This window comes from Procambarus clarkii, chromosome 58, assembly GCF_040958095.1.
Source record: "Procambarus clarkii isolate CNS0578487 chromosome 58, FALCON_Pclarkii_2.0, whole genome shotgun sequence".
Lineage (NCBI taxonomy): Eukaryota > Metazoa > Arthropoda > Malacostraca > Decapoda > Cambaridae > Procambarus > Procambarus clarkii.
This window is the reverse complement of record NC_091207.1, coordinates 26,751,511-26,823,599: the sequence shown is the minus strand read 5'-3', so window position 1 is coordinate 26,823,599 and position 72,089 is coordinate 26,751,511.

Sequence of the window (72,089 nt, the reverse complement as noted above, 5' to 3'; positions counted from 1 at the left end):
TTATTTAACACACTGGGATCAAATTTTTAACAACACTGATGCTAAATAACGTGAGATTTGTTTAACAGTTTTCACTATATTTCTTATTTGGACAAATTTTTTAGCTCCTGGCTAAACATGCCACAATGTAAGACAGAAAAGCTTATTCACCCTCCCCCACTTTTTTTGTAATCTATACAAGGTACATTGATTATGTAAATATAGTGTATAGCATTGATGCTTTTACATTCTTGCAAAGCCACTAACACGCATAGCATTTTGGGCAGGTCTTTAATATAAAAGGTAATTTTAAGTAGGTAATTTGTACCAAAAATTGAAGAATATTATCAGGTACATTCAAGCAAAATTTGCATTCAACATAACTATGATACAAGTTGATAGCAGTAATTACAATGGTGAAGTTGCATGTCTTAGATATCTATATTGGGTGAGCAGGTAATACAAGATACAGTGCAAGATTGAAGCACTAGGTTGGAAACTATGAGGACGATATTAGGTACTTTTTGGGTTTACTTTTGAATAAGGTATGGGTAGGGCTGCCTTTTAATTCTTTAGGGAGCGAGTTCCATAGAATAGGTCCCTTTATTTGCAGTGTTTTTGCATAAATTTAGTTTGACTGGGGATATCAGATATTTATTTCTGGTGTGGTGATTATGAGTTCTATTACATTTGTCAAGAAAGAGTTCCAGATCAGGATTTGCATTTAGTAACAAGGTTTTGTACATGTAAATAGCATAAGAAAATGTGTGGAGTGAGTATGTTTAGGGATTTAAACAGAGTGGCTGTGTGTTGTCTGAAAATAGAGTTAATTATTGTTCTGATAGCAGATTTATGCTGGGTGATGATGGGCTTTAGGTAATTTGCAGTAATTGAACCCATGCACAGATACCGTATGTAAGATGGGGGATAGATTATCGAGCAGTATAATGTGAGGAGAGCTGAGTGGAGAACATATCAGATTTTAAAGAGTATACAGACAGTTTGAGACTTTTTGGCTGTGTTGAATGTGAGTGCTTAGGTTGAGTCTTATCTGTGTATAGACCAAGGAACTTTCAATTATTTTTATTGCTGCTGTTGTATTGTTGTATTGCACCCCACATTTTCTGTCTGAAGTTGAATTTCATTTTATGATTTGCTTCCAAATAAAATGTAGTAAGTCTGTTCTATGTTTAGTGTGAGTTTGTTGGTTGACATCCATGAGTGAACTTTTTTTAATTTGTTATTTACAACATTATTACAGTACAATCTCCAGTCAAGAATAAACCAGTCAGTCAGGTGCAGTCACAGCGAGAGGTTGTGTTAGCTGGAGCTCCGATTGTAGTATCATTATTATAGCAATAATGGAAGGATTAGTGAAGGAATTTATGAATCTAGTTGGAACTCTGAGAGCAGAGATGGATTCCCTACGAGAGGAGGTACGACAGCTGAAATTTCGGGAAGAAACGAAGGAGGAGACCAATATTAACAAGACCTCGTCGTGGAAATTCGTTAAGGACAGGGGTCTTAAGAAGACCTTGACAAGGCTGCCTACAGACTCCCTAAGGACAGCAAACTCATTTGCCGTCTTGGAGGACGAGTGCTGTGGTGAGCCTGCAGTTCACTCGGAACGGAAATCAGCGAGGAGCGGCGGAGCGCGGGCCCCTCAGGGTGCTCAGAAAGTTAAGGAGGTACTGAAGCGAATTTTGGTTGTAGGAGATTCCCAGGTGAGGTATTTAGACAGAACGTTTTGTGCCAGAGATAGGGGGAACAGGTTAAGGGTCTGCTATCCGGGAGCGGGAATTGGAGATATTGTTGACAACATGAAAGATATTATGATGGGAAATGGGAACAAACCCATTATTTGTATTAGTGCAGGGGGTAATGATGTTGGACGAGTTAGGAGTGAGGAACTGATAAAGAAATTTAACAAAGCCATAAAATTAGTTAGGAGCAAGGGAGGAATCCTGATCATATGTGGCATTCTTCCAAGAAAGAGTGTTGGGAATGAATGGTTGTCGAGGGCACTTGGTGTCAATTGCCGGCTGGAAAGATATTGCAAATCAAATGCAATATATTTCATAGACAACTGGGAACACTTCTGTTGAAGAAATGAAATGTATGCTCGTGATGGGGTACATCTATCGAGGGCTGGGGTTGTTGCTGTTGCGAACTCGTTGGAACCAGTGGTTAGAGGCATTTGTTTGGGTTTAAACTGTTAGTAGATAGTGGTATGGGAATTGATAGGGGAGGAAGGACGTAATAAAAATATGTGTTTGTTGGAGAAACAAATTCGCAAAATGATCAGGAAAGAGAAGGGCCTCAAAATAACAATTCCCTTAGGATATATTACACTAACAGTAGAAGTCTAAGAAACAAAATAAACGAGTTAAATGCTCTTATCTGTACAGAAGAAATAGATATTATTGCACTTACCGAAACGTGGATGAATGTTGAAAATAGAGAACTATTAGCTGAATATCAAATAAATGGATTTAAACTATTTCACACAGATAGATATATTAGACGAGGAGGGGGAGTAGCCATATATGTTAGGGACAATTTGAAATGTAGTCTCAAAGAGGGAATCCAAACTGAGCCACACACAGAAACTGTTTGGTTAGAATTAAACGAAAAAGCAAATATTATTATAATAGGAGTTGTAAATAGGCCACCAAATTTAGACAGAATGGAAGCAAAGCATCTATGGGATGAAATATCTAGAGCATCTAGATCTAACAGTATTTATGTCATGGGTGACTTTAATTTTAGTGGAATAAACTGGTTGAACAAAACAAGGAATAATGAAGCAGAAGACTTTCTAGAATTAATTGACGATTACTTTCTTACGCAACATATTAAGGAACCAACGCGGGGTAATAATATTTTAGATTTAGTGTTAACTAACAGGGAAACACAAATTAAGGACATGGAAATAGGGAGTGAGCTAGGGAACAGTGATCATAAAGAAACCAGATTTAGCATAGAATGGAATAGATCTGTAGGAGAAAATTCTGTTAGTGCCTGATTTTCGAAAAGCTGATTTTAATACCCTAAGAATTTTTTGGGGTCAAATAGATTGGAATGTCTTGGGTATGGGGTGTGGGCTAAACTTGAACCCAGCGACAGGTGACGTAAAAGGGGATTTCGATGTTGATTCAAAATATAACCTATTTAAAAATATTCTAAGCAAAGCCAAGGAATGTAGTATACCATATAAATTGAATAGATCGAATACTAATGATCCAAAGTGGATAACAAATGATCTGAAGAACCTTATAGGTAAAAAGAGAGCGTGGTACAAAAGGATTAAGAATAGGGAAGTCAGTTTAGAACAGGAATTCGTACAACTGGTTAGAAATGTTAAAAAAGAGATAAGGAAAGCAAAAAGAAACTACGAAGTTCGCATAGCGAAACTTTAGGATTTGTCTTCGCAAGCGAAGACAAATCCTAAAGTTTTTTTTCAGTTATATCGAACTAAAACTAGGGAAAGGATAGGTCCATTAAAAATTGAGACAATAACATATAATGACGAGGAGATGAGTAGTATTTTTAATAAATATTTTATATCTGTATTTACTAAAGAGGAACTTAACAATATGCCTTCAGCCGAACAAGTCTATGTGGGTGGGGATGAGGACAGGTTGACTAGTTTAGTAGTTACCAGGGAGGACGTAATTAAACAAATAGTAAAACTACAACCAAACAAATCCCCAAGGCCAGATGAAGTGTTTGCCAGGGTGCTTAAAGAATGCAAAAAGGAGCTTTCCGAGCCACTGTCTACCATATTTAATAAATCAATAGAGTTAGGTAGAGTGCCAAAGTCGTGGAAGGTAGCTAATGTGGTACCAATTTTTAAGAAAGGAGATAGATCACTTGCGTCAAACTATCGGCCAATTAGCCTAACGTCTATTGTGGGAAAGTTACTTGAATCGATAATTGCAAATACAATTCGTCTTCATCTTGAAAAACATAAATTAATAAATGAGTAGCAACATGGTTTTACAAATGGCCGTTCATGTTTAACAAATTTGCTATCTTTTTATTCCAGCATAGTTGAGGCAGTTGACAGTGGTAAGGATTGTGATGTTGTGTACTGTTACGAATCTCACTAGGATTCTGCCATTACTCTTGATTCTCATATTACTTTATTGTCTTGTTCTTTAATATAGAATCTAGTTGTATGATATAAGATTTTGTATGTTATATATATATATTATAGCATGCAGTAGTGTGCATGAGTTACATTATATTGTGTGAGGCTTTTGGTGTTAATTTCTCATGTAGTTTCTCCGTGTGGGCGGTTGACCATATTTGGATATGGCCAGTGTGGGAACACTGTTGTCAATAGAGTGTTTATAGTAGTACATTGAGTTATTCCCATATTTTGGTTTCTGTATTATTGTATGGAATGTTGTACCAGTGTTTACTATTCTTTAGTTTAACAATGTTTTGAATATTAGTGCTGCGTTTTATTATTAGACTTTCCACAATGTTTTGTGTGGACGGTTAGTTGATTTTTTGGTAGACGCTTGGCCTGCGGTCCAAGGCGTGGGGCAGAAGCGTGGCGGCTGCTGTCGTGTGGAGGCATGTTTTAAGTTAAGTCATTGGTCACTGTTATTTTAGCCCATATAAATGTTAATTATCTGGTTAGATGATATTGTATATTTCTCTCTAATTAATCCATGTCTTAGTGATAGTGTTCATGTCTCAATAAGGAGGTTATTCTATGATTTGCATGCTGAAGAATATTTCTGGTTATTATTTATACATTAAGTGTTGTTATGTTTGTCCCCCTTAGCATAAATATATTGTTCTCCATTTTATGCAGTGATGTATGTTTACCCCTAGACAGTTGTTGGCAAGGCCGATTTATTATCTTTTTATTGCACTGCGGGGAGAAGAACCTTATTTAGTCTCAAGGGTGGTAACAAATGAGGGCCTGTGTCCGGGAGAATAAGCCTTAATTCCCTGTAATGTTGTACAATTAACAGTGCTAATTATTAATAGCAATTGCCTTCCTAGGTACTCTGTGATTATCTAGTGACACCTAATCAAGCCTGTGAAATTATCTGTTCAATCTGAGCTGCTGTGAAAACTTCTCAACGCTTCACGATTTGAGGTAAGTGTTTAGCTTGTGCCAGGGGCCAAGCATAATTTTCAGTGTTGTTTCAAGTGTAAGTTGTGATTATTGAGCCAACCATGGAGGATCAGGTTGCTGCGCTGGTGGATCAGCCAAATTTTGGTAAAATTAAAGACTTAAAGAAGTCTGGTTTGTTATTGCTGGCTGAGAAATTGAACATAGCAGTTTCCAGTAAAATGTTGAAAGCTCAAGTGTTAAGAGTGATTGTCACACACTTGGTGGAGGAGGAGAGACTTGAAGAGGAGTGTTTGGGAGAGTTAGAAGAAGAGTCAAGTGACAAGGTGGCAATCTTAAAGTTGGAGTTGGAGACTAAATTAGAAATGGCTAGGTTGGAAGCAGACAAGCAGAGGTTGGAGTTGCAGAACCAGACCAAACACCTTGAGTTGGAGGCTCAGTTAAGACTAGCAGAGCAGCAGACTAGACAATTAGAAATTCAGCAGAGTATGGCTGAAAATAATAACAGGTTAGAACAGCAGAGAATTGAAGCAGGGCAAGGTAACACTAGTAATAATCCAGAGAGTACAAATAGTTCTTCCAAGTACAGTAAACATGTAGAATTACCTAAGTTTAATGAAGAAGATCCAGAAATATTTTTCTTGCACTTTAAGAAACTAGCAGTCAGCATGAACTGGCCTGTCGATCAATGGGTTAGCATATTACAAGGACAATTTAAGGGTAAAGCTCAAGAGGTATTTGCATCTTTGCCGGCTGAGAATTCTTTCGATTTTAAATTTGTTCAGCAGAGTATTTTGAATGCTTACCAGCAGATCCCAGAGGCACATAGAATCAAATTCAGAAGTTTAAAAAGAGCACATGACCAGACTATTTCTGACTTTGTAAGAGTAAAATTAAATCACTTTGACAGATGGATTAAAGCACTTAATATTACAGAGTTTGAGACTTTAAGAGACCTCATAGTAACTGAGGAAGTAGTTGGATGTCTACCAGAGAAATTAGCTTTATTTATGGCTGAAAATAAACAAACCACTGATCTTATCAAATTAGCCAAGCTAGCTGATGAACATGAACTACTTACTAAAGTACCTTTCAGAGCACCATTTAACCATTTTAATGCTAAAACTAATCATTATGCTCATAAAAATCATGTTTTCCAGACTCGACCAGCTACTTCACCTTCTCCCCTTAACCCTTCTCCTGTAAAGCCTAAATCTGAGGAACAGACAGGGTTGTCAACCTCAAGTAATGTAGTGATTAAGCCTGCAGTGGGTTCGGCTGTTCCGACCACTAGCAGGTATTGCACGCATTGCAGGAGAAGAGGTCATGTGGTAAATTCATGTTATGCTTTGCACCCAGAGTTAAGACCAACTGGTCTCATTTATTGTAGAGGTGTGCAAAATAAATTAACTAAGGAACATGTAACTGTAAACCCCAATTGGGTGAAACAGTATTCTCCATATATGTCTTCAGGTGAAGTTTTGTGTGTAAATGGGAAATGGAAGCCAGTGGTTCTTCTTCGTGATACTGGTGCTTCCCAAACCTTAATTTCTGCCAGTATACTCTCTAATGTTGAAAAGAGAGATACTAGGAAGTCTGTAGTTCTTCAGAGTGTTGCAGGATGTAAAACTGTACCTCTGATAGATGTTACTTTAAGATCCACCATTACTCCAAGTGTATGCACTGTGGGTGTTAGTACCCAGTTGCCCATCCCAGGTGTGGATGTTATATTGGGTAATGATGTGGCCATAAATCATGTTGTGGGTAAGATTGATCCCCGTTTGTGTAAACAGCCAGTTGCAGACCATGTTTATTCTGCCTGTGCTGAAGTTAGTTCTATGAATGAACCTGTTGTAATAGATGGTTTTGACCATTCTACCTGTGCTGATGTCAGTACTAATATAAATCCAGTTGTCAGTTCTGATGTTGTTACTCAAGCATTTGTTCCAGAAACCAGTACCCCTTCGGTGGAGAAGTGGGATGTGGTTGTTCCAGATTCCTGTGTGGCCGATTTAGTTGTTGAGAGTAAGCCTGATACTATGACTCTGCTTTATTCCAATAAATTGGGAAAGGATGTCCATGTACCATTGTCTTGCCCGCTCACTACGAACGTTGTGCCAGGAGTTGAGAGAAACTTAAAAGCTGCGACTCTGTATTCCAGCCAAGTGAATGGTTTAGGACAAGATGTCGGGTTGGCAGAAGTATTCCCGCTCACTCCAAGTTTAGAATCAGTTGTCGAGAGTAAGTCTGTTGTAGAGGCCCCGCCTCACCCTAGTCAAGGTGATATAATAGGGGAGGAGGTCAAACTACCTGTTACTTGCCCGCTCGTTTCAGATTCCCTTAATTTATGTGCATTGAGTAGAACTGACCCTAAGATTTCAGAGAGAAGCAAGGAGACAGTCTGTACTGTAGATCCAGTTTTGGAGAGTGTGGGAAAGCAGCCAGAGGATCAGCTTCTGTTGAGTAGATGGAGACCCAGTGAGCCTCCCTCTTCAGTTGTCTGTGAGGATGTGACCCAGCTTGGTAGTGATATTATTGATTGTGAGCAGACAGTACTCCAAGCAGCTCCAGAAGTCATGGGAGGAAATTTTGGTAAAATCATTAAGAGTGGTAAAGTAGCATTTGGATCTAAGTTGCGGAGATTTGTGGGTTGTGATTCTTATTCCATGTGGAGTAAGTATTTCTCATTGTGTACATTGAGTCAGAGTGTGTGTAGGATGTTGAAATCTACTTTTATTCTGCAGGAGCCATTTTCTTGTGAAGTAATGGACTGTGGGACATCTTTGTCCAGCCTTGTGGTTGAGCAGAGAGAGTTTACTCAAGTAGGTTGTGCAACCAGTAGTTCTGAGGAAGTGGTGAGTTATACTAGAGCAGTATCTCTATATTCAGATCCAGGTAATTTTGATGCACGAGTGATAAAAGTGTATGTTCCACTCAAGTGTGGTGTTGACTTTCAGAGTCATATTGTGGGTGAAGGATTAAATCATACTGGGGAGCAGATGTTTGAGGCTCCAGGTGTGTATTTCAAGTTGGGGGATAAGGTTATCCTACCTAGTGTTAATCATTGTGAAGGGTTTCAGATTGTCCTTGGGTGTTTCCCAGGTAATCTGCTGTGCATCTTCAAGATGTTAAGACCCTTAAACCTCTTGGTTGATTGTTTGTCATCAGACGTAAATCACTTGGGAAGTGATGGTGAGGGTTGTCAAGTTTTCGGCATGTTTTACTTAGTCTTTTGGAAGACTAGAAGGTTGATGATAGTGTGTGTTGTGTTCAAGTTCACCATCAGGAGGTGTGAACTTGTCTTGAGAGTTATGATTGAGATATGGTGCCTAGGCATATGCCTGTTTTCTTTCACTGATCGTTATGACAGAGTTATGAGGCAATTGATTTCTGTGTTCCTTATGGATCATCTGAGTCAGTTCGATCAGGTAGTCTTTGCACTTATCTTGGGTTGTATTTCTTGGTTTGAAGGTTAAATGTTTGCTAAGTCGGTGTCTTGTGTTTCGGAAGGTTCTATGAATGGGAAAGTTTTATACATAATTTTGAGGTTTAATGCTAATTTCTCTAATTTTAGTATCCATTGGGCGAGAGTATGTGTTCCACAGAGGATCAAGAGGGATGAAGAGCAGATGTCTTTGTCAGAGCATACCCAGGAGAAGTCCCAAATCTACTCAACATCCAGTCAGCTTCAATTAAGCAGTTCAGCTCCAGAAAAAGGGAGTAATGGGAAAGGGAGTCTGTCTTGGAAAATGTCACCATATAGAAAATGGATCAATTGGAAATATGGGACTGATCTCAGAGAAATAGTAGCAACAGATAGAAAGATAAATTGCCGTGATAACTGTGTGAAAGCAGCTACCTTTCTTGACAATTCTAATAATGATAATGTTGTAGATAAGAGTGTGAAATATGATCTGAAACTAAGTGATATAAATGAGATAGTACCCTGGAGAGATAAATTTGCATACTCCAGTGAAACCTATGTAGTGTTTCTATTCATAAGATGTATGAAATTTTTGTATTTTTTTTACTGTGTGAGAGTTCATTGCTTTGCACTTGAATTTTAGTCGAAGCATTTTCATGTTTTATTTTCATGTTATATTACATGTTATATTTCATGCAGTCAAAAAAAAAAAATGAAATCAACCTTCAGTTAATTTCATTTTTTTCTTAGGGGACGGGAGGGATGTTACGAATCTCACTAGGATTCTGCCATTACTCTTGATTCTCATATTACTTTATTGTCTTGTTCTTTAATATAGAATCTAGTTGTATGATATAAGATTTTGTATGTTATATATATATATTATAGCATGCAGTAGTGTGCATGAGTTACATTATATTGTGTGAGGCTTTTGGTGTTAATTTCTCATGTAGTTTCTCCGTGTGGGCGGTTGACCATATTTGGATATGGCCAGTGTGGGAACATTGTTGTCAATAGAGTGTTTATAGTAGTACGTTGAGTTATTCCCATATTTTGGTTTCTGTATTATTGTATGGAATGTTGTACCAGTGTTTACTATTCTTTAGTTTAACAATGTTTTGAATATTAGTGCTGCGTTTTATTATTAGACTTTCCACAATGTTTTGTGTGGACGGTTAGTTGATTTTTTGGTAGACGCTTGGCCTGCGGTCCAAGGCGTGGGGCAGAAGCGTGGCGGCTGCTGTCGTGTGGAGGCATGTTTTAAGTTAAGTCATTGGTCACTGTTATTTTAGCCCATATAAATGTTAATTATCTGGTTAGATGATATTGTATATTTCTCTCTAATTAATCCATGTCTTAGTGATAGTGTTCATGTCTCAATAAGGAGGTTATTCTATGATTTGCATGCTGAAGAATATTTCTGGTTATTATTTATACATTAAGTGTTGTTATGTTTGTCCCCCTTAGCATAAATATATTGTTCTCCATTTTATGCAGTGATGTATGTTTACCCCTAGACAGTTGTTGGCAAGGCCGATTTATTATCTTTTTATTGCACTGCGGGGAGAAGAACCTTATTTAGTCTCAAGGGTGGTAACATGTACCTTGACTTTAGCAAAGCTTTTGATACAGTGCCACATGAAAGACTGATTAAAAAAATAGAGGCTCATGGTATTGGTGGTGCTATATTAAGTTGGATCAGGGCATGGCTATTCCAAAGGAAACATAAGAACAAAGGCAACTGCAGAAGGCCTATTGGCGCATACGAGGCAGCTCCTATCTATAACCACCCAAGTTACAGTTATGTCTTAAAGAGTTGAGAGCATTTAAGGATGATAAGGAGTCACTTACAATTAATGTATCAAGTTTTGAGACTTGTACACATTTCAGTGCAAGGATCAAGGCAAATAGTTCAGTCTGAAGGGTAGAGGCCCAGTTGTTTATACGGACTCCCCACTCAAAGTACAAGCCATCGCCCATTGTCAGGACAACAGCACCCGTGGTGCGGTGTAGGGAATCATCAGTGTATATAATTTGAGAGAGAGATTGCTCTGTGGACAGAGCATCAATATGGCTTAAGGCGTTGAGCTTTGCCTCAAGACGAAGCTTGGGCTGATCTCTAATTTGCTTCTTGGGTCGAAAGGGAGGGATTAAAACTGGAAAGGGTGTAACCTCCCACGGCGCAGGAAAGTGCCGTTGTTGTTTCTCTTGGTACAAGTCATGAACCCCATACATTCTGAGTTGAGTTCCAGTTTTTGTTATCCATTTGGAACAATGCTGATCTTCAATAAAGAAATTCTGGAGGGCTTCTGTGCAAGGATTAGGATGAGTTAGCCTAAGCATTTTTATACCAATTTCACAGTTAATTTCAGTAACACGATCACCAACGCTCAGAATATTAAGTTCCTTTCTCATATTAAGTATCTTTGTGGTACGAGGGCACCCAAGGATTATCCTCAAGGCTTCGTTCTGCAATTTTTCAAGCCCTCCAAGCTTTCTTTCAGGCATCAAGACAAGCAGAGGTGCAGCATAATCCACTAAAGATCTGATGTATGCAAAGTACATCATTTTGACAATTCTGACATTGGCACCACAGCCTGAGTGATAACCTGCAACAGCCTTGAGAGCTCGGAGCCTCTCTTTAAACTGACGACAGAGTCTGAATACAACAGGACCATACAGTGGCACTTCAAGGCTAAGGTATTTGAATCTGTTTACATAGTCAAGCTGGGAGCCATCAGACAGTTGCATCTTGCGAACAGCTCCTCCCTGCCTGGGTGGGCGCCGATTTAGTATCTTTGTTTTCTCTGCTGAGATAATTAAACCTAGGTCCTGACATGAGTCTAATACAGAGTTAAGAGTGTTCTGCGTGTTAGCATACCCAGTGGTGTGTATCATTATATCATCAGCATAGCTAATGATGTGGACGTTGGGTTTGCTCGGTATAGAGTTTAACAGCGTGTTTATTAAGATATTAAGTTTTAGCCTGAGTGGTTTTTTCTCCACCTCACCTTGCCCGAAACGCTATGCGTACTAGCTAGTGGCTTTAGGTATTGCATGTACATACATAGATGCAAGGTTACAAACATTCTGATTGATTTGTAGATAGATCTACAAATCAATCAGAATGTTTGTAACCTTGCATCTATGTATGTACTTTTCCTAAATAAAATATTATAATATATTATTATATTATTATTGCTATTCTGGCATTTACGGCTGATTCTTGTTGCATACTTTGTAGTACTAAAGTATTTTGAATGTATTTGGTCATTATTAAGGCTATTTTGATGACTTTTACTTGCAAATATATTTCAAATGAACACCATTTGAGATGGTATCACTGGCCGGCCGTCTTGTCAAGTCAATGTGTCTGATCAAATTATTTGTACTGTAGCGAGTAATCCTTATACTCGCTCCATTATCTCATCATCTTAATGGCATAACTAATTAGCACTAACTACACAAGCTATAATCCTATCCCTAATTACAGGTAACAGTTCTCACATCCTCCTATCCTAGTAGAGAAAGGTGAGGGGTAGTCACCAAATATAAGGAAGCGATATGAGAATAGACAACACCCCAATTGCAACTTCCATGGCGTGTTCATCAGACTCCATGGATACTACGGAATTATCAGCACATTCCAAGAACCTAGAATTCTAAAGATCCTGCAATGGAATGCGCAAGGACTGCGCACTAAATTGCAACACTTGCAATGCATAGCAGCAACCAAAGGCATAGACATCCTGATACTACAGGAGAGCTTGCTTCGAGCCGGATTAGAACCTAAAATCTCAGGCTATCGAGGCTTCTTCCTTCCATGGATCAATGGGCAATCCAGGGGATGTGCAATCTATGTAAAATGTGACCTGATCTCCAAATCCATAACCAGCCCACCCAATTGTGGAGCAGGGACAGAGGTAATGGGAGTCACCATTGAGCTAAGACACGACAAACTTGAAGTGTTCAATGTGTACAGGTCCCCACAAGCCGAAATGGATCTCTCTGTGTTATTTGGACACGCGACAACAACAAACACAATCATTTGTGGAGATTTTAATGCCCATCATCGATTGGCACTGGGCTCGAACAAAACAAATGAAGCCGGCATACACATTACACATCTACTGGACCAGCTTCCAGAAATACAAATCCTAAACAAGAATGAACCTACCCACATCCAAGGAGGCAGATTAGACCTAACCTTCGTTTCAGCCTCCCTAAGAGATGCAGCAACATGGTCAGTTGAGCCCACACTCACAAGCGACCACTATGGGGTCCAAATTGATCTTCAATTAGACCTACCCACCCCACCTCCGCCTCCATCTGAAGCCTGGAACTTTGCTTTAGCAAACTGGGACCGATTTCAAAACCTCATTTCAGAGTGGCAAAGAAACTATGATCTTCCCGAAGACATTAATCAGGCAGAACAAGAATTTGTCAAAGCGATTCAAAGTGCAGCCAACCACTCAATCCCACTGAAAAAACAGTCCACCGGACACCATAAAGATCATTGGTACTATTGCGAACGTGTCAAAGAACTCAACCATAGACTCAATAGAACAAGAAAGCTATACAAAAAGCAGCCAAGTGACCGCAACCGGATCTTACTTTGTGAGGTCAAGGAACATGTACATCGAGAGACCAGACAAATAAAAGAACAAAAGTGGCTAGAATAGTGTTCACACCTGAATGAACACACCTCTCTCGGAGAGATGTGGCAGCAAATTCACCGGGCCAAAGGGAATAAAACACCTAAAGCTCCACACCCCAAAGATCCTCAACAGGAAGCCGAAGTACTGGCAACCAGGTTTGCAGAGAGAGCAGCCAGCAATCAACTTCCACCAGATGTATTAGCAGTACAGACCGGACTAGAGGAAGAAAGGTGGCACAGAGTCCTTGCAGCGTGTGAAGAAGTCTCTGACACTAATGCCCCCTTCACACTGGATGAGCTCTATCGGGCTAAGAAAAACTCCAAGGATACATCCCCTGGAGCCGACAAAATAACCTATAAAATGATTAGAAACCTCGGCCCAGAGGGAGACGCTGCATACCTAAGGTTAATTAATTTAGCCTGGACTTCTCAAACTAGACCTTCTGCTTGGAATAGAGCAGACATAGTGCCGATCCCAAAACCCAAAGATCCAGCTAATCCCAGGCCCATCTCTCTCCAAAGCTGTGCAGCCAAGACGGCTGACAGAATGGCACTCAACAGACTGGAGTGGAAAATGCCTAAACTGCACCATGATATGTATGCCTATAGAAGAGGGGTTGGCACAGTGGAATGTATTACAACTCTGTTAGCCCACTTGAATGATAGACCAGGAATGCTGATATTCCTGGACCTCGAAAAAGCCTTTGAACTGGCTAGCGCCCCAGCTATTCTCTGCTGCCTCATTGACAAAGAGGTCAGAGGCAACCTGCTCTCCTGGACCAAAAACTGTCTCATAAACAGAGAAGGAAGAGTAAAACTTCATGGCACAGTCTCTGAGTACAAAAGACATGAAAATGGTACACCGCAAGGAGGTATTCTTAGCCCTCTTCTCTTCAACTGTTTAATGGAAAGAATAATGAGGTTGAAACTCCCACATCACTGCAGGCTGCTAAACTACGCGGACGACTTTGTCATCATCATAAAAGGAAGGGATGCGGCGCGCCTTGCACCGAAATGCTTAGACTGTATCAGTAAAGAGGCAAAACAGATTGGGATCAAACTCAACCCCTCAAAGTCAAAGGCCATACCCATAAAAATAGCGAAGCCCAACATCCAACTCACAGTACAGGGTCAACCAATAGAATGGGTCGACACCTATCAGTATCTAGGAATCATGCTGGACACACACATGAATTTTAATGCTGAGGTCACATACTTGAGAGAGCGACCTGCGGCCCGGACGGCAATCCTCAGGTCGCTAACCTCCCTTTCTGGAGGAGCCAATCTGCAAGTCCTTCGCACATACTATGTACAGGCAGTCAGATCAGTGATCGACTATGCCGCACCTGCACTCACAAATCTATCACACCAACAGTGGAAAAAGCTTGAAGTTGCCCAAAACAATGCTATGAGAGCTGCACTGGGAGCCCCCATGTGGACCAGGCTTGAAACTCTTAGACTGGAGACGGGTTTGCCCTCTCTACAAGAAAGAATATCACAAAGGAAAGCTACAATTATCAGTAAGATAATTATTTCTTCTGATCCAATCCCAGTACGGCAGGCTTTGGTGGTTGGACTAGGCCAAAACAATGGAAACTCTTGGGTTGCAAGAGGAGGAAAAGTCCTAAACAGACTACATTTAAAAAACATGATTATTGATAGAGAGGGTGATCATCCACACCCAAATTACACTCCTTCCGCGCCGTGGGAAGAGCCTACTTTCAAAATAGTAATAGAAAGTCTCCCAATGAAAAAGGCTGCCTATGATCCGACAATCCTAAGGCGCATAATAGAAGAGCAAATGTATAGCATAGCAGGAGCCACCCACATCTTCACAGACGGATCGGTGGACACAGAAAATGAGAGTGCTGGCGCTGCTCTTTGCACGACCAGCGTTCAGGCATATTGGAGACTGGGAGGACTAGTATCATCAACCCAAACTGAGCTGTTCGCCATACAACAGGCATTCGCATATGTGATTGCACAAAACACTCAAAATGCAATCATACACACAGACTCAAAAGCTGCACTTCAAATACTAGGACAAAAACAGTGGAAAGATAATGTGGAAATAATTACCACCATTTTGTATCAAGGAGCAGTCGCTAAAGGCAAAGGCCTCAACATAACTTTAAACTGGATCCCATCCCATATTGGAATCCCATTAAATGAAAAAGCTGATGAAATTGCTAAATTGGCAACTCGTCATCCAGTGATACATAAAACAATTCAACCCAGCCTAGAGAACATAAAAAACATCATCACCAAAAAACTCTCACATCTCAACAAAGCCTACCTACACCAGAGAATAGCTGAAGGTTCGCCATCTGCAACATGGTATCTTCAGGCAACCAAATTAGAAAGGTTAAATATCCCAAAAGGAATCCACAGGAAAATAGCAGTTAGGCTATATAGACTACGTCTAGGTTACAGATGCAACTGGGAGATTGGTGAACCCCGACAGAGAGAGTGCATCTTCTGCCAAACTGTCACAGAAAAGCCATTACTTTACTATCTTCTGGAATGTGAAGCAACCAATGACCTTAGAAGAGCTTTAAGAGTTCCTGAATCATGCAGTGGCCACCCTGAAGCCATCAACACAGCCACTCTCCTGGTCAACAAAGGTGTCCAGCAGCTGGACACCCTCATAAAGACTGTGAAGCAGTATCCTCCCCCACGATAACAGCCTGATGGTTAAATGCAACCTCAGAACACTGGAAAAAAAATTGTACCACTTACGGGCTATTCATGCCCGTGCCACCTCTTGGGTGGCTTAATCTTTATCAATCAATCAATCATCTTCAATAGACAACCCCCGGGGAGACTTCTCCCGTCACGCTGGGTGCAGTCGCACCTCCACAAATCTCCAGTATCATCTAATGATACTGGTGATGGCTCAAAAGGGCCACCACTTACGAGTTATTCATGCCCGTGCCACCTTTTGGGTGGCTTCATCTTCATCTTAACACATTCACAAGGGAGACATCTCCCGTCATGCAGGGTGCATTCGCACCTCCACAGATCTCCAGTATCAGCTCTTGATACTGGTAATGGCTTAAAATGGCCACCACTTACGGGCTATTTATGCCCGTGCCACCTTTTGGGTGGCTTCATCTTCATCTTCGAATAGACAACCACGGGAGACATCTCCCGTCACGCAGGGTGCAGTCACACCTCCACAGATCTCCAGTATCAGCTCTTGATACTGGTAATGGCTCAAAAGGGCCACCACTTACGGGCTATTCATGCCCGTGCCACCTCTTGGGTGGCTTAATCTTCATCAATCAATCAATCGAATAGACGACATTACAATTTCCAGTCAAGAATGTAGCACTCAGCGTATGCAGTTCTAATCTACCCCAGGACGCTACAGCTTCGACACAGAACAGACAGCAGACTAGGACCGCATCCAGCTACAGCGCTCTCCCACATAGAACACCGCGACTCCGGCCTCATTCAGCTCTCTGCTCTGCTCCAAGCTCTGTCTCAACGTCTACGACACTGCAGTATCCAGGACTACTAAATAAATATGAAACTCACTAAACACACTAATCTACCCAACAACGTAACATAATCGTACGTTACAGTACCTAATCATAAAAGTATTTGTTTGTACGTCTGGTAACGTACTGCATGTGTAAAGGGAGAAATGTTTATGTTTATCACTCAGAATGTTCGGTACTTAGCTTGGGCACATTTTTTGTCACCTAATGGACCTGTTCACCTAGCAGTAAGTAGGTACTCAGAAAGAAGTTTAGTTCATATATTATGCACCCCATATCCATCATGTGGGTGGTAGTGAAAAGGGTTACAGAGGCACATAATGGGCTCAGGGACTGAACCCCACAATTCATTTAGCTAAGCAAGTTACAATCTTGATGAGCTAGTTACAAAATTCAATATACGTCGTCACATCATCAATTGGTTCGAGATCGACCACAAGTACAGTTTCTAAATTAAGCAACTGACATGTGGAGAGCTAGTGTCAAAATTTATATGTTTGTCCTGCACACCGCCCCCCATCCAATGGACAGCGGTGGATAGGTTACAATCACTTAGTTACTACCTACAGTTAGCAAACTGAGGATATTTGGCTAAAATTTCTGGTAGCAGATAATTTTTAATGAAATATTTACACAACTTTGGAACATTTGTTATAGAATTGTCTCTGAATTCACGTATATTTTCGTACTCCATCACATAGTGACGGAGGATGTGCGAATAATTTTGTTGACACAGTTTACATTTGGTCAGGTCTACTTCAGCAGATAATGAGAATTCCCAGAGATACTTGTAACCGAGTCTAAGCCGAGCAGTAGTAACATCTAGAAGTCTGCTGATTTTGTTGGATGATCCATAGATGTGTGGCTCCTCTTGCATGATAGTATGATGACAGATGGAATTACTGGTGTCGATTTCACTTTGCCTCAGATCTACAAGATTTTATTGAAGTTCTTGGTGTATTATTGCTCTCAGACTGCTCATTGATAATTCAAAGTTATACTCAATTTCTCCTTTAAAGACAGATCCTTTGGCTAGCTCAATAGCTCTATCATGCATTCGGAGGCCAACATGAGATGGAGACCACATGAAATGGACTCTGTTACCATCATTAATAATTTTGTTGTATTTGTGTCTAGCTTCGGACACGAGTATGTTACAGTTATGTCTTAAAGAGTTGAGAGCAATTAAGGATGATAAAGAGTCACTTACAATTAATGTATCAAACTTGGAGACTTGTACATATTTCAGTGCAAGGAGCAAGGCAAATAGTTCAGTCTGAAGGGTAGAGGCCCAGTTGTTTATATGGACTCCCCACTCAGAATATAAGCCATCACCCATTATCAGGACAATTGCACTTCCAGCTGCACCCGTGGGGCGGTGTAATGAACCATCAGTGTATATGATTTGAGAGAGAGAATGCTCTGTGGACAGAGCATCAATATGGCTTAAGGGGGCATTAGGAACGTTTTTCAAAATGGTTCGATTTCAATCAAATTTTTTTGACGAGTTGTATATGAAAAGGGTTTCATTTGGTCCAAGTCTCAGCATCGTAGCATAAATAGGAAGATAAAAAAATATTGAATTTTGTGTCAACAATTTTCCAAAATGGTCAAAAACGATTATCAAACACAACTGTCAACTGAAATCATGTCTATGACTCTCAGCTATCACAATAGGATATACTTAAAAATATATATTTAGTTTTATTAAAAAAATGATGAATTTGCATGAAACTTATACACCTGACTGCACTTAAGCCTATCTGCAAGGGTGCCTATTTTGAATGAAATTGGTCGACGTCAACCTCAGCCACAGGTGGCTGAACTTTGACCTTTGTTTGTACGGGTAAATAATTAACAACTATATGGGAGTTCAAACTTTTCATTTATTATTCAATTTACATGAAACTTCACATTATATGTAGAGTTTATGCCTCTAAAAACTAGGGGATTTTTGTTTTCCTAAGTCCATTTATTGATTTTATAAATATTTATAAACATCATTTTGTTGCATAATTTTTGGGGGAACTTTGAAAATTTGTATTATTGCACTAAATACATTTGGGATATAAATCTTTCTGCAAAACCTTTATTACATGGTAATGTGATAGCTGAGTATCATAGTATCATAGAAATGATTTCGGTTGACACTTGCGTTTGTTCAAGTTCTTTGAAATTTTTTGAAAAATCGTCTAAAATACGTTTTTTTTCTCCTCCCTCTATTTAGGCTGCGATGCTGAAACTTGGACCAGTTCCAGCCCTTTTTACATATAAAACGTCAATAAATTTTGATTGCACTAGAACAACTTTTAATTATCCCTTCTGTTGGGGCTTGAATGGCGTTGTGCTTTGCCTCAAGACGAAGCATGGGCTGATCTCTAATTTGCTTCTTGGGTAGAAACGGAGGGATTAAAATTGATAACGGTGCTCCCACTGAGCAGGAAAATGCCGTTGTTGTCTCTCTTGGTACAAATTATAAATCTGATACATTCTGAGTTCAGTTCCAGCTTTAGTTATCCATTTGGAACAATGTTGACCTTTGTAACGTACGATTATGTTACGTTGTTGGGGAGATTAGATACACAGTATTTAGTGAGTTTCATATTTATTTAGTAGTCATGATTACAGTAGTCGGTTGTTGGAATTGTTGTAGACGTTCAGACAGAGCTTGGAGCAGAGCAGAGAGCTGAGTGAGGCCGGAGTCGCGGAGATGTCTAAACTCGATGGGGAGCGAGAGCATTGTAGCTCAATGCGGTCATACTCTGCTTTCTGCTCTGTGTCAAAGCTTTAGCATCTTGGGGTCGATTAGAAGTGCTGTACACATTGAGTGCTACATTCTTGAGGTTGAAGAGGTGTGGTAACTCCAAAGCGTCTGTACTGAAGTTATCTGAATCACTGTAGAAATTGTACTGATGGCTATCTATTCGATTGATTGATAAAGATTAAGCCACCCAGGAGATGGCACAGGCATGAATAGCCCGTAAGATGGCTATTCGTTGTTGTTGTTGTTGTTTTAGATTTAGCTACTCAGAACGAAATGTCCATGTAGCACGGGCTATGGTGAGCCCTTAATGTTTGTTCGTTGTTGTTGTTTTAGATTCAGCTACTCAGAACAAAAGTTCCAAGTAGCACGGGCTATGGTGAGCCCATAGTGGACTTACCTGGCACAGGAGCGGGGAAAGTAGCACGGGCAATGGTAAGCCCGTAGTGGGCTTATCTGGCACAGGAGCGGGGCTTGAATTGCTATTTGTTGTTGCTGTTATAGATTCAGCTACTGGGAACATAGGGGGGGGGGGGGGGGGAGGTAGAAATAGCCTAAGCTACTCTATCCCTTTGAGATGTATTTTTTCTTGTCTCAATGAACATACTTGAACTTGAACTGGGAACAAAAAGTTCCAAGTAGCGTGGGCTATGGTGAGCCCGTAGTGGACTTACCTGGCACAGGAGCGGAGCTGTAACGTGTTTGGCTATTCGATTGATTGATTGATAAAGATTAAGCCACCCAAAATGTGGCACGGGCATGAATAGCCCGTAAGTGGAGGCCCTTTAGAGCTATTACCAGTATCAATAGCTGATACTGGAGATCTGTGGATGGATGGGATCTTCATGGTCGCTCGCAGTTTATGGCCCGCAGGGGGCTTAGTCGCCAGGTTGCAGTTTAATGTGCAAAGCGACGCTTTATATCTGAACAGAGCAACGTAGGTAGTTAAGTACCATCAGGATCGTCGTCCAATTCGAGGAATTGCATTTGTCCGTCTGGGAATTAGCGGTGGAATTCTGGGTCGCAGTATTCTTTTTTCGGTATTGTGAGATCAGTGTAATAGTTCATGGTGTGGGCGTGGACATACATGGGGTGAGGGTATTTGTTCTGGATGATTATTTTGTTACATCTCAGGGCCACTTTTCGTCTGGTGTGTGCGTTGTTATTGAACTCGCTGGGCGGAATGAACATCACATGGCAAGTATTTTTGTTTTCGTCGTCGTCTTCGTCGTCGGTCGCAAGGCCGTTCTCATCGACGTCGGCGGAGGCTCTGGAGAGCCTCTTGGTGTTGATTGTGAGTTTCGGGTGGTCCGTTGTCGTCATTGGACGACAACGTGTTGTCGGTTTCCCTACCGATTTTTATATCACCGGCAAATTTGCAAATGTTGCTACTCAAACCTGAATCTAAATCATTTATATATGTTATAAACAGCAGAGATCCCAGGACAGAGCCTTGAGGCACTCCACTTACATTTTCCCTCCCTGACTTAACACAATTTATAACCTCCCTTTCTGGAGGAGCCAATCTGCAAGTCCTTCGCACATACTATGTACAGGCAGTCAGATCAGTGATCGATTATGCCACACCTGCACTCACAAATCTATCACACCAACAGTGGAAAAAGCTTGAAGTTGCCCAAAACAATATTATGAGAGCTGCACTGGGAGACCCCATGTGGACCAGGCTTGAAACTCTTAGACTGGAGACGGGTTTGCCCTCTCTACAAGAAAGAATATCACAAAGGACAGCTACAATTATCAGTAAGATAATTATTTCTTCTGATCCAGTCCCAGTACGGCAGGCCTTGGTGGTTGGACTAGGCCAAAACAATGGAAACTCTTGGGTTGCAAGAGCAGAAAAAGTCCTAAACAGACTACATTTAAAAAACATGATTCTTGAAAGAGAGGGTGATCATCCACACCCAAATTACACTCCTTCCGCTCCGTGGGAAGAGCCTACTTTCAAAATAGTAATAGAAAGTCTCCCAATGAAAAAGGCTGCCTATGATCCGACAATCCTAAGGCGCATAATAGAAGAGCAAATGTATAGCATAGCAGTAGCAGGAGCCACCCACATCTTCACAGACGGATCGGTGGACACAGAAAATGAGAGTGCTGGCGCTGCTCTTTGCACGACCAGCGTACAGGCATATTGGAGACTGGGAGGACTAGTATCATCAACCCAAACTGAGCTGTTTGCCATACAACAGGCATTCGCATATGTGATTGCACAAAACACTCAAAATGCAATCATACACACAGACTCAAAAGCTGCACTTCAAATACTAGGACAAAAACAGTGGAAAGATAATGTGGAAATAATTACCACCATTTTGTATCTTGGAGCAGTCGCTAAAGGCAAAGAACTCAACATAACTTTAAACTGGATCCCATCCCATATTGGAATCCCATTAAATAAAAAAGCTGATGAAATTGCTAAATTGGCAACTCGTCATCCAGTGATACATAAAACAATTCAACCCAGCCTAGAGAACATAAACAACATCATCACCAAAAAACTCTCACACCTCAACAAAGCCTACCTACACCAGAGAATAGCTGAAGGTTCGCCATCTGCAACATGGTATCTTCAGGCAACCAAATTAGAAAGGTTAAATATCCCAAAAGGAATCCACAGGGAAATAGCAGTTAGGTTATATAGACTACGTCTAGGTTACAGATGCAACTGGGAGATTGGTGAACCCCGACAGAGAGAGTGCATCTTCTGCCAAACTGTCACAGAAAAGTCATTACTTCACTATCTTCTGGAATGTGAAGCAACCAATGACCTTAGAAGAGCTTTAAGAGTTCCTGAATCATGCAGTGGCCACCCTGAAGCCATCAACACAGCCACTCTCCTGGTCAACAAAGGTGTCCAGCAGCTGGACACCCTCATAAAGACTGTGAAGCAGTATCCTCCCCCGCGATAACAGCTTGATGGTTAAATGCAACCTCAGAATACTGAGAAAAAAAAAATTGTACCACTTACGGGCTATTCATGCCCGTGCCACCTCTTGGGTGGCTTAATCTTTATCATCATCTTTATCATCATCAACACAATTTATACTAACTCTGTTTCCTTTGGTATAGCCATGCGCTAATCCAACTTAATACAGCATCCCCAATACCACGAGCATCTGTCTTTAATATTCTATTCATAGGATTCTTGCTATGTGTTGTTTCCTCACAGGTGGGGTGGCGTCGGCTTCGGAATCGCCCTGCTACTAATTGAAATTCATCCACAGCTTAGAGAGAGACGGCACCACTCCCGTGCCAGGTAAGTCCACTACGGGGCTCACCATAGCCCGTGCTACTTGCCCCGCTCCTGTGCCAGGTAAGTTACGGGCTCACCATAGCCCGTGCTACTTGCCCCGCTCCTGTGCCAGGTAAGTTACGGGCTCACCATAGCCCGTGCTACTTGCCCCGCTCCTGTGCCAGGTAAGTTACGGACTCACCATAGCCCGTGCTACTTGGAACCTGTTCTGAGTAACTGAATCTATAACAACAACAACAGCTTAGAGTTGGTTCCAGCCTGCCTCACCTGCGGTGACGTCGGCTGATTGAATGTTCATCGTCCCATCGTTTCTTTTAACCCTAATGAACCCCTTCTTTTTCCCTAGGTTTACCCTGCCCATCCCGGCTTGATTGCCCGTGCGATACAGTTTGATTGCCAGGGCGTCAAACCACCATCTGGTATTCGGCGCTGTCATTTTAAGGACGCTCTCTCACGTATTACCTACATCTCTCTGCCTTAGCCCGCCCTTAGTTAGTACTACACAGCTGGCGCCCTTGGTGGCGGTTTTGCTCCTCCTTTATCTGTCTATTATTAGGCCGTTTACCTTTTATCGACGTGACTTTTAGCTTGCCTGACTATACCCCAGAGGGGTCTCCTCTGGCCCCTTCTCGGATGCTGCTTCCTAGCAGCATCAGCCTCGTATGCCCGACTCTGTACCTTTTTCAGTTCAGGACTCACTAACTGCTTTTTAACGGCAGACGTTACGGATGTACAGGCATGGACGGGGGCGGAGACCGGGCAGGTACTAACGACGAAGGGAGCACGCACTGTCACACGGCATGGCGGCTCACCTTGCAGTAGTGGGGTTACCCCTTGCCCTCCCTCGGCGAGGGCAATTACCGCGGCCAGCAGGCACCTGCTGCCCTGACGGGGTGGGGGTTTCCGGTTTCGCTGGCCTGCAGTGTGGGGGTGCTCCGCCGAAACCCCAGAGCGTTCGGTACCGCACCTAGATTGTCAAAGAGCCGTTTCTGTTAAAGTTTAATAGTTTAAGTCCTCTGTCATCAATCCATTCTTAAAGGCTCTAGTAACCTCTAACTTTAAAACCAAGAAAAGTAAATGTATTCTCCTTTTATACCTTGGGCGACTAAGCTTAATGAACTTTGTATTGTTTCCCTTCTTATGCCGCAATAACTATATTCCTACAGTTATTATGGACTGAGAATAGGTACAATTTACATTGTACCTATTCACCTATACTTATCACTGTCATAAAATTTTTACTTCAAATCAAATCAAATCAAATGTTTATTCAGGTAAAAGTCCATACATAGAGGATTAGTTACACACATAATGTTGGATTTATAAATAGAGTTAGTACATACAATACATAAAGCCACTAGTACGCATAGCGTTTCGGGCAAGGTGGTGGGGAAAAAACACTTAGACTAAAACTTAATAGTAATTGAGCTTAAAGTATAAATTGCGTTGAAAGAAAAAATAACAATACAAAAAATAAATAGGGGAACATGGTAGCAAATAGCCAAATATACAAGTTGGTCAACAAACAGCATTGTTTAAAAATAGTAAGACATGGGTTGACATTTAGGGGTAAGGTATGTTACATGGAGTTAATTAGGTAGTACTAAGTTTTCATCTTAAACTGGTTGAGAGAGGTACAGTCTTTGACATGATTGGGAAGGTCATTCCACATTCTGGGTCCCTTGATTTGAAGAGCATTTCTAGTTTGATAAAGTCGTATTCTTGGAATATCAAATAGGTATTTGTTTCTGGTGTGGTGCCCATGAGTTCTGTTACAACCTTCTAAGAAGCTTTTAAGGTCCGGATAGACATTACAATTCAGAGTTTTAAACATATAGAGTACACATGGGAGGATGTGCAGTGACTTAATATATAACATATTCAGAGACTTGAGTAAGAGTACCGAGTGCTGTCTGGGGCCAGAGTTAGATACTGTTCTAACAGAAGCTTTGTGTTGGGTAATTAGAGGACGTAAATGTTTTTGGGTTATCTTGAGATGATTTCGGGGCTTTAGTGTCCCCGCGGCCCGGTCCTCGACCAGGCCTCCACCCCCAGGAAGCAGCCCGTGACAGCTGACTAACACCCAGGTACCTATTTTACTGCTAGGTAACAGGGGCATAGGGTGAAAGAAACTCTACCCTTTGTTTCTCGCTGGCAGTTGGGATCGAACCCAGGACCACAGGATCACAAGTCCAGCGTGCTGTCCGCTCGGCCGACCGGCTCCCCAGCCGGTAGTAGAACCCCAAGCACAAATACTATAGTTGAGATAAGGATACATGAGAGAGTAATAGAGCATCACCAGGGCAGGGCCAGGTACATAATATCTGATCTTAGAAAGAATGCCAACAGTTTTAGAAATATTTTTTGCTATATTTAGAATGTGTCCCTGGAAATTCAGCTTGTTATCAATGAGGACACCAAGAGATTTACCATCAACTTTACTACTGATTTGTATGTTGTTTATTCTTAGATTAAGTTCATTTGAGGATTTATTACCAAACAAAATATAGAAAGTATTTTTGTCAATGTTAAGGGTGAGTTTGTTAGCAGTTAGCCAAAGAGGGACTTTATTTAGTTCAGTATTTACAGTGACATTTAGAGCAAGTGGGTCTGGACTGGAGAAAATGAAAGTTGTGTCATCAGCAAATAAGATTGGTTTGAGGTGTTGAGAGGCATTTGGAAGATCATTAATGTAGATGAGAAAGAGGAGTGGGCCAAGTATGCTGCCCTGTGGAACACCAATGTTTATGGGTAGTGTAGGAGAAATGGAATTATTCACAGAAACATACTGGAGCCTGTCAGTAAGGTAAGACTGAAGGTATTAAAGGGAGTGTCCTCTGACTCCATAATGATGTAATTTAAGAAGGTTTTGGTGGGTGACAGTGTCAAAAGCCTTATGTAGTTCCACAAATAACCCGAAAAGGATCTCATTTTTATCAAGAGCAATCTTGAGGTAATCTTGAGATGTTTTTGGGGCTTTTTAGTGTCCCCGCGGCCCTGTCATCGAACAGGCCTCCACCTCCAGGAAGCAGCCCGTGACAGCTGACTAACATCCAGGTACCTATTTTACTGCTAGGTAACAGGGGGCATAGGGTGAAAGAAACTTTGCCCATTGTTTCTCGCCGGCGCCTGGGATCGAACCCAGGACCACAGGATCACAAGTTCAGCGTGCTGTCCGCTCGGCCGACCGGCTCTCTGTATGTATCAAGTTATTCATACTAATAAGTGCATCGTTAGTGCTTTTATTGTGTCTGAAACCATATTGGCAAGAGCTAAGTATATTGAGTTTGGCTAGATATGAGTAAAGCTGCTTGTAGATTAGCTTTTCAAATATTTTTGACAAGGTTGGCAGAATTGATATAGGTCTGTAATTGTTGACATCAGTGAGATCACCATATTTGTGGACTAGGGTTACTCTCGCTTTTTTTTAGAATATCCGGAAAGGTTTGGAGTTAAAGTGATTTGTTGAAGAGCAATGCAATGGCAGGAGCTAGAAATCTGGAGGCTTTTTTGTAAATTAGAGATGGTATCTCATCAAGGACGCTTGACTTAGTTTTAAGGGAGAGGATTACCTCAGTAACATCAGAGAAATTAGCGGGAGCTAGTACAGAGACTCTGGATAGTTACCTGTAAGGTAGTCTTTAATATTAGTGAGTGAGGATGGAATATCATGAGCAAGGGATGTCCCAATAGATGAAAAGAACCTATTAAATTCAATAGCAGTGTCTGTGTCAGCAGTGTCAATAGCAATAACTTAGAGCTAATCCTAAGCTTACTTTACAACAAACTGTTACTCCACAAGATTATTACTAATAACTTATAAATTAAATTAACTTTTTTAACTAAATTATTAAAAGTACCCCCAAACTATGCGTGTTTGTTTTTTCTCTACCGAACAGAAATTTTTATTTTCGTTGTCGTCTTCGTCGTCGGTCGCAAGGCCGTTCTCATCGAAGTAGGTGGCGGCTCTGGAGAGCCTCTTGGTGTTGGTTGTGAGAGTTTCGGGTGGTCCGTTGTCGTCATTTGATGTGGTGTCTTCGTTGGCAGGGGTAGCCAGGGTGGGTGGCGTCCCTGTTACCGGACTGGTTGTGGGGCTTGTTGCGGGGTTGGACGCCAGGCCGGCCGCAGGTGGAGAAGCTAGGAGAAGGTCGCCTGGTGCCGTCACCGTCAGAAAACCATTTGCGGTGAGCAGCCTATTGATGGTGTGGACGTATTGGTTGACGTCGTTGCCCGCTAATTTGTCGGCGAGGTGTACAAGTACCGGTAGGAGGGTGTTGTTGTTGGTAACTGCAGGCTTGAGTCGTGATTGTGAGGGCTGCGGAGGTGAGCTGGAAGGTGATAGACCAAGCAGTGGTGAGGTAGCAGCAGTTTCCCCAGTGTTCTTGGGCAAGGCCGGGAAAGCGGATGTAAGCGGGTTGGCCAGCTGAGTTGAGGTGGTGCTTGCCGTCATCTTTTTTATTTCCTCCTGCCGGTGGAGGCAGTCAGGTGAAACTACAGTGTGCGGGCCATTGCAGAGTAGGCAGCGTCGGCTGGAGAATGTGCAGGCTATGTAGTGATGCTCCTGGGCGCAGATACTGCATTTCTGCACTTGCTCGGTGCACTTACTGGTGTAGTGGGAGTACCGGTAGCACTTGAAGCACTGGCGGAGCTCCGTGTATCGTTCCTTGGTCATGTGGGCAGGTGGAATCGTAATTCCGGCGCACTTAAGGCAGTGTTCTTTGGTGTGGGTCACTGCGATGACCGTACTGAAGGGCACTTTCAGTGTGGGTCTGCAGGTGTTGTTGGAGTTGGTACTGATCTTGGCCACCACCGCGGTCAGCGTCGGGTTCAGGGAATTCATGCTGGCGAGGATGTCGTCGTCGCTGCGGTCGGAGATCCATGCGCTGATGTGTCTGGCAAACACAGTCCTGTCCGCCAGGTAGCGTCGTGGAGGAGTGAGGGTGAGGTCTGCGTCTAGTACGGTGGTCGTGGTGGAGGAAGCGAATAGCTTCTCCACGTCATTGTCGCTAGAGAAGGTGAACACCTTCTCTTGTCTCCAGGATGTCAGCTGGTGAGACATTTCCGATGGTAGAGACATTTTCTAAGATCTCAGCCGTGGTGAGAATGAGGTCCTCGGAGGCGAACCTTAACTCGGTGCAACATGGTGCAGGTACCATAGATGCTTCGGTCTGTGCGTCTTGTCACAACTCAGTCTTCACCTGGGTTGTGATGTGAATGTGTGAGCGGTCGTGAATTACCTGACGTTTTGGCTATTCGATTGATTGATTGATAAAGATTAAGCCACCCAAGAGGTGGCACGGGCATGAATAGCCAGTAAGTGGTACAATTTTGTTTTCAGTAATTCTTTTCAGTATTCTGAGGTTGCATTTAATCATCAAGCTATTATCGCGCGGGAGGATACTGCTTCACAGTCTTTATGAGGGTGTCCAGCTGCTGGACACCTTTGTTGACCAGGAGAGTGGCTGTGTTGATGGCTTCAGGGTGGCCACTGCAAGATTCAGGAACTCTTAAAGCTCTTCTAAGGTCGTTGGTTGCTTCACATTCCAGAAGATAGTGAAGTAATGGCTTTTCTGTGACAGTTTGGCAGAAGATGCACTCCCTCTGTCGGGGTTCACCAATCTCCCAGTTGCATCTGTAACCTAGACGTAGTCTATATAACCTAACTGCTATTTCCCTGTGGATTCCTTTTGGGATATTTAACCTTTCTAATTTGGTTGCCTGAAGATACCATGTTGCAGAGGGCGAACCTTCAGCTATTCTCTGGTGTAGGTAGGCTTTGTTGAGGTGTGAGAGTTTTTTGATGATGATGTTTTTTATGTTCTCTAGGCTGGGTTGAATTGTTTTATGTATCACTGGATGACGAGTTGCCAATTTAGCAATTTCATCAGCTTTCTCATTTAATGGGATTCTAACATGGGATGGGATCCAGTTTAAGGTTATGTTGAGTCCTTTGCCTTTAGCGACTGCTCCATTGGCTATTCACTTTTCGCTTGCTTATATTTGTTGACTACACCTCAGCTTCCTCCAATAGGATGGTAAGACTGTGTTGTAACCTGTAATTAGGGAAAAGATTATAGCTCCGCAATTAGTGTTAATTAGTTTGTCATTAAGGCAATGAAAGATTGGAGAGAGTATATAATGTTTACTCGCTACACCTTCAATAAAAAAATTTTGGAGGGCTTCTGTGCAAGAGTTAGGATGAACTAGCGTAAGAATTTTTATACCAATTTGACGGTTAATTTCAATACCAAGATCGACAACGCTCGGAATATTAAGTTCCTTTACCATGTTAAGTATCTTTGTGGTACGAGCCTGCACCCAAGGATTATCCTCAAGGCTTCGTTGCGTACCGTCACCCACCTTTCAAGCCCTCCAGGCTTTCTTTCGGGCATCAAAGTAAGCAAGCAGAGGTACAGCATAATCCACTAAAGATCTAATGTATGCAAGGTACATCATTTTGACAATACTGACATTGGCACCATAGTCTGAGTGATAACCTGCAACAGCTTTGAGAGCTCGGAGCCACTCTTGACTCTGATGACAGAGTCTGAATACAACAGGATTATACAGTGGCACCTCAAGGCCAAGATATTTGAATCTGTTTACATAGTCAAGCTGGGAGCCATCAGACAGTGTCATCTTGCGAACAGCTCCTCCCTGCCTGGGTGGGCGCCGATTTAGTATCTTTGTTTTATATGCTGAGATGACTAAACCTAGCTCCTGACATGAGTCTAATACAGAGTTAAGAGTTAGCTATGTGTTAGCATACCCAGTGGTGTGTATCATTATATCGGTAATTCGGCCTTGGGGGGGGGGACCTCAATAAAAGCAAAAGTCTATGAATACACTCTGGCTTCCTGTCCCCGATACAATTTTTTAATTATAATATATATGAACACGTTGTACTAAACGGGGTTGATAATAGCTTGAGCTACCTCATCCCTTTGTGTGTATTTATACTTCAATAAACTTGTTTCAATTTCAATGTGTCCGATTTTAGAAATTGTAGCAGGTCTACGCATTTACGACTTCGGCAGGTAAGCAGTTCCACGACTTTATAATCCTAGGATTTTGCCTGAATTTACATGAGGGGCCACTAGTATTAGTGGCCTCGACGTGGACAGGAAGCCAGCGGCTTGTCAAAGGTCCCCCTATTTGTTCTAATGATTTTTTCCAGTTGCATTTTAAACCCCAACAGAGTTTTAGCGTTTACAGTTTCGGCGGGTAGGCGGTTCCATGTTTTTATTTTTTATTTTTTACTTTTTGCAGGGATATTCCTGCGTGGGCCGTAAGCCTCTAGTTGGCCCACTAAGTGTTGCTTGTTTCTGTTTTACTTGGGCAGAGTATGAGTATTTTTGACTCGTATGGTCGCTTCAGTAAGATTTTGCCCCATGTGTTTAACAACTTCTTCTGCTCTGTTGAATCTAAGTTGAAATCTTAATGGGGTTGTAACTATGCACTGTGTTAGATAATTTTCCAGTGGAATATCTGGGTACAGCACAAGAATATCTTCCAATATTCCTGAGTGTATCAAATAATTACAGAGCTCAAAGTACCATAGCTCATACCATTTGGTCTCTGTACTTACTTCAAAATATACTGAATTTTGTAACTAGCTCATTAAGATTGTAACTTGCTTAGGTAAATGAATTGTGGGGTTCAGTTTCAAAGCCCATTATGTGCCCCTATAACCCTTTCCACTACCGCTGTGGACTCGTTCCACAGGCTGTGACTCGTACGTCAGGCTGCGAGCAGCCGCGTCCAACAGCCTGGTTGATCAGTCCGGCAACCAGGAGGCCTGGTCGACGACCGGGCCGCGGGGACGCTAAGCCCCGGAAGCACCTCAAGGTAACCTCAAGGTAAGGTAACCGCCCACAAGATGGGTATGGGGTGCATAATAAATGAACTAAACTAATTATTTCTTACTCTCAGGAATACCGATATGAGGAGAACACAAGGACAGTGAAAGGATAAAGGACAAGGACAAGAGGATACAACCGTGCTCTTTAACATACCAAACTACTCTGCAATCCGTAACTGTTGGCCAATCCAATGATCATCAGGTGGTCGTACAGCAATTTTTACTACCAAGAACTGTCATCCTCAGCTGTAATTAGAACTAGAGACACCTGTGGCGAGTATAACTTTTCCAACTTCAAAGTCAAGAATCGGACGGGAGACATCTCCCGTCACGCTGGGTGCAGTTGTACCTCCACAGATCTCCAGTATCATCTATTGATACTGGTGATGGCTTAAAAGGGCCACCACTTACGAGCTATTCATGTCCGTGCCACCTTTTGGGTGGCTTCACCTTCATCTTAACACATTAACAAGGGAGACATCTCCCATCATGCAGGGTGCAGTCGCACCTCCACAGATCTTCAGTATCAGCTCTTGATACTGAATGGCTTAAAATGGCCACCACTTACGGGCTATTCATGCCCGTGCCACCTTTTGCGTGGCTTAATCTTCATCAATCAATCAGTCAAGAATGCTGAGGCTGACTTAACAGTGAGAGCAGTATTCACAATTCCTGAACACTGAATTCCTAACAGGAATTATGTGGGGGTGGGGAGGGGAATGACCCACGACGCGGGTTCCATTACACCGCGGTACTCCAAAGATTTCCTCTGTTATATTAATGTAAATAAGGCTTTTTCTGAATGTATAATAATAATAATAATATTAATTTATTTGCAAGAAGGTACAATATGGGTTATTGAGATTACACACGACCGGTATTTTTGCATTCATACAAAGCCACTAACACGCATAGCGTTCGGGTAGACATGACAGATATTTGTCATGTATCAATGTATCTTATTGTATTTGCTTTTGAAACTGTGTGTATAGAGTTTGTTTCAGCTTCTAAAACGTTTTCTTTGTTTAGACACTGAACTATTATTAATTTGACGATTAATGTGAAGTACACATTTTAATCAACACTGTTTGTCAACCTATTGTATTTGTGCTGCTTTTTCAGTCATGTTCCCCCTTTTTTTTATCTTTATTTGTATTTGTTCTCAACACCTTTTATTCTTTATGCTCAATTAGTATTAAGTTCTAGATATTAATGTTTTTCTTGCCCGAAACGCATTGCGTAATAGTGGCTTTAGGCATTGTATGTACTAGCTCTATCTATATATCAATCCATTAATGTAACATCACTTGTATGTATATACCTTACCTGAATAAACATCTGAATCTGAATCTGAATCTGAATTAGAAATATATGAGTCAGCGCGCAAGTTACTAACAAAGAAAATGGTTCAGTAACGGAAGTCGAAGCAATTCACTAACTGTTCCAATAAAAAAAATACAAGAAAGATGCAAACTGGGAGAATCATTGCAATAATATAATAATTCAATTGTTGGAAAGACGAGACTAGGAACTGAAACTTGACTTTGCAACTAACAACTAGGTACGTTTATTTGCACCCAAGAAAAACAAGTGATAAAGGGCTCTATAATCTTGAAAATTGAAGTACACATTTTTCTATCATATATACAAATATATTATACATAATAATTACTTCTTTTAAAATAAAATGTAGAAAATAAAATTTGCGTTATATACATAAAACAAAGACAAAATTTTTATATGTTTAAAGGAAATTATATAAGGAATTGCAATTTAAAGACATTTATTTTTATTTATTGTGTAGTGTGCCAATAGACTTGTTACGTAAACATACCTGGATTATACTTGGAGTTATTTTTAAAATCAGCCAAGAAGCTGATTAAAAAAATACATTGTATGTTAGACTGTTGTCTATATTTTTAACTAAATGTATTGATTCTTTGATGACATTCTTGTTTTCAAGATACAACCGTCTCAAAATTTGTTGTTTGGGGTTTACTTGAGTTGATTTTGGGGCTTAGCGCCCCGCGGTCCGGTCCTCGACCAGACCTCCTTTTTGTTACACACCCCCAAGGAAGCACCCTGTAGCAGCTGTCTAACTCCCAGGTATCTATTTACTGCTAGGTAACAGGGGCATCAGGGTGAAAGAAACATTTTGCCCATTTGTCTCCGCCTCCACCGGGGATCAAACTCGGAACCTCAGGACTATGAATCCGAATCATTGTCCACTCAGCTGTCAGGCACCCTATATATTGTGTGTATATATATATATATATATATATATATATATATATATATATATATATATATATATATATATATAACTGAAAACTCACACCCCAGAAGTGACTCGAACCCATACTCCCAGGAGCAACGCAACTGGTATGTACAAGACGCCTTAATCCACTTGACCATCACGACCGGACATAATGAGGTGATAGCCGAGGCTATTTGAACCACCCCACCGCCGGCACTCGGATAGTAATCTTGGGCATAGCATTTTACCAAATCACCTCATTCTTTGGGGCACACGTGAGGAACACAAATGCGAACAAGCCAGAATGGTCCCCAGGACAATATGCAACTGAAAACTCATACCCCAGAAGTTACTCGAACCCATACTCCCAGGAGCAACGCAACTGGTATGTACAAGACGCCTTAAACTAAGATTAACTGGATTAAGTTGGAAATAAGATTAAGTTGGAAATTCTGTTGGACAACATATTCGACCTCGAGACACAAAAGAAGGTCACTACCAAAGATACCTTACAAGCAGAACTTATTGCAGAAGGAGGAAAGAATCGAGGAAATTACAGAAGCACCATACTGTCCCCCGAGCTCAAAGCGGCAGCTAAAAGCCTTCGTGAGAACAAGGAGATAGTTGTCAGGAGAGGTGACAAGTCGCCAATATATGTCATTCTTAAAAAAGACGAATATCTGGCGAAAATGAAGGTCATACTCTCTGACCAAACTAAGTTCCAAAGGGTAACGAAGGACACTACAGCCGAATTGAAAGCAAAGGTCAACAAACTGATCGAAACTGTGAACGCCAAGAAATCCGGACGCCACCTGCCAAAGATCATTGGGGAATATAAACCTGGATTTGCGTATGGAAATGTCAAGACACACAAGCCTGGAAACCCACTTCGGCCAATCATTAGCCAGATACCCACACCCACGTACAGACTGGCGAAGCGACTCAACGGCCTGCTGACTCCTTATGTTCCCTGCGCCTTCAGCCTGAAGTCTCCAAAGGAATTTGTTGACTTATTGCGGGGCACACGGGCCACAGGGATAAGAGCCTCGTTGGACATAGAATTACTGTTTACCAACGTACCTGTGGATGTAACAATCGGGATGATAGCGGACAGAGTGTATCGTGATCCGGCCTGTACTCCTCTTGACATACCAGAAAACATTCTAAGGAAACTACTCCAAGCTTGTACTAAAGAGGCACCCTTCTTGAGCCCGGATGGGCACATGTATAAGCAAGTAGATGGGGTCGCCATGGGTTCTCCCCTAGGTGTCCTGTTTGCGAACTTCTACATGGGTACCATCGAGCAAAAAGTCTTAGTCGATATGAACTAGAAACCGGCCATATACTGCAGGTATGTTGACGACATTTTTACACAGGTACCTGATGTCAGACATCTGCAGGAGCTGAAGGAGGCATTTGAGCAGAGTTCCGTGCTGCGTTTCACTTACGAGATGGAAAAGGATGGGAAGCTGCCCTTTCTAGATGTAACAGTCATGGAAAGGAGCGGAGGTTTCCACACTGCAGTCTACACTAAGGAAACAAACATAGGAATGTGCCTGAATGCCAAGAGTGACTGCCCAGACAGGTACAAGAGGAGTGTTGTTAACGCATATGTCGACCGTGCTCTCAGCCACAGCTCAGAATGGAAGCAAGTCGACGAAGAACTCTGTAGGGTAAGGCAGGTCCTAGTCAACAACGGCTTCTCCAATGGTTTCGTCGAAGACATCATAAGAAGGAAAGTGAAACGCCATGCAACCTCTGAAGAGACAACTAACACAACACCTATACCCTCTATTAGACTATTTTACAGGAACTTCTTTTCCACAGCTCATAAAACGGAGGAAAGGGTCCTGAAAGATATTGTTAATAGAAACGTTATCCCTACAGACAAAAATCAGAGGATACAACTGACGATTTACTATAAAACCAGAAAAACGGCCAGCCTACTCATGAGAAACTCTCCAGACACAAAACAGAGCGCTTTAAAAGAGACTAACGTCGTCTATGCCTTCAAATGCCCTCTTGGGGACTGTAAGCTCCAAAAAACCCAGTATATAGGCAAGACAACAACATCTCTTTCCAGGCAATTAACGATGCATAAGCAACAGGGCTCCATTAAGGAACATATAATCTCTTTCCACAACCAGACCATCACCAGAGAAATCTTAGCAAACAACACAGAAATCATCGATAGATACAGCGATTGCAGGCGGCTTGACGTCTGCGACACACTACACATCAAGAAGTCAACACCAGAAAATTTATGCACAACTATATTCTACCCACTTCAAGACTCCGCTCCAATATAGAAGCATTTACCCAATTAATACCCATTGTTTCGTGTTCTGGGCTGTGTTGAAAGTTTTGTTCACCTCATCCAAAACTGTTGTAACATATCACCTCACTCAAACTGCGGGTATAAAATATGATGAAAGCTGTTTAAATCATAGCATAGTAAGAACTCTGTTTAGTATTTGCAGGTTATAGTTATGTGTGTGTAAACTAAAAGTCTTTGAAAATGTAATGAGTTATTATGAAACGCGTTCGAGTGTCGTGTCAGACTAGAAATAAAAATGAATTTTGGAGAATTGATTTTTCAATTACCATCAACAGTGAAAAGAAACATAAGAAATATTGAGAAAATTCGAGTTAGAATTATTAATCTTACTTTTTCGGTCATATTTAATAAAGTATATATATATATATATATATATATATATATATATATATATATATATATATATATATATATATATATATATATATATATATATATATATATATATATATATATATATATATATATATATATATATATATATATATATATATATATATATATATATATGCGAACAAGCCTGAATGGTCCCCAGGACTATATGCGAATGAAAACTCACACCCCAGAAGTGACTCGAACCCATACTCCCAGGAGCAACGCAACTGGTAACTACAGGGCGCCTTAATCCACTTGACCATCACGGCCGTCAAAAGGAAGTGAGAGCCGAGGCTATTTGAGCCACTTCCCCGACGGCAACTCAGATGGTAATCTTGGGCATAGCATTTCACCAAATCACCTCATTCTTTGGGGCACACGTGATGAACACAAATGCGAACAAGCCTGAATGGTCCCCAGGACTATATGCGAATGAAAACTCACACCCCAGAAGTGACTCGAACCCATACTCCCAGGAGCAACGCAACTGGTAACTACAGGGCGCCTTAATCCACTTGACCATCACGGCCATCAAAAGGAATTGATAGCCGAGGCTATTTGAGCCACTTCCCCGACAGCAACTCGGATGGTAATCTTGGGCATAGCATTTCACCAAATCACCTCATTCTTTGGGGCACACGTGAGGAACACAAATGCGAACAAGCCTGAATGGTCCCCAGGACTATATGCGAATGAAAACTCACACCCCAGAAGTGACTCGAACCCATACTCCCAGGAGCAACGCAACTGGTAACTACAGGGCGCCTTAATCCACTTGACCATCACGGCCATCAAAAGGAAGTGATAGCCGAGGCTATTTGAGCCACTTCCCCGACGGCAACTCGGATGGTAATCTTGGGCATAGCATTTCACCAAATCACCTCATTCTTTGGGGCACACGTGAGGAACACAAATGCGAACAAGCCTGAATGGTCCCCATGCAGGACTATATGCAAATGAAAACTCACACCCCAGAAGTGACTCGATCCCATGCTCCCAGGAGCAACGCAACTGGTAACTACAGGGCGCCTTAATCCACTTGACCATCACGGCCGTCAAAAGGAAGTGATAGCCGAGGCTATTTGAGCCACTTCCCCGACGGCAACTCGGATGGTAATCTTGGGCATAGCATTTCACCAAATCACCTCATTCTTTGGGGCACACGTGAGGAACACAAATGCGAACAAGCCTGAATGGTCCCCAGGACTATATGCGAATGAAAACTCACACCCCAGAAGTGACTCGAACCCATACTCCCAGGAGCAACGCAACTGGTAACTACAGGGCGCCTTAATCCACTTGACCATCACGGCCGTCAAAAGGAAGTGATAGCCGAGGCTATTTGAGCCACTTACCCGACGGCAACTCGAATGGTAATCTTGGGCATAGCATTTCACCAAATCACCTCATTCTTTGGGGCACACGTGAGGAACACAAATGCGAACAAGCCTGAATGGTCCCCAGGACTATATGCAAATGAAAACTCACACCCCAGAAGTGACTCGAACCCATACTCCCAGGAGCAACGCAACTGGTAACTACAGGGCGCCTTAATCCACTTGACCATCACGGCCGTCAAAAGGAAGTGATAGCCGAGGCTATTTGAGCCACTTCCCCGACGGCATCTCGGATGGTAATCTTGAGCATAGCATTTCACCAAATCACCGCATTCTTTGGGGCACACGTGAGGAACACAAATGCGAACAAGCCTGAATGGTCCCCAGGACTATATGCGAATGAAAACTATATATATATATATGTATATATATATATATATATATATATATATATATATATATTTATATTTATATATATATATATATATATATATATATATATATATATATATATATATATATATATATATATATATATATATATATATTTATATATATATATATATATATATATATATATATATATATATATATATATATATATATATATATATATATATATGTCTCATTGAATATGACCGCATATTCAGTATTTACTATCTTCAGGTTTGGGCTTGTATCCCTCTAACTATTTTCCTAGCATCAGCGCTTAGCTGAAAGAGGAGTTCTCCAAAACTCATTTTCGTTATTTCAAGGTGAAGAAAAAAGTGAATTACTATAGAATGTATTACACTTATTTATACAATTTGCACAATTCTCATAAATAAGAGATACTCATAAATTCTCATAAATAAATTCTCATAAATTCAACAATTCAAATAAATAAGTGAAGGTTCACGTTCACGTTGTGAATGTTCAAGTGAGTTCACATTCTATAGTAATTCACTTTTTTCTTCACCTTGAAATAACGAAAATGAGTTTTGGAGAACTCCTCTTTCAGCTAAGCGCTGATGCTAGGAAAATAGTTAGAGGGATAGAAGCCCTAAACCAGAAGATAGTAAATACTGAATATGCGGTCATATTCAATTAGACATGTTTAAAAGAAAACCTGCTGCCAGTATAAACCAATATATATATATATATATATATATATATATATATATATATATATATATATATATATATATATATATATATATATATATATATATATATATATATATATATATTATATATATATATATATATATATATATATATATATATATATATATATATATATATATATATATATATATATATGTGTGTGTGTGTGTGTGGGAACCGACCTGTGAGATTTATATTTAATTTATATGAATTTATGTAGAATTTATATTTACCTTAATTTATATATTTCGATAGCATTTGGTATGATGTTAAGTGGACTGTATTTCTGCAATAATCTCACAAATCGATCCTTACACATTAGGGGGGGTTTATATTATATTTATATATATGCAGCCAATCAAACTACAGTACTAACTACATATATTAGTATACACTGAGGAGGTTTCTTATCTTATTGTACAACAGGCTTAGTCCACCAGGTATAACTAGGATGTAGTCACCAAATTATCCTCGTGTGAGGCAGCTTCCATCACCCAGTAACTGATATACCAAGCTTGCTTCCTCTTCTTGTTCCTGTCAAAGGGCGCTAGCTGTAAAGCCAGAATCCTAATATATGACAGCTATATCAGAGAAAACACTGTATATTATATATGATAAGGACCAAGGCTTAATTACCTTTAGTATGAGGCGAGTTCGCATTCTAACCAGTTCGTCTAATATCTACCTAACATTAAAGGCCAAAAATGATTAGATAAACGGGTTTCGGTAGAACACTTCCCTTGATTATGTTGACAGCGTGTTGATGATGGAAGACCACTACTCTGGTCTCCGTCCCACTCGTCCAAGAGAAATTATAGGAACCGAATTTGCTCCCTGCACCTCTGGTCTTAATATCTGCCCTCTCCTTCCTCACTGACACCTCCCTCATTTTGTAGAGATGTCAGTAACTGATAGAAGGGTCACATTTACTTTATTTTGATACTGATAATTAAGTTAATTCAAATGAGATGTTTTTATGATGGTAAAAGTCCAAAGACTAATGTATTTGTGGATAATTCCCAACAGAATGGGGGTGAATTTATAATAGTATGTGGCAATGATATCCCGTTTTCTATTGACGGAAAATTCCACTACAAGCTATATTTTCTATGGGGTAACTTGTGTATACAACACAGCAGCAATATTATCTGCAATTGCATGAAGTATTATTAAATGGTTTCGGATTTTTCGACAATATATATATATATATATATATATATATATATATATATATATATATATATATATATATATATATATATATATATATATATATATATATATATCTCACCCCATCTACCTCACTCAAATGTAGATATAAACAAATCGGAGATGCGTAAGTTCTATTCAGTTGTGTATGTTTAAACTAAAGTCTTTGAAAATGTAATAAGTTTTACGAAACGCGCTCAAGTATCGCGTCAGACTAGAAATAAAAATGAATTTTGGAGAATTGATTTTTGAATTACCATCTACAGTGAAAAGAAATGTACGAAAGATTGAGAAAATTCGTGTTAGAATTATTATTCTTACTTTTTCGGTCGTATTTAATAATATATATATATATATATATATATATATATATATATATATATATATATATATATATATATATATATATATATATATATATATATATATATATATATATATATATATATATATATATATATATATATATATGTCGTACCTAGTAGCCAGAACGCACTTTTTGGCCTACTCTGCAAGGCCTGATTTGTCTAATAAGCCAAGTTTTCCTGAATTAATATATTTTCTCTAATTTTTTCTTATGAAATGATAAAGCTACCAATTTCATTATGTATGAGGTAATTTTTTTTTTATTGGAGTTAAAATTAACGTAGATATATGACCGAACCTAACCAACCCTACCTAACCTAACCTAACCTATCTTTATAGGTTAGGTTAGGTTAGGTAGCCGAAAAAGTTAGGTTAGGTTAGGTTAGGTAGGTTAGGTTGTCGAAAAACAATTAATTCATGAAAACTTGGCTTATTAGGCAAATCGGGCCTTGCATAGTAGGCTGAGAAGTGCGTTCTGGCTTCTAGGTACGACATATATATATATATATATATATATATATATATATATATATATATATATATATATATATATATATATATATATATATATATATATATATATATGTCGTACCTAGTAGCCAGAACTCACTTCTCAGCCTACTATTCAAGGCCCGATTTGCCTAATAAGCCAAGTTTTCCTGAATTAATATATTTACTATAATTTTTTTCTTATGAAATGATAAAGCTACCCTTTTCAATATGTATGAGGTCAATTTTTTTTTATTGAAGTTAAAATTAACGTAGATATATGACCGAACCTAACCAACCCTACCTAACCTAACCTAACCTATATATATAGGTAAGGTTAGGCTGGGTAGCCAAAAAAAGCTAGGTTAGGTTAGGTTAGGTAGGTTAGATAGACGAAAAAACATTAATTCATGAAAACTTGGCTTATTAGGCAAATCGGGCCTTGCATAGTAGGCTGAGAAGTGAGTTCTGGCTACTAGGTACGACATATATATATATATATATATATATATATATATATATATATATATATATATATATATATATATATATATATATATATATATATATATATATATATGTCGTACCTAGTATATTTATATATATATATATATATATATATATATATATATATATATATATATATATATATATATATATATATATATATATATATATATATATGTCGTACCTAGTAGCCAGAACTCACTTCTCAGCCTACTATTCAAGGCCCGATTTGCCTAATAAGCCAAGTTTTCCTGAATTAATATATTTACTATAATTTTTTTCTTATGAAATGATAAAGCAACCCTTTTCTCTATGTATGAGGTCAATTTTTTTTATTGGAGTTAAAATTAACGTAGATATATGACCGAACCTAACCAACCCTACCTAACCTAACCTAACCTATATTTATAGGTAAGGTTAGGTTAGGTAGCCAAAAAAAGCTAGGTTAGGTTAGGTTAGGTAGGTTAGGTAGACGAAAAAACATTAATTCATGAAAACTTGGCTTATTAGGCAAATCGGGCCTTGAATAGTAGGCTGAGAAGTGCCTTCTGGCTACTAGGTACGACATATATATATATATATATATATATATATATATATATATATATATATATATATATATATATATATATATATATATATATATATATATATATATATATATATATATATATATATATATATATATGTCGTACCTAGTAGCCTAGTAGCCAGAACGCAATTCTCAGCCTACTATGCAAGGCCCGATTTGCCTAATAAGCCAAGTTTTCCTGAATTAATATATTTTCTCTAATTTTTTTCTTTACTCTAATTTAGAGTGTACCTACTCCAGGGAAGACGTCTCCAGGATCCTCCGCAGCCTACGTCCTGCGTTCTCTTTCAAGTAAGTAACTAAGTTCTATATCTTTCTTCACTGCTAAATATGCTTCCCCACATTTTTTGATAACTCTATCTTCTGTTAGACTACTTCCATTCACTCCAACACATTCTCTCTCTGCATATGCTCCTCCTACTCATTCTCTTTCAAGTAAGTTCTATATCTTTCTTCACTGATAAATGCACCCTCTCATTTTTTTATATCTCCTGTCTTCTAACACACAATGTTCTGTTAAACTACTTCCATTCCCACAACCTATTACGTATATATCTTCGTTTTCCTCTCTCGCTCCATATTCCATCACCCTCCTAAAACACTTCTGCTCCCAAAAAATGACTGCCTCTCTCTGACAAAAAGACAGGGGGGGAGGAGATTAAAACTTTATGACCGTTTCACCCAATCAGGGAACACTTCGTTCTTCTAAACTCCTCCCACATCTCCATCTACCAATTTCACCTTCACATTTCAACAAAAAATGTATCACGTCAAAAAAAGACCACTCACAACGTTCTCACAACTTTCACACAACCATACACACCTCATTCGAACACTACTTCCCCAAAAATTATCGTACATCAGGCAACACGTTCCCGCTCTCCACTATATATTGTCCAAATCATTCCTCCAACGTTATTACAACATTTGACGTGGCCGAAACCGCTGCATCCCAAAATGCTGCGGACGGTCTACGTCGTAAATCTCCCTACTTAGACCGACCGTTTTGTTTATACTTTTTTGCTTTGTGTTGTATGTGGTGCAACACATACTATGTGTTGTATGTGGGTCTCTTGTCTAAGTATTGGCCAAGAAAAAAACAAAAAAGTAAAAAAGTTTCTGAAACTGTTGGCATTTTTCTAAGATCAGATATTATGTACCTCGCCCTGCCCTGGTGACGCTCTATTACTCTCTCATCTATCTTTATCTCAATTATGGTATTTGTGCTTGGGGTTTTACTACCCAAAATCATCTAATTCCTCTAATTACTTCTAATTGGTAATTAGAGTTGGTCCTCTAATTACCCAATAAATCAGCTATTAGAACAATAACAAACTGTGGCCCCCAGACAGCACTAGGCACCCTTACTTAAATCTCTGAATATGTTAGATATTAAGTCACTGCAGATCCTCTCAAGTGTACTCTATATATATTTAAAACTGAATGAAATGCCAATCCTGTCCTTAAACCCTTCCTAGAAGGTTGTAACAGAGCCTATGGATACCACACCAGAAACAAATATCTATTTGATATTCCAAGAGTGCGACTTAACCAAATTAGAAATGCTCTACAAATCAAGGGACCCAGAAAGTGGAATGACCTTCCCAATCACGTCAAAGGCTACCTCTCTCAACTAGTTTAAGAGAAAAACTAAGTACTACCTAATAAATCCATGTTTATTACTGCTTAAACATACCTTACTGCTTAAATACCCATGTCCAAGACCCATGTTTTGCAATTTTAAAAAATACTGTTTGTTGACCAACTTGTATAATTACTAATTTCTGCCATTTTTTTCCTCCTTTGTCATTTTTTCAACTCAATTTATACTTTGATCTCAATTAGTATTAAATTTTAGTCTAAGTGTTTTTTTTTCCACACCTTGTCCGGAACACTGTGCATATTAGTGGTTTTAGGCATTGCATGTATTAGCTCTATCTAGAAATACAACATTATATTTGTAACTCATCTTGTATGTACGTACTTTTACCTGAAAAACATTTGATTTGATTTGATTCGAAAAAAACGTCCCCTCATTTTAATTCGTAATGTTAACATTGTCTATCTGAAGTTGAATCTGATTTGATGATTTACTACTAAATAAAATGAAGTAGGTCTTTTCTATGTTTATTGTAAGTTTGTTAGATGACATCCATGAGTGGAGTTTTTTCATTCATTGTTGACAATATTATTTAGTGTGTGGGGGTTGGAGTCAGAATAGATCAAGGTAGTATCGTCAGCAAATAGTACAGGTGTTAGAATGTTAGAAATATTTGGCAAATCATTGATGTATATAAGAAATAGGAGAGGTCCCAAGATGCTACCATGTGGCATCCCTACTGTCAATGTCAACCTATATTGTCAACCCATGTCTGTTATTTTTTAAACAACGCTGTTTGTCGACCTAATTGTATTTGTGCTGCTTTTTCTGCCATGTTCCCCCCTTTTTTATTTTTATTTGTTCTCGACACATTTTATACAGTATTAAGTTTTAGTCTTTAATGTTTTTCCTGCCCGAAACGCTTTGATTACCATTGGCTTTAGGCATTGTATGTACTAGCTCTATCTATAAATCTATCAATTTTTGTATAACCTCTTGTATGTATGTACTTTACCTGAATAAACATTGGAATTGGAATGGTAGAATAGGGAAAGTTATGCTACTGATGGCTACATATTTGTTGGGATTGAGTACTACAGATGTTGGGTGAAGCATGTTGGAGCAAATGCTCTTTTGTTTATGATCTTGTAAATAGTAAGATATGTACCTTATAATTGTTTTGTTGTTGTTGTGGTGGGTTGTTGAGAATACAGCCATTTGGACGAAGATTGTTTCTCTTCCGCCTTCAAACGTAACAGTGGCGACGAGGATTATTGAACACCTCAGGCAGAGTGTTTGGGTATGAGACAAGGTGTGAGGATCAGGAGAGAGCAGGGTACATCGTGTGGACGGGTGGACGCTTGGCATACAACAGTTGAGTTGTGCTACCGCCGTGGCCATGGCTACGCTGCTTATTTCATTGGAGCCGTTTAACACTACCAAGATCTCATTGTACCTATGGCTTAGCCTGCTGGAAGCAAACTTTCAATACCTTTGAGATTAAGGTGGACACCAACAAGAAAGCGGTACTCTTAGTTTCACTAGGTCCTGAAGTATATAGTGTTCTTGATAACTTGTGTGCGCCTGACCTACCCCACATGAAGACTTAGGTAGACCTGATTACCCTGCTTAAACGTCATTATGTAATGAAACTTTCATATCACAGGAGTTTGATGGATTTCCAGAAGAGGACGAAAAAACAGCAGAATCCGTACAGGAGTTATATGCGGACTTGAAGGCATTGGCTAACCACTGCAACTTTGCAGCACAGTTGGATGACCGGGTGCGGGACCAGTTGTTCATGACAGTAGAAACTGAAATATTTTTCCCTAACCTGGTGGCAGAAACCTTGGATCTACAATCGATGTCTTCATGGACAGTGGTCGAGAAGATATTGAACCTGGAAAGGGCTTTTGGTACAAAATCTACTCAGGAAATTAGGGTAGTACAGGGCCGGACCAGATGTAAACACTGTGGGTACAATCACAATAGTAGCAAGTGCAAGTTTTGAGAATATATATGTAACTTTTGTAACAAGGAGGGGCACTTGAAGAAAGTGTGTAGAGAATATCTGAAGAGGAACAGCAAGGCCTGGGAGAGATGACAACCAGGGAATGCAGGAAGAAGAGGTAGTGGTAATGTGGTCAAGGCAGTAGAGGAAGGTACACCGTCTGAAGAAGCTGCAGGTGAGGAAAGCAGACTATATTAGGTGAAAGAAAAGGTATGTTCAGTGAAGTCACAAGTGGTGAATTTTGTAATTAATGGGAAGTTAGTTCCCTTGGAACTGGACACTGGTGCTGCAGTGTTAACATTGTCTAGAGATTGGGCAGATATCTTGCAATTGAATGTAAAGCCAGGTAAAAAAATCATTAAGTAGTAGTAGTAGTAGGCATCCATCAGTCTCAGGAGACTATGGAGTTGCGCTCTGGTTGTCGGTCTGGAGTGGCCTCACCAGGGCGCAAAGCCAGGGTAAGTTGATTCGGGGGAGAAGCTGTTACCCAGGCAGCAGGTCCCCCCCCTCTCCACGGCGCTGAAAGTCTCCAATGGAAAGGCATACGCCAATACGATTGGTTCCAGCGTCGTCGCAGGAACTGTGAGTTCCGGGGTTGACCTCGAAGGTGGTGAAGAGGGGCACTGGGACCTCCAACTCCAAAAAAAAAAAATCATTAAGTACATATGACAATACACGGATTAAGGTCTATGGCAAGGTATCGGCAAAAGTAGGTTATAATGGAAAAGAAATTGTCCAGGATTTTTATGTATTGGATTTACATAATCTTAGCCTATGTGGTAAGGATCTCATGGAAAAAGTGGGAATTTTCTTGGCAGGGCCTAGATGAATTGTCGATAGTTAAAACAAATAAAAGTGCCGAACATATGTCAGATAAATATTCAGTGGAGGCAAATAAGCCCATCAATAACATGGTATCAAAAATTCACCTGAAAAGTGGGGCTTCACCTAAATTTTTCAAGGCAAGAACAGTTCCGTTTCATTATAAGCAATTGGTATAATCAGCCCTGGAAAAACATGTGGCAGAAGGCATCTTAGAGCCAATTACGCATAGTGAGCGGGCAGCCCCAATTATACCAGTGTTGAAGGCAGATCGGAAATCCATGAGAATCTGTGCAGACTTCAAGGAACTCAACAATCGCATTCACTGTGAGAAGTACCCTTTACCTAAGACAGATGAGTTGTTGTCAGTGGTCTGCAAGGGGGCAATCTTTTCTAAGATTGGCCTGAAAGATGCTTACTTGCAAATTCCTGTAGAGGAGGAGAGCCAAAAAATTTTAGCGATTAAGACCCACAAGGGGTTATTTAAGTATTAAAGACTTCCTTTTGGACTCTCCTCGTCTCCAGCAATTTTTCAGAGATTCATGTCCCAGTTGTTAGTAAACATTGACGGTGTGGCTAGTTTTTTAGATGACATTATTGTATGCTGGGAGAATGAGGAAGAGCATGATGCTAGATTAGAACAAGTTTTGAATCTCCTGCAAAAGCACAATGTGAAGATTAATAAGGATAAAACAACATTGAAGACCAAGGCCATTGAATACCTGTGGTACCATATTTCAGATAAGGTCTTTATTCCTTCTCACAAAAATGTAGCTGCTATAGTAGATGCCCCAGCTCCAGCATCAGTTGGGGAAGTACAGTCTTTTGTAAGGATGGTTGCATATTTTTGTAAGTTTGTGAAGAACTTTTCAACAAAATTAGCACCCTTATATGAATTGTTTAAAAAGGGGCTAAATTTAAGTGGGCAGCAAAAGAGGAAAATGCCTTCAGGAATATTAAGCAGGAATTGATAAATTCTCCAGTGCTCACTAATTTTACTGGTAGACTCCCTTTAAAACTGGAGGTTGATGCTTCCCCAGTAGGAGTGGGTTGTGTATTATTACAGGAAGTAGAGGGTCAGGATAAAGTAGTATATTTTGCTAGCAAGAAATTATCTCCCGCGGAACAGAATTATTCTCAGTTAGATAAAGAAGCCTTAGCTTTGGTATATGCTGTAAAAAAAACTGAGGTATTTTCTGCTAGGAAGGAAATTTCTTGCTAGAACAGACCATAAACCCCTGCTAGGATTGTTTGGCAGAGGTAAACAAATTCCAGTTAATGCCAATGCTAGAGTTCAAAGATGGGCATTGCTACTCTCGCAGTTTGAGTATGATTTAGAGTTTAAGCCAGAAAAGGATAATGTAGTAGCTGATACATTAAGTAGATTGCCTGTGACAGAAGAATTGAATTCCAGTATTCCAGTGGAGAATGTTAACCTGGTGGAATCTATGTCTTTTGAGGATATTTCATTCCAGACTATTAAGAAGGCTACTTGTAGATATCCCAAATTAAATCTGTTGTTCAAATATGTTAAATATGGTTGGAATGCTAATTTGTTATTATCAGAGTATACTGCGGTAAAGGCTGACCTTAGTATTCACCAGGATGTACTCTTGTATAGGAATAGAGTGGTGGTGCCTGGGGAACTAAGATGTAAGATTTTGGAACAGCTGCAATGGCATAAATGCTATGAAAGCAGAAGCTAGAAGTTAGGTTTGGTGGCCAAAAATAGACCAGGATATTGCTGAGGTAACAAAAAATCATATTTGCTTTAAGAATTATCAGAAACCACAGGCCCCCAGTACTTTCTTAGCCATGCTCTGGAAAACCCTGGTCTAGACTTCATATAGATTATGCTGGACCTGTTGATAACAAATATTACCTGGTGGTGGTGGATTCCTACTCAAAATTTATGGATGTTCATGTGTGTAATTCCACCACATCATCTGTAACTTGTGAATTGCTAACAAAAACATTTTGAAATTTTGGATTACCAGACATGGTGGTGTCAGACAATGCTCTTTATTGTGTTTCTGTGGAAATGGAGGATTTTTTTTTAGAAAAAATGGTATTAAACATGTAAGACCTGTCCCCTATAATCCTTCTTCAAATGGTCTAGCGGAGAGAGCAGTGAGATCATTGAAAGAAGAATTATAGCGGTTTACGGAAGGTACTATTAATAGAAGGCTTTATAGATTATTATATAATCAAAGGAAAACTGTTCATTCTACTACTGGTAAATCTCCTTCTGAATTACTGTTTAATAGGCACTTTAAAGTGCACATGGAAGCAGTAAAGACAGATCCCGATAAAGAGAAATCGGTAACTAACTTGGCCAATCAGTTGGCTCAGGGAGAGGAATTGTTGTCTAACGAGGGGAATGCAGTATATGCAAGGAATTTTGGAATTGGGAAGCCTTGGGCAGAAGGAAAAATTAGGGACGTCTTGGGACGCAGGAATTTCACTGTGCAAGTGCAGAGTTTTGGGAACATTAATTGGAAAAGGCATGCAGATCAACTCATGCCAAGGTTCCCAAGAAATTTTGAAGACCCTTCAGGTGGAGGTGGGGCAACTAGTGATATCTATCCTAATAATGAAGGGGTAGCAGCACCTGCAGTAGATAGGGAGGCATAGCAAGGGGCAACAGAGGGTAATGGAGATACAGTTCACCCTATGGACTCTACAGGGAGTAACTCAGAAGAATGTTTCCCAGAAGTAACAGGTAGGGACTCCCAGTTGAGAAAATCAGGAAGAGTCATACGACCGCCTGATACCCTTAACCTGTAGGGGTAGAATTTTATTAAAAGGGGAGGAATGTTGGGATTGAGTACTACAGATGTTGGGTGTAGCTTGTTGGAGCAGATGCTCTTTACTTTATGATCTTGTACTACTTTCGCTTCTTCCACAGCTCTTTCTGACCTAGATGTTATCCCCTTTTCTTTGCAACCAAAAATTAATAGGGACTTCGATCGATTGTGTTTTGCACCAATTTCAGGTGATGTGTACACAACATCACACCAATGTGTGATGTTGTGTACTAAGGTCCCCATCAGAATGACAGGTAAGCTAGTGTAATTGAATGTGTTAAGTCTTGTAGTGATATGTGATGTTTGGGCAGGAATACGTGGTGTATATGACGTGTGGGCCACATTGTGTGTAGATTTGTATGACCATGAAGTGTTTGTTGTGTCATGGTGTTTGTAAAAGTTCATGTTAAAATGTACCCCCATTTTTTGAGTACTGCTACTCCCTCGTGAGCTTCGTCTGGTGAATGTTTGATGCATTTGGGTCAAACCTGTATTGCTTTATATTCGTGTATCTCATGATTGTATTGATAAAATATGAAACACTACTGATTCAGGTATTCTGCTAGTTTTGTGTTGAATGTGGGTACATGTATATATATCGAGACTATACTTTGTGTGAGAAGCTGTTGTGCCTGTGTGTGTGGGTGGATCATCGCATTTTTATATTGTGTGTTAGGCTTGCTATAAATTTCATGTAGAGTTACGTTGGTTTTTTGAATTAAAGTTGCCGTGTCACCTAATTCTTTAATAATATTGCCTGCAACGTCTCTCACGATGACATTGTATTGTGATTTTGTTCATAAGATGGTGAGGCCTTGTTGTATGATTTAGTTAGTTTGTCAAGAAGTGAAAGGTTCAAGCACTCAAATGCAGTGTATTCCGATACAATGGTTACCTTGGCAATAGAGAGAATTATCTGAATATTAACATGAGTAAATATTCCCATCACATAAAGTCGTCATGTCCTGGTACTGGCTCACTCAACACTAACCCAGACTCGTGAGGACCACGGTACAGACAATGTGTAATTATTGGAAATACTAAAAAATACAAAACGTAAATATTAAAACCAAGTTTATTAAAGCAAAACTATCAAAGGTGTAAATATATAGGAACACTTCCTGAACTGATCACTTCCTAAAATTTAAATATTCCCTAAGAGGCAGATGTGAACTATCAACCTATACCAAACTCTTAAGCACTGTACCCTGAAATTTAAGAAACCAGCTGATGGTGCCCTGGACCTAGATTCAGGAAGCTCTGTGTATTTCTTCGTAAGTGGGTTTGCTACGAAGGTTCCTAAGTGCGCCCTAAGAAGATGCTTAGGTGCGATTCAATAAGGTATACTTAGGAAGAAATATTGTTGGTTCACCTGCGTGCCGATAGAGGTCACTACTGTGTTTCGTTTGGCCAATCAGAGAGCAGCAACATTCTTCATATTGAAGATTTAGCGCTGGCTTATCGCAGCTCTACTGCCTCCTATTTACGTCGAATTTTCTTATAAAATTAGTATATTTCGAAGTAAAACAATGTTTTTTCAACTTCTACAGCCAGCACCGACATTGTAGTAAACAAATATGTTACATTTGTTGTTTACCTACGTAATTCTAAGAGATACTGTGTAGCTGTCCTTGTTGCTCGGAAGATGCGCTGACAATTATTGTATATATTTACTGAATTTACCCAAGGGCCACTAACTATCTAGTGACCTCGAAGAGGACAGAAAGCCGGCGGCTTGTTGAAGGGCCCGCCAATTGTCTTAATTATATTTTTTAGCTGGAATTTGGCATTTAAGGCTTCAGCGGGTAGGCGGTTCCATGGGTTTATATCCCTCTTGGTGGAAAAAAAACATCTGTTTTCAGTCCTACTTGAGAGAACATACTCTCCAACACTATATCTGTGATTGTCCTGTTATCAGTGACTTCATACCAAATGGTATGAGGTATTTTGAGCTCTGTAATTACTTCATACACTCAGGAATATTGGAAGATATTCTTGTGCTGCACCCAGATTTTGCCAGTGGAGGCTAATAGATCAGCATTAAGTATTTTGTTCTCTCCTAATTCCATGTATGACTGGCCATCCTGTGAGGTGAGCTTGTAGCTGGTTTTTGATCTACACTGTGTGGTCTTTTATACAGAATAGGGAAGCAGCACATTGCTGTGTATACCTAAACATGTTTAAAAATACATTGTTTGAGAGGAGTTTTGTAGAAACTGGTAAGAGTAATTATAATATAATGTTTCCATGATTCAGTGCTTACCTCTTGTGAAAATTGCTTAGAGTTGTTTAGTCAGAGTTGATTTGTTTTTTGTATTGAGGCTGGTATTTTCTAAATTGATTCCATGTACAGTATGTCTAACCATCCTGTGAGATGGGAGTATTAGATAAACTTATAGCTAGTTTTTTATCTACACTGTAATATTCCATATAGAATAGGGTAGCAGCACATTGCTGTGTATACCTAATCTTCTTAATAAAAAAAATCAGTAATAAAGATTTTAAATTATAGTTTGCATTATTACAAATACAGTACTGTATTATCCTTATTAAATCATGTTGACCATGGATCATTAAGATCTTATGTTGATATGTAATACAAATCATATTTCTTTTGAACTGCTAATCCATGCTAATCATTCATTAAATTGTGCATTATGTCTCAATTTTTCACTTCCTTGGATATACTGTACAGTACAAAAAGATAGGATAAAAATAAACCAGTAATATTTCTTTCATTATATTTTTCATTTAAATAACTGCATCAATATTTTTACAGCTGACAGGATTTGTTTTACCATACAGGTGCATTATTTGTTAAAAAAAAATTTGGTTTATTGTTACACACAATGGTGCTACATAGCCTTCCCAGCTTGGTGCCTTCTTTTAATACTTACTGATTAAATAATAAATACATTTTATTCAGGAAAAGTACATACAGTTGATTTACAAACATAATGTTGGATTTATAGACAGAGCTAGTACATACAATACCTAAAGCCACTAATACTCATAGCATTTCGGGCAAGGTGTGGGGGGAAAAAACACAGACAAACTTAGTAATCGGGATTAGGTATAAATTGTGTTGAAAGAAGGAATAAAAAATACAAAAAGGGGGGTTAGCATAGCATAACTCAGCAATTGCACATGTTGGTGAACAGCGTTGTTTAAAAAATAGCAAGACATGGGTTGACATTTAGGAGGTAAGTTAGGTTACATGGAGTTAATTAGGCAGTACTTGGTTTAACTCTTAAACTGGTTGAGAGAGGTACAGCCTTTGACATGATTCGGGAGGTCATTCCACATTCTGGGTCCCTTGATTTGTAGAGCACTTCTAGTTTGGTTACACACAGCCAAATTGAGTAACAGGAAGAGGTCTTGGACACAAATTTGTTCCATGCTAAATGTAGAGGAATCAGCTGAGTATTCCTCAAATAAAATAAGTTGCCTCAGCTTATAAGGGAAATAAAATAAGCATTTCTCAAATAAGTAGCTGCCTCACCTCACTGCCTTACTGCTACATAGCCTTCCCGGCATGGTGCCTTCTTTTGATAATTACTTGTTCCACACCCAAATTGTATAACAGGAAGAGGTTTTGGACCCCTACTTCCCTCTCTCTTTTTTAATAATCTACAGTATATAGTCATAATTATAGCTTTAAGTATTCAATGAATAAAGTTTGTGACATTTTTACCCTTCTCCTTACCTAACATCATTTGTGCATTTTTTTATTTTATGTCTCACCCAGATTTAATTTCAAAATAAAACCAAACTAAATAAATTAGAAATGGGTATGTATAGCTAAGGTACACCCTTACTACTAGGTGAACAGGGGCATTTGGTGATAGTAAATGATCCCATCAGGCAGGGCTCATCATCTTCTCTCATATTTCATGTTCACCAGTGTTTATTTACTTAATAACTACTGGTATAATATCTTGCTATTATAAAACTAATTCTACTATCATCAAACACATATTTACTTCAAGTTTCAAGCAGAGAATGCATATATAACTAACACGAAGGATTCCTCTTCACTAGATTCACCAGCTATAATATTTTGGTCATGTTCCAATATCATAAATCGATCCCAGTGTTATGTAGTAGAGAAAAAATGACTTATATCCAGTTTACGTAAAGCTACGAGTGGTCGAAACCACACTTAAATCCCGGAATGAACTTACGAAGGTTTTTCCACTTAGGGTAGCTCTTTGAATACGGACCTAGCCGCCACGAAGGCGCTAAGAAGGAATTCGCTCTTAGCTAAGAGGAAAAACCTTCGTAAGTACCTTCCTGAATCCGGCCCCTGGTCTCTCGAGGTGAGATGGTGACCTCTTCCGCTGCCCGAACCACTCGGCCTTAGCCTAGCTCTCCTCAGGGCTGAAGGCTAGCTAATATCCCTCCGCCAAGATTATTAAATTACTAAGCTGGGTTTAAATTGAACAGAATAATCTTTATGAACAAGCCAGATGGTTGAATTCTTATTTAAACTGGTCGTAATTCTATTAAGCATCTTGGAAAAAGCTATCTTCAATTACAATATTGAATAGTGACCTGAATGTATACTTTATGAATTGAATATATGGTAGGCTGTGGTCACGTCAGCCGCGTGACCGTGATCCAGGGGGTAGGTCAAGGTTACTTTTGGCGACCTAGTCCCCCTACTGTAACTGATGTCACAGTCTTTGATGGTAACAAAGCCTTTAATCTTCATTCTACCTACATACTTAACCAGATTAGTTATTACAACAATTTCAGTATTATTGAATACAATATTAAATTTAACTTGAATTTCTCCACATTACTGAATTACCAAGATGGAGTTTTTAGGGTGGAGGTGAAAGTGGGACGAGCCTCTTGCTGGCAAACTGACCTAGGTCAATGTTGCCAAATCTACTCGAGTCATCTACCCTCGAACTAAAGAGGTGATTTGATTCTTTATTCATAATTGACGCTAAATTAATCTGTGTACTTGACCAAAGAGGTTATTAATACCAGTACTTTAATAAATGAATTTCTCAAAAGTGATACTTTAAATCCAAGGAGAGCTGGCTGCTCTAATCTCCTGGGAACAACGTTTCCAAGACTTTTCCAAGGAGACTACCCTTCCACTGCATATTTTGTACAAGGGCGTATCCACACAACCTTCAATACAGTCACCTATCTAAAACAGCTTCGTCTTTTACATGGGCAGAGGTCTCAAGACGCCATTTAAGTTGTGAGGGTCGGAAAAAAAGGATGTACGTCGTCGCTCCAGAAGGAGATTTGTGGCTTAGTGAGAAGGTACATGAGTTACGTATGAGGTCGTGCCCTGAGGACCCACGGTGTGTGAATCATTCAAGATGATCATTTTGGAAGATGTTCCTGATTTGCATCTATTCCGTGGCCTCTCACACTCAAGTCAGGACAGGAAAGAGCCGATTAGTGGCAGTCCAAGAAAAAATAGTGTGCAACCGGGCAGAGCGCCATATTTGGGCGTCGTGGGCAAGCATCTTCACGTCCTCCATTTGAGGTAAGAACCTGATATACTGTTGTGTATTGCTTGTTGCAGCAAGATCGTGTACCCTGAGGGGAGGCATCCACTGAGGCATTGCTGTGGACACACCCAAGCAACGGAGGACCCATAAAGTCCAGCGCGCAGAAGAGGAGATTGTAAAGTGAAATTTGTTTCGTAAATATTATTTATGTTTTGATGGAATATATGTTATTATTTTGTAATAATGGAATTATAGGTTCATGTATGGTGGACGTTGTGAGAAAACTTACTCATGTAATTCTTTTAAATTGATACTATTTTCAATACCTATGAAGGATCACCACTTTTTGTGAAAAAGTGTAAAACTAGGTAGAGCAAGTGGTTTGATATTAATTCCATGAACTAGTTTCTTATGGATGTTCTTAATTAATAATGCATTGAATATTACAGGGATTGTATATAATGAGTCAAATTCATTCACCCAAAATTGGGGGTTTACATGCTAAAAGATTAATATATCCCTAGCATTATTCTGGCGCTGGTTCTTCGCCAGAGTAATAATAATTTTAATTTCAATTAAATTGGTTTTATAATAATCATTGGAGGTAAATGTACCTCAATATACTACAGTAATATTAAATAGTATATGACACAAAAGAAATTAGTAGATATGATCTCAATAGGAGATCATCAATGTAACTAAATGGTTATTTTTCTACAACAATAGTTATCAGCTTAGCTGTAAAAATAAGAGATGTGAAATTGGTGGCCACACATCACTGATGATGTGTTGCATCGGGCAAATTGTTGCACGTGAAGGTGGGTAGCCTAATTCCTTGCGTGACATGACGTGGACTCGGGAGCTGAAAGACAATTACAATATAGAAACCTTCTATGTAAAGAAATAAGGATATATCTAATACAGCGGAATTCTTCCACAAGAAAAATAATTAATATATTCAGCACTGTATAATTCTTCTACAGAAATTAATAAATATAACTTCCTAAATAAATTACGGAATACGACTAGAGAGTAAACATACTGGATTTTGTTGGTATATTCGCAGCCTAACGACAACTAGCCTAAATGTTAAATGTGATCACAGTATAACAAATAGAGAATTAATAGTTGCCGGGCCAAGTGTCCGTTGGTCGAGGGAACGACTCCAATCCCCCGTCCTGAACTGCTGTTTCTAAGACGTCTACTACGGGCTGGATAGTTAATTAGTTCCAGGACACTGCCGTTATGTGCCGAAATAACGTGGCACCGCTCCCGTAGTTGTGGGAGTGAATAAAATGACACTAAGCAAGATCCGTGCAATGGCACCTCTAGTATGAGTGCCGTCTCTAGTCACGCTGCTAATATGGGGACGTCTCTTTCCTCCCTCTCTCGCTGGGATACGCATGCGCAGAACTCTCAAAATAATCCCGAGCGTAAAGTTTTTTATTTACTCGTAATTAATTAGGGATGTAAGGAATTATGACAAGTGTTCATGTCACTTAGGATTGTATTAAGGTGCAATATATTTTTGCATAATGCAAGTCAGCTTATTAAGACTGCGAAAAATGAACGAGAGGAATATTATATAAAATTATTTTACATTGCAATATTTTCCACTGGAGTTGTTAATTCACCTAAATAAGCGAGTTCAGTAAGAAATAATATGTTATATAAATGAAACAACTAAATAAATGATTATCTTTAGAAAAGGAAAGTAATTAACTGGACTCTGTTTAGATTCAACTAAATGTGGAGATAATTCATGTTGCTACCTGTCGGAACACGCAGTACGAAGGATTTGGCAGAATACTGCGTTGTAATAGAAAACATTAATTGGATTAATTCTACAAATTTGTAATTTTAGTAATTACTATTGTTAATGCAAACAGGCTGTATTAAAATACAAAAATGAGTGTATAATAGTTGGATAATTTCCAACAGTCGTTCATATATGGTGGACGTTCATGTATTGTGGACGTTCTTGTATGGTGGACGTTCATGTGTGATGGACGTTCATGTGTGATGGATGTTCATGTGTGATGGACGTTCATGTGTGATGGATGTTCATGTGTGATGGATGTTCATGTATGGTGGCGTTTGTGGGGGAAAACCTGACTCCAATAACTAATAATTAAATATATACTTCGATAGCTATGAAGGACCACCACTTTTTGAGAAAAAGTGGAAAACAAAATGAAGCAATGGAAAAACTGATCCCAAGAACTAGTGTCCTATGGATCTTAATGAAACTGTATTTCTGATACAAATGGAGTCAAATTAACTTACACAAAATTGGGGGGTTACATGCTAAAAGATTAATACATCCCTAGCATTATTCTGGTGCTGGTTCTTCACCAGAGTAAATAAAATATGAAAGTAAATAAGGTTGATTATAATAGATTAATTGGAGGTAAATGCTCCTCAATATACTACTGAAATGTTGAACAGCATCAGTAAATCAATGGGTTAGTATAATAGATCTCTTTTAGAAATCACTACTGTAACTACAGAGATATTGCTATAGATAAAAAAGGGACAGCTTAGTTGTAAATCTAGTGAGGTGTAATCAGTTGCTACGCTCCACCGACGACGTGTTGCATAGGGCAAATTGTTGCACGGAACGGTGGGGAAGCCTAACACCTCGGTTGACGTCGCCTTGGTACTGAAAGGCAATTACATTGTAGAAATCTTCTTCATAATAAGTAACTACAAATAAATCCTAAATCATGAGGATAACTGTAGGAAATTTCAGCCAATATCTGTGCAATTTATATTCAAGCACTATAAATTTCTTCTAGAGAGATATAATGAAATAATCATCTATTCAGATTGTAAAATTACTCAAGACACGTACGGGATTTATTTGTTTGTTCTACGGACTAACGACAACTAGCCTAAATGTTAATTGTGGCCACCTAATAACAAAAAGGTGAACCTAGCTGCCGAGCCGCGTGTCCGTTGATGTGGAGACTTGAGCAACTCTTCGTCCTCCAGCTGCTGCTTGAAAGGCATTGACTTTGGAACTGCTCATATGCTAGTCTGGGATACGGCTACTGTGCCAGGTAACGTGGCACCGCTCTACTGGTCGTGGGAGCGAAATAAATGGGATCAAAACGTAGCTCTGCTACACGCTGTCAATGGCGTCCGCGTCGTGCTCTCTTGTTCTTTCGTGTCGTCACTCTGACTAGGAAAATCTGGCAATATGTCTAAATAAATCATGATAATGATCAAATCTACAAGTTAGTGATTTTAGTAACTACATGTGGTTAATACAAAGGTTGCATAAAATACAAAGATGTATAAAACTGTTGGTTATTTCCAACAGCGTTCATGTATGGTGGACATTCATATATTAGGGACGTTCATGTATGATGGACGTTCATGTATGGTGGACGTTCCTTTATGATGGACGATCATGTATGGTGGACGTTCACGTATTGTGGACGATCATGTATGATAGTCGTTCATGTTTAGTAGACGTTCATGTATGATGGACGTTCATGTATGGTGGACGTTCATGTACTGTGGACGTTCATGTATTGTGGACGATCATGTATGGTAAACGATCATGAATAATGGACGGTCATGTATGGTGAACGTTTATGTATGGTGGACGATCATGTATGCACACATGAACGTCCACCATACATGATCGTCCACCATGCATGATCGTCCACAATACATGAACGTCCATCATACATGAACGTCCATCATACATGATCGTCCACCATACAAAAATGTTCACATTACATGAACGTCCTCCAGACATGAACGTCCATTATGTTGGACGATCATGTATGGGGGACGATCATGTATGGTGGACGTTCATGTATGGAGGACGTTCATGTATGTTGGACGTTCAAGTTTGGTGGACGTTCATGTATGATGGACGATCATGCATGGTGGACGTTCATGTTTGGTGGACGTTCATATAAGGAGGACGTTCATGTATGATGGACGTTCATGTATTGAGGACGTTCATGTAGGAAGGACGTTCAAGTATGAAGGACGTTCATTTTTTGTGGACGTATATGTATGATGGACGATCGTGAATGGTGGACGTTCATGTATGATGGACGATCATATATGGTGGACGTTCATGTATGGTGGGCGTTCATGTATGATGGACGATCATGTACGTTGTACGTTCATGTTTGGTGAACGTTCATGTTTGGTGGACGTTCATGTTTGGTGGACGATCATGTATGATGGACGATCATGTATGGTGGATGTTCATATATGGAGGACGTTCATGAATGGCGAACGTTTATGATTGATTGACGGTCATATATGGAGGACGTTCATGAATGGTGATGTTCATGTATGGTGGACGTCCATATATGGAGGACGTTCAAGTGAGGTGGACGTTCAAGTATGGAGGACGTTCATATATGGTGCACGTTCATGTGTTGTGGACGTTCATGTGTGATGGACGTTCATGTATGGAGGACATTCATGTGTGATGGACGTTCATGTATGGAGGACGTTCATGTTTGGTGGACGTTTATATATGGTGAACGTTCATGTATTGTGGACGATCATGTATGACGGACGATCATTTTTGGTGGACGTTTATGTTTGGTGACCTTCTTAAATGTTATAAATTTAAGTGCTGTTAAAGGGGGTATAGAGTATTAAAGAGAAGGGCCACCAGTTAGAATCAGGATGTATCAAAATCAGTGGAGATCAGATAGGCCCGGCCCCCAATAAGAACTTAAACAATATTAATTTAGTGGCTTCAAGAAAATGTCAGCCTAGAGGTTGATCATTGATTTCCTACACAGGAAGAATGAATACTCCTTAAAAACTAACTTATTTATTAAACTTTCTTAACAACCCCCATATACATTAACAACAATAACAATAACTGCTTTACCACACTATCTTACGTTAAAAGCCTTGGTCCGCATAAGCAGGATACAAGGTTTTACAATTAGGACAAGCTAGGGTAAAGTCTACTAGTGAAGAATTAGAAAGCTTGAGGCAGCTTGGGGTAGAAAGCCCATGTGATACCTTATCACAACACAAACACTTAGGGATGCCCAAAACACTGGCTTATACTACACAATAACTATACAAATCACTTAAGCCTATCTAGTAGCACAGTAACACAGGTTTTACACTTATCTTAGTAGTGTATAGGAGCTTAAGGTAAGGGAAAGGGAGAAGGAAGAGACGGATGGAGGCAAAGCCCCACAGGAAGATGTTGACACAACACAGCCCGACCAGAGAAGAACCCACGCCGGGCATCCAGTCTTCGAGCTCCCAAGTTGTTGTTGTGGTTGCCGGGAAGATAACCTAATTGATCGTGCAGCTACAAACAATACAAGTTTTCACCGGCCTTCGTTACTTTACTAGTTCTATGAATAATTGATAATTAGTTCACTCATTAATAATCAACAACAAGCTCAAGAGTCTGAATGCTCTGTGAGAAACAAGATTCGTCTTATGTCTGGCAAGGAAGATAGGAACAAATGTGCATCAGCAATCATATCAAATAATGTAAGTAAATTATTTAGAGCTCAATTTGACCTCTGGTTACCAACTAAGGAACCCAGGGTCGTATCACTCCTCCCCCCTTCAGAGAAAAAAATAATGTGGCTACTAAAATAGTAGTCATATTTTTTTGTAAGAGTATACAGAGAATAAAAAGGAAAACTATGTAATAAAAGAAAATCAAGCAAAATAAAAAAAAATTCTGCAAGAAAAAGCACAAAAGAATTCTCTGAAAGAAAAAGCACACAAAAATAAATTTTTTGAAAGAAAAAGCACATCCCCCAAAAAAGGGGAAGTAAATAAATTTGACAAGGAATATTTAATGTCATAGGAGAACCTAAAAAAAATAACTAAAGCATGACAGTTGGTATATGACTTCCTGTGGCTCAGATGGATGTTAGTCAGGTAACCGGGACAGAGCGTAAGCTATCATGTTGAGCCGGCCCGGTAGGTGGGTAATGAAAAGATTGAAGTCCTGTAGGTACAATGCTCACCTGAGGATGCGTTTATTTTTCGCCTTCACCTGGTTTAAGAACACTAGTGGGTTATGGTCCGTGTACACTTCCACTATATTTCCTGTTAGGTATACTTCAAACTTTTTACATGTTAACACTAGCGCCAACGCCTCTTTTTCTACCACTGAATAATTGCATTGCGCCTTGTCAAATTTCACAGAGTAATAGTATACTGGCTGATCAACTTGAACATACCCAGTTTGCAACAACACTGCACCAGCACCTGAGTCAGAAGTCAGATGCGTCAACATGAATTTTAAACGGTCGGTCGAACCTTGGACTAGCGAGCACTGGAGCGGAAGCTAAGATCAATTTCAAATTTTTAAACACCTCTGCACAGTCTGTTGACCACTTAAATTTAACCGCCTCCTGCAACAAGTCTGTGAGAGGAAAGACGACACTGGAAAAGTGCTGACAAAAACGTCGGTACTATAGTACATATACATACCAATAAACTTTTGAACGTCCTCTTTAGACTGGAGCACTGGATACTTCAGAATGGCACTGATTTTATCTTGCCGAGGTAACACTTTTCCTTGCCCTACTTCATAACCGAGGTATGTCACCGTACCTTGGCCAAAATAACACTTTATTGCATTTAAGGTTGGATTCGCATTTTTCAAAACTGTGAGCAACTGGCGTAACCTAGCTATGTGGTCAGTCCAATTACTATCAAAGAGCACAATGTCATCTAAATACACCCGACAATTTGACATATTAGCGAGCAGATAGTTCATTAGCCTCTAGAACGTGGCAGGGGCATTACGCAAGCTGAATGGTAACCCTTGATACTCAAAGACACCATCGGGTGTTATGAACGCAGTTAGTTGCTTGGCACGTTCGGTGAGCGGGATCTGATAATAACTCGAATTTCTGATAATAACTCGATAGGTCGAATTTCAAGATGTACTTGGCGTTTCCAATCTCGTGGATGCAGTCTTCAAAGAGGGGCAGCGGATAGGCATCCATGATGATCACCTTGTTGAGCTGCCGATAGTCGGTGCATAATCGCCAGAAGCCGTCTGGTTTGGGGACCAAAAGGCAGGGCGAGCACCAAGAGCCCTGGCTCGGCCGGATGAGGCCATGCAGGAGCAGGAAGTCGACCTCTCTCCGAACGATGGCCTTCTTTTCCGGACTCATCCGGTAGGGTAGAAGGCGAATGGGGGCGTAGTCCGTCAACTTGACATCATGGTAGATGGCATCAGTCTGGGTCGGAACCTCCCTGAACAGATTGGAGAATTCGTCAAGCAACGACTGCACCTCTTCACGTTGGGCCATCTGCAAATGGGACAGTCCCTCCTCCACAGCATTCACAGAACTAGAATTATTGAAAATGAGATTAGTTGGGTCCCCCAGAACAATCATCCCCTCCCTCACTGGAAAAAGAAACATTGGTTTGTGCGATGGGCCTGGGGCCCTTTAACTTCTTCAGCCGGTTCAAGTGTACGAGCATTACCTGGTTACATTTGTCAGAGTGCCTCACTTTGTACGAGAGGTCCCCAACCTTTTCTGTCACAATATAAGGGCCTTTGTACTTGTGAGACATGTTGTTCCCTTGTCGAGGTTTTAATACCAGGACAGGGTCACCAGGCTGAAATACCCGCAACTTAGCCTTAGCATCGTGTCGTTCTTTCATATTTTCTTGGGCCTTTCCAAGATACTTTAGTGCAGCCGCCTTGCAGTCCCTGAGTCTCTGGTGGTGTTGTGCAAAGAAAGCCGAACTTTCAGTTAACGATACTTTCCCTAACAGATTCTCCTGTAACATTTGCAAGGGTCCACGAACTTTATGGCCAAAGACTAACTCAAAAGGAGAAACACCCAGTGAACTTTGAAACCCCTCTCGAGCAGCAAACAAAACATAAGGCAGGTTCTCATCCCAGAAGCTGTGGGAACTCTCGCACAATGTCTTCAACATCTGCTTCAGAGTTAGATAGAACCGCTCAATTACCCCCTGACTCTGTGGATGGTATGGGCTGGAAACCTTATGAGTTATTCCATGGTCCTTACAGAATTGTTAAAAAAATCAAGACTCAAAATTAGTTCCATTGTTAGTTTGCACGACCCGAGGCAATCCAAAAGTAGAAAAAAATTGCAACATACGAGTAACAACAGTCTTTGCTCGGATATTCCTTACAGCAAAAGCCTCAGGGTAACGGGTCGTGATACACATCATCGTGATTAGGTAAATATTCCCAGACTTAGTTCTAGGTAATGGACCAACATAGTCCCTTACCACACGAGAGAATGGTTCCTCCGGCACAACAATAGGCCTTAGAGGAGCTTTAGGTGGCATCTGGTTAGGTTTCCCAACAAGCTGACAAGGAATACATGAGTTACAAAATTTTGCCACATCGCTTTTCAGCTGGGGCCAAAAGAAGTATTTAAAGATTTTGTGATAAGTAATATTAAGTCCTTGGTGTCCCCCCCATAGGATCATCATGAGCAGCTGCCAAAACTCTCTCTCTATAGCAGGTCGGTAACATAACCTGGTGGACTACCTCCCACTCATTTGACAAGGGTTTTGACATTTGTGGTTTTCATTTTCTCATCAAAATCTGATCATTGTAGTAGTACCCAGTTGCTGCATCTACAATCTCCTCTTTAGAGAGAGCTACCTCATGACATTCTGCAATACTGGGGTCAGCCTTCTATAGATCACTCAAGGAGGCATCCAGGCCTTGGTCAGATGCCATTGGCCAAGGCTCAACAGTGTTCTCCTTCACCTCCTCACTACTCTCTGTAGGAGGCGATAGTAGGCTCTCCACAATGACCTCCGCCTCGTCATCGAGTCGGGCCATGAATGTGTCTGCAAGGTCCACTTAGCTTTCACCACTCGGAAAGTTCCTCGTGTCCTCGGGATTTACCACCTTGGCAAGCACAGGGGCTGCCCTTACATTTAAGTCCCATAGACCTGATCACCACGCACGCAGGGTGCACAACATTATCCTCTACGGTGGATAGATCCAGGGAAACCTTAGGGGTAGGCAACATAATAGGTAGTCTGGAGTCCCCTACCTTATCCCCTGCTAAATCATTACCGAATATTACATCAACATTAGGGAAAGGTAGGTACGAAGTGACTCCGACTGTACAAACACCCTTGTAGAAATCAGATTCCAGGGTAACCTTACGGAGGGGAACTGCTCGAGTATCACTAGTGACACCCTCGACCAGTACCACCTCTCCAGTGTCGAGTGTTGGCACCTTCCAATGCACTCTCTATAATTAAAGTCTGGATGGCACCGGTGTCTCGGAAGATCACCACGTCCTTCCAGGAAGAACCCTCAGACAAAAGTAGTCTCCCTTTCGATAAGAATGGGGTAAGCAGGTCCAACCACTGTGGGTTGGAGGTCTTACTCCCTAACCCTTCAGGCCCCAAACCCTGTATCACAACAAGAGCATTGGGTCTTTTTTCTGGGTACAGTTGCCAACAACGGCTAGTAATGTGGTTTGCATGTTTACAGTGACCACAGACTCGTCGGGGAGAAGAGACATTACTAACAGGATTGCCCTTTGGTTCACCCTTAGGTGCCGTGAGGCTAGACAATTTAACAGTGTTAGTTATGTCTGAAACAGAAGGTGCATTAGTTATAGGGTTAGAATGGGTTGGTCTGGACTGGCTGTGGGTATAAGTTTTGTTACTATGTGGGCTATAATTATTTTTATTGGCCCTATTGCCCACCAATTGGTAGTTTTCTGCCATCTTGGCCAAATCCATAACATTAGAATCTATCTCTGTCCTTCCTCTAAGGTACCATGCTACCGGCTCTGGCATATTATCTATAAAATTCTCCACTAAAATTAAATTCTTGAGTGCCTCGTATGTTTCGGCTTTAGCCGAGCAAATCCATTTTCAAACAATCTAATTTGGTCATTAGCAAATTCAGTGAGAGGTTGGTTGTGAGTAGGCCTAAGGTTGCAATAAGCTTGGCGGTGAGCTTCAGGCATAATTTCATATGCCCTCAAAATCCATTCCCAGACTTTACTATATTCAAAACACTCGTCATCAGGCATGTTTATAAAAATATCTTGTTCTTTACCCCTAAGCTGCCCTGTAAGATTTTCACCCACTCTTCCCTTGGCCAGTTCATGGACATGGCCAGTCTCTGAAAATGGTTGAAAAATCTTTCAGGGTCTGACTCTGAAAATTCAGGCAAGTTATGCTTTTTATCAGAATGCCTGGGGTTTGAGTCCCCATGCAGGTGGGGGTACAGTGGTATCTGCTCTAATTCTTGCCGCCTCATTTTTGAGCCTTTGCTCCTCTACTTTAGCACTTTGTTCTAATAATTTAGCCTCTTGCTCTGCTACTCTAGCCTTTTGCTCTGCCAGTCTTAATTGGGCTAGTTGTAATTCTAACTCCATTTTTCTACTAGCTACACTTTCAGCTGGACTGGGCTGGCATAAAACTGTATAACTTGGCAATAGTTCTTGGTCTATACAATGCTGTAAAATTTCTTTCACCAAGGTCCACTTTTTATCAGTGTCGTTTAACTCAAGGCTAAATTCCTTGCCTAACAATACTAAATTAGATTTGGTGAGCTTCTTAATCTCTACCACTGAAGGGTCCTTTGCCAGTTCCTGCATTTTAGCCTCCATCACTAATTAATTTAGCTCCTAGTCAAAGAAAAAAAAATAGAAATTGGAAAAAAAACAAATTTGCACGGCCCTTGTCACAAGGCTACATTTACCTCAATCGTGAAAGGATCCAGTTGGGTATCCAGTCAGTGCAAGATGAATCCTTTGCTAGTTGAGCTGGGCCGTAGGCTAACACAATCGTTCTGCGGAAAACAAGAATTTTTAGTTGTTGCACTCAAAAATCTATTTTTTTTTTTTTACAATTAAAATGTTCCTCCCGGTCAGGCCAACCACTTGTTATAAATTTAAGTGCTGTTAAAGGGGGTATAGAGTATTAAAGAGAAGGGGCAAGCAGTTAGAATCAGGACGTATCAAAATCAGTGGAGATCAGATAGGCCCGGCCCCCAATAAGAACATAAACAATATTAATTTAGTGGCTTCAAGAAAATGTCAGCCTAGAGGTTGATCATTGATTTCCTACACAGGAAGAATGGATACTCCTTTAAAACTAACTTATTTATTAAACTTTCTTAACAACCCCCATATACATTAACAACAATAACAATAACAATAACTGCTTTACCACACTATCATACGTTAAAATCCTTGGTCCACATAAGCAGGATACAAGGTTTTACAATTAGGACAAGCTAGGGTAAAGTCTACTTGTGAAGAACTCGAAAGCTTGAGGCAGCTTGGGGTAGTAAGCCCACGTGGTACCCTATCACAACACAAACACTTAGGGATGCCCAAAATACTGGCTTATACTACACAATAACTATACAAATCACACAAGCCCATCTAGTAGCACAGTAACACAGGTTTTGCACTTATGTTAGTAGTGTATAGTAGCTTAAGGTAAGGGAAAGGGAGAAGGAGGAGAGGAATGGAGGCAAAGCTTCACAGTAAGATGTTGACACAACACAGCCAGACCAGAGAAGAACCCACGCCGGACATCCAATCATCGTATCTTCATCCAAGGAAGATAAGAATAAACGCACATCAGCAATCATATCAAATAATGTAAGTAAATTATTTAGAGCTCAATTTGACCTCAGGTTTCCAACTAAGGAACCCAGGGTCGTAACAAGGACGTTCATGTATGGTGGACGTTCATGTATAGTGTACGTTCAAGTGTGATAGACGATCATGTATGATGGACGATCATGTATATTGGATGTTCATGTTTGGTGGACGTTCATGTTTGGTGGACGTTCATGTATGGAGGACGTTCATGTATGGTGGACGTTCATGTTTGGTGGACGTTCATGTTGGGTGGACGTTTATGTAAGGAGGACGTTCATGTAAAGATGACATTTATTTATGTTGGATATTCATGTATGGTAGACGATCATGTATGATGGACGATTAAGTATGGTATACGTTCATGTATTGTGGACGTTCATGTATGGAGGACGTTCATGAATGGAGGACGTTCATGTATGAAGGTCGTTCTTGTATAATGGGCGTTCATGTATGGTGGACTTTCATGTATGGTGGACGTTAATGTTGATTGACGTTCATGTATGGTGGACGTTTAAGTATGGAGGACGTTCATGTATAGTGGACGTTCATGTGTGGTGGACGTTCATGTATGGAGGACATTCATGAATTGTTGACGTTCATGTATGGTGGACGTTCATGTTTGGTGGACGTTCATGTATGGTGGACGTTTGTGTGTTGTGGACGTTTATGTGTGGTGGACGTTCATGTATGGAGGACGTTAATGTGTAGTGGACGTTCATGTTTGGTGAACGTTCATGTACGGAGGACGTTCATGAATTGTTGACGTTCATGTATGGTCGACGTTCATGTTTGGAGGACGTTCATGTATGATGGACGTTCATGTATTGTGGACGTTCACGTATGGAAGACGTTCATGTTTGGTGGACGTTCATGTATGGAGGACGTTCATGTATTGTGGACGTTCATGTATGGAGGACGTTCATGTATTGTGGACGTTCATTTATAGTGGACATTCATGTTTGGTAGACGTTCATGTATTGAGGACGGTCATGTATTGTGGACGTTCATGTATATAGAACGTTCATGTATATAGAACGTTCATGTATGGTGGACGTTCATGTATGGTGGGTGTTTATGTATGGAGGACGTTCATGTATGGTGGACGTTCATGTATGGTGGATGTTTATATACGGTGGACGTTCATGTATTGTGGACGTTCATGTATGGTGGACGTTCATGTATAGTGTGCGTTCATGTGTGATGGACGATCATGTATGATGGACTATCATGTATGTTGGACGTTAATGTTGTGTGGACGTTCATGTATGGAGGAAGTTTATGTATGGTGAACGTTCATATATGGATGACGTTTATGTATGTTGGATGTTTATGTATGGTGAACGATCATGTATGGTGGACATTCATGTATGGTGGACGTTCATGTATGGAGGACGTTCATGTATGGTTGATGTTCATGATTGGTGGACGTTCATGTGTGATGCACGTTCATATATGGTGGCGTTCATGTATGGTGGACATGCATGTATTGGGGACGTTCATGTATGGTGGATGTTCATGTATGATGAACGTTCATGAATTGTGGACGTTCATGTATGGTGGACGTTCATGTATGGTGGACGTTCACGTATTGTGGACGATCATGTATGATGGTCGTTCATGTATAGTGGACGTTCATGTATGATGGACGTTCATGTATAGTGAACGTTCATGTATTGTGGACGATCATGTATGGGGGACGTTCATGTTTGGTGGAAGATCATGTATGGAGGACGATCATGTATAGTGGACGATCATGTATGATGAACATCCATGTATGATGGACGTTCATGTATTGAGGGCGTTCATGTATGAAGGACTTTAATTTTTTGTTACGTATATGTATGATGGACGATCGTGAATGGTGGATGTTCATGTATTGTGAACGATCATTTATTGTGGAAGTTCATGTATGGTGGAGGGACGATTATGTATGATCAACGTTCATGTATGGTGGTCGATCATGTATTGTGGACGCTGAAGTACGGTAGACGTTTATGAATGGTGGACGTTCAAATTTGGTGGACGATCATGTATGATGGACGATCATGTATGGTAGATGATCATGTATGATGGACCTTCATGAATGGTGGACTTTCATGTATGGAGGACGTTCATGTAAGGCGGACGTTCAAGTTTGGTGGACGTTCATGTATGATGGACGTTCATGAATGGAAAACGATCATGTATGAAGGTCGTTCATGTTGGACGTTCATATATGATGGACGATCATGAACGTGGACGTTCATGTAAGGTGGATGATCGTGTATTGTGGACGTACATGTATGATGGACGTTCATTTATGATGGATGATCATGTATAATGGACGTTCATTTTTTATTGACGTTTGTGCCCGAAGGACCTGTCATGTATGGTGGGCGTCCATGTATGATGGACGATCAAGTATAGTGGACGTTCATGTGTGATTAACGATCATGTATGGTGGACGTTCATGTTTGGTGGACGTTCATGTATGAAGGACGTTCATGTATGGTGGACGTTCATGTATGGTGGACGTTCATGTATGGTGGACGATCATGTATGATGGACGATCATGTATGATGGGCGATCAAGTATGATCGACGTTCATGTATGATGGACGTTCATGTATGATGGGCGTTCTTGTTTGGTGGGCGTTCATGTATGGTGGACGTTCATGTATGGTGGTCGTTCATGTATTGTGGACGTTAATATTTGATTGACGTTCAAGTATGGTGGACGTTCATGTATGGAGGAAGTTCGTGAATAGAGAACGTTCATGTTTAATGAACGTTCATGTATGGAGGACGTTCATGAATGGTTGACGTTGATGTATGGTGGACGTTCATGTTTGGTGGACGTTCATGTATGGTGGACGTTCATGTATGGTGGACATTCATGTTTGGTAGACGTTCATGTATGGAGGACGTTTATGTTTGGTGGACGTTCATGTATTGTGGACGTTCATGTATTGTGGACGTTCATGTCTGGAGGAAGTTCATGTATTGTGGACGGTCATGTATTGTTGACGTTCATGTATGGTGGACGTTCATGTATGGTGGACGTTCATGTATGGTTGATGTTTATGTATGGAAGACGTTCATGTATAGTGGGCGTTCATGTATGGTGGTTGTTTATGTATAGTGGACGTTCATGTATGTTGGATGTTCATGTATGGTGGACGTTCACGTATGATGTGCGTTCATGTGTGATGGACGATCATGTATGATGGACTATCATGTATGTTGGACGTTCGTGTTGTGTGGACGTTTATGTATGGAGGACGTTCATGTAAGGTGAACGTTCATGTATGGATGACATTCATGTATGATGGATGTTTATGTATAGTGGACGATCATGTATTGTGGACGTTTATGTATGGTAAACGTTCATGTATGGAGGACGTTCATGTATTGTGGATGTTCATGATTGGTGGACGTTCATGTGTGATGGACGTTCTTGTATGGTGGCGTTCATGTATGGTGGACATTTATGTATTGGGGACGTTCATGTATGGTGGACGTTCATGTGTGATGAACGTTTATGTATGGTGGACGTTCATGTATGGTGGAGATTCATGTATAGGTAACGTTCATGCATGACTGACGTTCATGTATGGTGGACATTCCTGTATGGTGGACGATCATGTATGGTGGACGTTCATGTATAGTGGACGTTCATGTATGATGGACGTTCATGTATGGTGGACGTTCATGTATTGTAGACGATCATGTATTGTGGACGATCATGTATGGTTGACGTTCATGTATTGTGGACGATCATGTATGGTTGACGTTCATGTAATGTGGACGATCATGTATGGGGGACGTTCATGTATGGTGGACGATCATGTATGGTGGACGATCATGAATAGTGGACGGTCATGTATGATGGACGTTCATGTATTGTGAACATTTTTGTACCGTGGACGATCATGTATGATGGACGTTCATGTATTGTTGACGATCATGTATTGTGGAAGTTCATGCATGGTGGACGGACGATTATGTATGATGGACGTTCATGTGTGGTGGACGATCATGTATTGTGGAAGTTCATGTATGGTGGACGGACGTTCATGAATGGTGGATGTTCAAATTTGGTGGACGATCATGTATGATGGACGATCATGTATGGTGGACGATCATGTATGGTGGACGTTCATGTATGGTGAACGTTCATGTATGGAAGACGTTCATGTATGGTGGACGTTCAAGTTTGGTGGACGTTAATGTATGATGGACGATCATGCATGGTGGACGTTCATGTATGATGGACGTTCATGTATTGAGGGCGTTCATGTATGAAGGACGTTCAAGTATGAAGGACGTTCCTTTTTGTGGACGTATATGTATGATGGACGATCGTGAATGGTGGACGTATATGTATGATTGACGATCATATATGGTGGACGTTCATGTATGGTGGGCGTTCATGTATGATGGACGATTATGTACGGTGCACGTTCATGCTTGGAGGACGTTCATATATGGTGGACGATCAAGAATATAGGACTTTTATGTATGATAGACGTTCATGTATGGTGAACGTTCAAGCATTATGGACGTTCATGTATAGTGACGTTCATGAATGGTGGATATTCATATATTATGGACGTTTATTTATGGAGGACGTTCATGTATGGTGGACGTTCATTTATGGTGGACATTCATGTATGATGGACGTTCATGAATGGTGGACGTTCCTATAAGGTGGACGATCATGTATGGTGAACGATCATGAATGGTGGACGTTCGTGTATTGTGGACGATCATGTATGGTGGACGTTCATGTTTGGTGGACGTTCATGTTTGGTGGACGTTCATGTATGGTGGACGTTCATGTATGGTGGACGTTCATGTATGGTGGACGATGATGTATGTTGGATGTTCATGTATGGTGTAAGTTCACGTATGGTGTGCGTTCATTTATGGTAAACGTTCATGTATGGTGGACGTTCATGTATGGTGGACGTTCATGTATAGTGGACAATCATTTATGGTTGACGTTCATGTATGGTGGACATTCATGTATTGAGGACGTTCATGTATTGTGGATGTTCATGTATGGATGACGTTCATGTATGATGGACGTTCATGAATGGAGGACGTTCATGTATGAAGGTCGTTCATGTTGGACGTTCATGTATGATGGACGTTCATGTATGAAGGACGATCGTGTATTGTGGACGTACATGTATGGTGGACGTTCATTTATGATGGATGATCATGTATGGTTGACGTTCCTGTTTGGTGGACTTTCATATATGGTGGACTTTCATGTTAGGTGGACGTTCATGTATTGAGGACGTTCATGTATGGAGGACGTTCATGTTTGGTGTACGTTCATGTATGAGAGGACGTTCATGTTTGGTAGACGTTCATGTATAGAGGACGTTCATGTTTGGTGGACGTTCATGTATTGAGGACGTTCATGTATTGTGGACGTTCATGTATATAGGACGTTCGTGTATGGTGGACTTTCATGTATGGTGGATGTTTATGTATGGAGGACGTTCATGTATTGTGGACATTCATGTATGGTGGACGTTCATGTATGGTGGACATTCATGTATGGTGGATGTTTATGAATGGTGGACGTTCATGTATGGTGGACGTTCATGTATGGTGTGCGTTCATGTCTGATGGACGATCATGTATGATGGACTATCATATATGTTGGACTTTCATGTTGTGTGGACGTTCATGTATGGAAGACATTTATGTATGGTGAACGTTCATGTATGGATGACGTTCATGTATGTTGGATGTTTATGTATGTTGGACGATCATGTATGGTGGACGGTTATGTATGGTGGACGTTCATGTATGGAGGACGTTCATGTATGGTGGATATTCATGTTTGGTGGACGTTCATGTATGATGGACCTTCATGTATGGTGAACGTTTATGTATAGTGGACGTCCTTGTTATCTTACACAATAAACTACTGAAGAGATCTACTGTGTATTGTCTACAATCCAGTAACAACCATACATATCCAAGAAGGTAACTAATACTGGTAGCAGCTGTGGGAGCCAGAATTAGTTTTCTGGGCATCGAAAATTCCAGTACCCTCATCACCACGTTATTGAGAACAATTCTTTCCAAGACTTTACACATGCAAAATGGAAGGGAAATGGGTCTGAATCTTTGAGTTATGTTTAGGAATTGGTATTATGAGACTTTGTGTCCATTTCTTTGGCAAGCTACCTTGTGAGAGGCTCATTTGATAGAGGTCAAGCAGAGGGTGGCTAGGGACATCATTCAGTAAGCTCAAGATGTTATTAGTTATACCATTCTCACCAGGGGCAGTTTGTTTAGGTTTTCCTAATGCTGATATCAATTCAAATGGGGTTATTTCAAATTGATCCGTTAAATCTGGTGAGGAACGTGATATTTCAATAATAAATTTTCTGTTAATGTTGGCATTATTTAAATGCTGCTGTATATCTGGGGGTAAGGAAGAAATTTGTGAGACACTAGACTATTGAGCTAGGAGCATGTCAACAAATTCTGCAGGAGTATGATGAAGCTGAACTGGGGTTGAAGATTTGGTAATGTTTTTAATTTTGTTCCACATTTCTGATAATGTTGTAGTTCTATTGATACCTT